Here is a 51,909-nt window from a genome sequence, read left to right on the forward strand (position 1 = left end):
GTTTATTATATCACCATTTAAATTTAATTTGCTAAGTATTTTATCAGACGTATTATGTATATGGTTGTTTAAACAACAATGACTAGTAAAGCCATATAAATTTTTCATAAAAATTAAAGATAAACTTGGAATTAATATACATCCAAAAAATAAAAAGTTGTTCAGCATATAATTAATTACAACATAAAACGAAATATATTGACCAAGATAACAAAAAAGAAACACTTAATAGGCCGTCAAATTCTCCCTGTGATTGGTTTTCTTTTTTCCCTGTCTTTGTACTCTAGCCTCTCGCTAGTATTTCCCTAGTAATAAAAGTTTCTGAACGTTCAAAAAAAAAAAGCCGTCAAATGGCACAACAAACAAGTAAAATTTCATCATTTCATCCTTTTATATTCAAACCTAGTTCTACCAGTGTAATTTTCATTGAGGGTCTTAAGATACCACTTGATTATTGTCACATTCGCACTAGTTTAATAAATTTGTTTTCAAATATGAGGTCAAAATCTCACCATTAATATTCGTGTTAGACACGTGAGAACTGAGATACGTTGTTTTCGAGCACCATTTTCGATTATAAACTTCTTCAAGCTTATATGAAAGTACTTTTCCTGTGTATAAATCAAGTTTTTTTTCAAATCCATATTCGGGTCTCAGCATATTTCCTTTCTTATTTTTTTATATTTATATATATATTGGTTGAAAGCATTTTGGTAAACTACACTTCTATCTTCATGGTTCATAATCATACCCATGAACTTTGTATATGAATTTTCATGAACAATGTTCTCCAATGAAAAGAATTGTTCTATAGACTCCACCTAAACTTCATGTCACTATAAACTTCATCTATAAAGTATAAACCTCCATTGGAGATACGCTAATAGAAATATGATTAATAATGTCGTTGCTTTGAGAATTATTCCTTGATTAGTGTCAAAAATCAAGATTAAAGATTTATCATTAGGCCAGATTCATTTGACTGTTATTAAGTTATTCAAGTCAAATAAGCTAGTTAAGCTTAAAGTAAAATCTTTAATGAACTTATTTATGTTTGGTGAGCTTAAATAAGATTACTTGAATCCGAGATTGAGCAACTACTAGACGAGTTTAGGAGTCTTCTTGTATATGAACATTCCAAACTTAGAAATTAATGCATAATTTTGATATGCTTAAAGAAATAAAGATAATTCTAAAATAAAAAGTGACAAAATCAAAGGTAAAGATCAGTGGCGGTACTAGAGGGGGGCAAGGGGGTTTAATGTCCCCCCTCAAAATTTAAATTTTGTCTTTTTAAAAAAAAAAATTTAATAGATTTTTAAAATTTTTCCATAGGTTTTTAACATTTTGTCTCTTTTCAGATTTATTTTTTTTGAGTTTTTTAACTTTGCCTCCATTAAAATTCTTTTTTGATACCGTCTCTGGTAAAGATGTTCGATGAAAATCAGTGTTATGTGATACATAGATTAAAATATGTTTTTAGACGTATGTGTTAGTCATATATATAAAAAATATCATTTTGAAATGATTTAACCAACCAATCCTCTCAGATACTTTGAACTAGTCAACTAGATGAGAATTGACACATGACCAAATGCATATCGTTTAGTCATTTGTTGTAATGTACACATATCATCGGAAACTCAGAAGCACACCAACATGCTCCTCGACGGCATCAAATGCCTCACAGCCTGCCTTTGTAGATATCAAGGGAACTACAAATCATTTTTGACGAAAACCATCTTTTTGCCGAAAACAGCATCCTCGAGTCTCTTAAATATATTGTCTACGATACAATATTCATTATACAAATTACATGATCTGAATCATGTCAAAAGTACTTGTAATGCGACTTTAAGTCTTTCTAATTATAACTACCTTTTTGTTACTCATTCTTGTGCTATTGCCAACCATGGATCCCACCAGTTATCCATTTTTGTTACCTGTTATTGTGCTTGTTTCTTTATCTTTCTTTTTCTTCTTGTTATTTTTTCTGAAACGAACTACTTCTGAGGCCAACACTCCACCCGGATCGCGGGGATGGCCAATCGTGGGAGAAAATATTTATCTCGGTTTCTTGGGTCCTCCTAAATTCATTGAAAAACGAATGAAAAGGTTCAATCCTGATGTATTCCAGACATCTTTACTTGGAGAGAAAATGGCCTTCTTTTGTGGACCTCAAGGAAATAAGTTCGTATTCACCAACGAGAATAAACTTCTCATGTCGTGGTGGCCTAAATCTGTAACCAAAGTTCTTCTATTTACTGAAGTCATCGATGAAAATCAAAAAGTCGTAGCCCCCTTACTTGCTAACTCGGTTCATGAAATTCTTAAGCCTGAAGCATTAAAAAAGTACATTTCCAAAATGGATTCAATGGCACGCCAACATATGAAGACCGATTGGGCTCCATATCGTGAAGTTAAGGCACACCCTTTGTCTCAAAAGTACACGTTTGCTCTTTCTTGTAAACTCTTTATGGATGAAGACGATGATGCAAAAGTTGCCAAGGTGTTGGACAACTTTAGGATTGTTACAAACGGAATGATTTCAGTGCCTATAGATCTTCCTGGAACTGCATATAACCGTGCCATTAAAGGAGGAAAAGTGCTTCGTGACGGTCTAATGAAAATCATAGCAACACGGAGAAAGGAATTAACTGAGAATAAAGAAATTGAGAGACATGATGTATTGTCACGAATGCTACTTGTGACAAATGAAGAGGGGAGGCTTATGAGTGAGAAGGAAATATCGAACAATATCATAGGTTTACTAGTCGCTAGCTATGAAACTAGTAGCGTAGCAATTACGTTTGTTTTGAAACATCTGGCAGAGCATCCACATATCTATGAACAAGTTTACAAAGGTAACCTCCTTACTACTTCAAACTTTAATGCTTTCCGATAAGTGAATGATGTCTAGAATGATTTAACAGCTCTTGGAGAAAACCAACAACCTCGGTCTGTCTACATGAAACAAAACAGCTAACAATTCTTGTGTGTATGTGCTCTCACAGAACAGATGGAGATCTCAAATTCTAAACAAGCAGGGGAGTTGCTAAGCTGGGAAGATATTGAAAAGATGAAATATTCTTGGAATGTCGCACGAGAATCCATTCGCATAGCACCACCTGCTCAAGGAGCTTTTCGAGAAGCTTTGACTGACATCAAATATGCAGGTTTTACCATTCCAAAAGGATGGAAGGTACATTATTAAACAGTTAACACCTATTAGATAAAGTAAAAGTATCCAACTAGATGCAGTTAACTAACACTTGGGTTTCCAAATTTTACAGATATTTTGGAATGTAAATACAACACATAACGATCCAAAATACTTCCCAAAACCAGAGAAATTTGAGCCTTCAAGATTCGAAGGATCTGGACCGGCACCATACTCGTATGTACCTTTCGGGGGAGGACCTAAAATGTGCCCAGGGAAAGAGTATGCCAGATTAGAGATACTCGTTTTTATGCATAACTTTGTGAAAAATTTTAAGTTGGAGTTGCTCATCAAGAATGAAAAGATCGAGTATCTCTCTACTCCAGTCCCAGCAAAAGGTTTACCAGTTCGACTTTACCCACACAGCAAGAACTAGTAGGAACTGTTTTTGATAAGCCTGTAATATTCAAAAGCTAAACTGAACACGGTTTAAGAAAGCTCATGGTTATTTGGTGACATTCAAATGAACAATTAAGTCAAGTGTAACCTTTTATACTCATGGTGCTTTGCTTTTGATGAATACAAAGCCAATATTATGGCCAACAGAACAATAACTGAAAATTTCGAAAATGGGCAATCTTAACAGAATCTTAAAGAAAAATATTACTAGCAGATGTGAATGCAGGGTAGCAATAAAAAAATAAATATCAGGATATTTTGTACAGAATCCGTGACCATTGCAGAGTGTAATGTTTTCTTTGCTGCTCAACAACATACTTTTGTTTGCAAAAAGAATTTGAATACAATACAACCTGTTTGCCCCAAATGCTGCCAAACATGCTAGGTTCTTTTCTGGTAGGCAAATCATCCTTGTGAGAATAGAACAAAAGAAATTATTGTCCTACAAGGCTACAACATTAAAACCTCCAAACCAATTAAGAAAAAGGCAAATCTGGTGGTGCTTGAACTTTTCGTTTACAAGGATTATTTGCCTACCAGAAGACTCAGAAATAAAAAAAAACTTCTCACCCACTTCCTACAATCCGGCCTGAACCTTTGGGTAGGACAACAACTCAGAAGAAAAGATCATTCTTATCAGATCTCAAACAAGTCATTAAAGAACAAGAAACCAGAACAAGTATCAGAAACCAAAAGAACTAATCTAGAAAATGGACATTTCCAATAACCCTTGTCACATTTCTGAATGGCATCACAAACAGACATAACGAAGATCACATGGGAAAACATAAAAGGCCAAACAAATATCGATAATTGACTTAAATCCAAAACAGCCAAGTCAAAACAAGTCATGATCCATAAAACAAGAATAACAAATTTCAGAGCAAGTCTAGATAGCACCAAATGATGTTCAGCAACACTAACTGCCCTAAAAAAAACTAGTACCCTTGATTGACACCAGAATATCAGTTTGATGTAATTCCCAACAATCTCAAGCCGAACCAGCAGCAGCTATCTTCCTAGGAGCAGCTTGAGTACCTAAAAACAACAAATAACAACATTTTGTAACTCAATAGAAATCACTGAGACAAATCCCTAATCAACAAAATTATGAAGTTGTTGAAAATAATTTTATAAAGAATTAACAAACCTTCTCTGAAACCGCTCTTGAACCTGCGAGGCACATTACGCATATATCTCATGCGACCAGTTCCAGTTGTCTTCCTACGGATTGCCTTCTGACTCCAGTTATCTATGGTTTCATTATGATCAATCATTAAGAATTCAAGAATCTAGAAAATATACATATATGTGCATATATATGGTGCTAATCATTACGATCAATCATCAAGAAATCAGATTCTAGAAAATATACATATATGTGAATATATGGTGCTAATCATTACGATCAATCATCAAGAAATCAGAATCTAGAAAATATACATATATGTGCATATATATGGTGCTAATCATGTAAGAATACTCATTTTAAGAATTGGTACACAATGCATCCAACTGTAAGACTATATGAATCTACCAAGCATCATGCATCTGACTCAACATTCGGCTCAAACTCATTCTTACTTGACCACTTCTCTACATAAATAAGATACATACATCTACATAAAACAGATGAATACATATATACAAATAAAGCAGTGCTCATATAAAAAAGTTCTTAATTGAACAAACACTAAGAATACTTTCAAATTCAGTTTCTAACTAATTTCTATTTATCATAATTCATAACCGACATTCATAAATGCGATACCCACATATCATATTTTTGTTTTTTGTAGGATAAAAAGTGGATTCACTCATTCAATGAAAATGTAAACAAGTGCACTTATTGCAGATTCATCCGAATAAGTTATGATTATATCATTTCCTGTAATTGGAATTCAATTTTCAAAAACCCTTACCACCTTCAATCGTGTAAACAGTTTTTCATAATTACGACTATGGCTGTTAACAAACAGATCAAACATGAGCAAAACTTCGTTCATGTCCAATCATTGAAGTTAACAAAGGTCCGCAAACAGAGAGCCAAAAAGAAAGGTGGCTCATGTTTGTTCATTATAAAAATGAGATCGTTCAATTTGATTCAACAAAAACAAAACACAAAGGAACACAAATAAAGCGCAAAGTAACATATAACTAGAAACATCATGATTCACATTCAACATAATAGTTATTAACTAACATGATTAATTGTCATGTTAATTAGCTTCATACGATACTCAAGTAGGTCAAATAATAGACTCCATATATCATAAACTATGAACAAAAATAAACAATCAAATTAACATTCACAAACAAATTAACAAAAGTTTACAAACATAGATGAACAAACGATAACAATGTTCAACAAACAGATATGTTGGTTCATGTTTGTTCATTATACAAATGACATTGTTCATTTTGGTTCGCATTCACGAGCACAAACGAAAACAAACAAACACAAACAAATCCAAAGTAACACGAATGAAAAGCAAAGTTGTATACACCTAGAAACATCATGATTCACATTCAACATAATTGTTAACCAACATGATTAATTGTCATGTTAATTAGCTTCATACGATACTCAAGTAGTTCAAATAATAGACTCCAAATATCTAAACTACAAACATAAAAATAAACAATCAGATTAACATTCACAAACAAATTTAACAAATGTTCACAAAAAGATATTTTGTTTAAATCACTAGGTATCCATCAATACTTATAAGCAAAACAGATATATACTGAAGATATCATGAATTATCTACACATACACTTCAAATCAAAACATATATATATCGCTTACATTTTCTGACGCGAGCAGCAGGATAAGCGCAAGCAGAGCAGCGGCTCTTCTGAAGATGAAAGCTCCGGCGACCGCAGCGTACACACAGTGTGTGTGTTTTGTTCCTTCGTTTACCGAAACTTCCTGTACCTTTCGTCTGCAGATTGTAACAATCAAAACAACAATTATATTATATATATAGATAAATATAGATATAACACAGGTATGTATAGATTTGTATAGTGATAACCATTGCTGGCCGTTATAGAGAGAGATCCTTCTTTTTCTTTTTCTTCTTCTGCGAGCTAATCCTGGCCGACTGAAGTAAAGGATATAGCGGTTTATATATCTAGGGTTTCTCTTTGTAAATGTTAGTTGGGCCTTATGTCTATCGGGCTTTCAATATTGGGCATCAACATAGAAATGATCGTTTTTCCTTTATTTTATTTTTTTGAGATTCGATTTTTAGTTTTATTTTTTCTAGTTATGTTTTAAATAAAGTGTACGCAATTTATTTACTCACATCATGTATTTAAACTTGAATAGTACCGCCATCTTTATCCTTTTAATATTAAGGATAGATATAAACTAGATTTTAAACCCGTGTCTAACACTGGACACGGGGTTTACGATATTATTAATATTAGATCTACATATATTTAAGTCATAAAATTTATAATTTTAAAGATATAAGGTTTTAAGTGTTACACTTTGCAAGTTGTAGTACAATAATCATATGTTCGTCACTGTCATTATTAGCTGAGATATATTGATGAAATTGTTTGTCGTACTCATTCCACAAGGCACATGTTATAATAATTTCTCTATTATATAACTTTTTGAAAGCAGTTGTACTCATAATGTGATATTATTATGAAAGATAATTAAGAATTCAAATATTAACATACTTTTGATCATGTATTTAACATTCAAGTATATGTATATGATCATGATGCGGACCCATAACACGCATATGTTTATTTTCAATCACTTGTTCTATGATAATTACATAACAATTAAGATTGTTTTCATACTCTTTGATAACAATTAGGTTTTTTGATTTGAGTGACAATGGTAACTTTAAACATTAATACGTGAACCTAATATACAAATATATATATGTGTGTGTGTGTGTGTGTACCTTTTTGATTTGAGAGATATAATGCATCTTGAATAGAGTTCATATTGACTTCGATTTAGTATTCAAGTAACCCTGTGTTGTAAATCGTGTTCTGTTCTGTGATCGTTTCATGTTTTGTGATTCTTATTGTGTTTAAGATAAGGATGTTATATATCGTCATCTGTTATTATGTTTTGGATATGTATCTAGAGTTCAAATTGTGTTTATATTAAATATTAAACTGTATATTAATATTTATAGTTTATAAAAATCTAATATAATATTTGTTAATAAGTCATTAGGTTTTGAAATAATTTTTCGTAAACAATATTTAATATATTGAAAAAAAATTTAACTAATTAAATGATTGTAAATTTTAAAAAAATTTCTCAAGTTGATGGTTAAAAATAAATATAAATTAAGTATTCAGGGCTAAAAAGTGTAAATTATTGATGGAAGACAAAAAAATGTAAATTAATGAGATTTTTTCTACAAAATAATATAAATACTAGTATAATAATATATTTGGATAAAGATTATTAGAATTTTTAATTTATAGTTAATCTAAATGATGACATAAGCGAAAGGCAATTTGATAAATATGAGCGATTTGATTGGTTAATAAGTCATTAATTCAACTGTTTTATAGTATATATTAAGATTAAGATTAAGATATCATTGTTATCAAAGTTCGCTATATGTGTTAGCATAACATCATTTTCTAATTAACTACTTTGTCAAATTAAAAAAAAAGTAAAATTATGTGGCAATACTCGAATACCTAAATCCATATGTATTCTAGTGGTAATAGTCACATTTTGAATGCAAGTTCATATAGACTAACTTTCAGCTCACAATAGTCAATAGTCCGATTTTAATGTAAAGCTCTATCTACTACTTCAAGCCTTATGTATATATTTTATATTTATATGTATGTAGGTCTACATATCTATATCTATATATTATTATATTATAAACCAAAAAACTTTTAAATTTTCAATATTGATTTTAAGTACTTTCCTAAAATACTCATTTCATCTATTCTATATTTACCTAAAATAACTATAATACTCTTTCTTTCTCCTCAAATCTCAACCAATCATTTTTTTTCTCTCTCCTCCATAAATCATTTTATTACTCTAACTCTTTCAAAATCTTTTATTTCAAAACCGTACAACAATAAATTATAAAAATTATATGGATGTTCTTAAAATTTCATGCCCTTTCATTAGAGATGTCATTCGACATACTTTCGATAAATTTTTAAGTCCGAGGGCGGAGCCCGTATGGCTAAGGCATTTGGCTATGACACTCTATGACATATCACCTCCTATAACCTATTACACTCTATGACCTATCACCCTAGCCATCTCACCGCCACAACGCGCGGGTACTTGCTCTCGTATGTTCAAATATAATTTTGAATTCGTAAATGACATTGTTTAACTTTATATTAAACTTTTTCGAAGTATATGTGGATTTTCTGAACAACTCAACATTTATTTGTAATAATCGTAAATTGGTTGAGCCTGAATCAAAGCTTTAGAAACAGTTCATCAAGCTAGAGACCGCTAAGATCATGCCCAAGCTTAGGTTAAATTCTTCGAGCAAATCTCAAGCTAATTGTGTTATAAACTTTTCGAGAGTTTTTTTAAGACAATGGACACAAATGTTACCTAGTTAGTCAGTCCATCTGTTTTGCTACCTATAAACTACACTAAAACAAACGTAGGCTATGTTATCTCATCTTAAGATATTATTTTATATTTTTTGATAGGTCTTTTTGAAGGATTCGACATTCCTTCATACGGTCCCAGCTCATATATATATTATACGTCTACAGCAAAATAAGTAAGTTAAACAAAAAATGATGAGGACATATCCATAACGAATGATCTTTATCATGAGTTTACAAAGCAATATAGCTTTACAAGACAACAAACAATAATGAATGGCAAGATTTGAACAGATACAACTTTGGTGAATAACTTGTGACCAAATACCATACTTTGATCAATAAGCTTTTACATTCCCCTGGTTAAATCACAAATAACTGGAAACAGACACGATAATCCATCTGCAAGATCCTATACCGTTTAGTGACCAGACCACAATAAAACATCATGCTCTCTAAGACGCTTCTGAAAATGAGCCAAACGGTTCTGTAGCTGTAAAATGGCTGCAGCCTTCTGCGCCAAGATTGTGTTCAGTTTTACCACATAGTCGTCTAGCTGGTTTCCTGGTTCATCTGCCTCCACCAATAAGTTCATCTCCTACAACCAAGATAATTTAAATGAATTTAAGGAACGGAAATCGGAGTTGTTCATGGATTGAAAAGTTTTTGTTTTTTAAAGACAGTACAGCGGCTTAACAACTTGAACACTAATTAACATTGTCATTTATGACATACCACTCTAACGATATCCATGGTATCCTCCACTTGTTTCCGGTGTGCATTTACAAGATCTTCCTCCTCCTGAGATTGGAATACGAGTTTTATGTCATTATGTGAACATATTCAATCAAGAATGTAATATATCAAATTCGTGCACGATCCGTACCTTTAAAAGGGCATTCAGCTCGTCATCAGGGCTCCAATTTCTTGATTCAGGTTTGGGTGGCTCCTTTGACTTTGTTTGGCTATTGATTCTTCGGTTTTTATCTTGAGCATTTGAGAAGTTATATGCATCAACTTTTGTGTTGTATTTCCATGATGGCTGCTCGGGCTCGTAAAACTCTTCTGTAGTATCATAATCGTCTTCATCAGCTTGTTCGGGGTATGAATCAATCATACCATCATCATAGGATGGAACTCGGGGTAAGACAGAAGACATTGATACTGCTGTAGGTTCTTTGGAACTAAAAGTTGTGTCTTTCTTGTTCCCTTTTGAAAGGCTTTTCACCCTATTCACGAAAAATAGTACAATTGTTGAGTCATTTGAGGTTGAAATTTCAACCCATTTACATATGAATGAATAGTGTAGAGTTATGCTATACCTCCAACAGGTCAAACTAGTAGAATATGAATATAATTAGCTCAAACAGAAATGTTTGAGAGCCCCGTAACAAATACTTTTAATGCATACAACCTCCTAGATTGATTTATGCAAATATTAGATTAATTCTGTGATTATATAGTTATTGTGAGAGGCCCAAAATGAATCGGCAGAAGGTGTTTCGGACCAACTTGTCGTGTCTTAAGTTACATGTTTTAAGAAAGCATTTAAGAAGGCATACGGCATTACGGCCTCCTAAACCATTTAAGAAAGCAGATTACTAATCTTTTAAACACGTAAACTGAATATAAGAAGTTGTGACAAAACTTTGGACAACAAGACTTTTGGTCAACCCGTCATGTTTTGACTTGAACCTTGATTTAAGTAGTCAGCCCTTACACGCTCATTTTGCAGTCTCTAAACAAGAGGGATAAAAGAACAAATACAAGTGATTGTTGGTTGTACCTGTCAGCGTATCGTAAGGTATTAAGTGTATGTTCACATGATCCAGCATTTGGTGAAATGCAAGATATCATAACTGTTCGAGAGTTTCCAACAAACGAATCTCTCAAAACCTCAGTTAACTTACTCCCTCGAAAAGGAATATGACCCTGATCATTATCAAGTGCTCTTATGCATTCCTTCAAGGCAAGCAAGCTTTTATTAATTTCAGCACCTTCCATTCTGCATTACATATTTCATATCCACATTCATAAGTAACCTATTTTAAATGAGCCTGTAAATAATAAAAATAACTATCTAATGGCCTTTAAGATTACCTAGTCTGCTTATCATTGTCTGTCGTATCTGCACCACGTTCACTTCCAGCAAGATCTATGAAGGAAAGTTTGCCAACAACCCGAGGAGGTTTAGATTCACTTCCATCAACAGATCTCTTAACAACAAGTTGAAGTATGGCATGTGATCTAGAAGATTCCTCATTGGCACCAGTAGTGCCAGTACTTCTTGTTGCATTTCCTCTCTCGATTAGCTCCTTGATTGTTTCGACATCCGAGACTTTATATTCTTGCAGACCGACAATACACACTTGCTTACTACCATCTTCTCTCATGCACAATTTTCTGCAGACACATTAATCAGTTGTCTTAAAATACAACAATTTTCTAATGGCTTGACACAGTTCTTCAGAATATAACTTACTTTCTATCGTTGAGGAGATCATAAAGTTTCCCGCCATATATCTCAAAAAAGCTGAAAAACAGCTGAAAACCTTGGCTGCGATATGTATGGTTCACCAACCTCAGGATATCCCGAGATGCTTTAAGAGGTAAAGGCTTCATAGTAAAAGTCTTTCCACTTCCTGAACAAGTTATCAAAAAAATTACTAACGAATGGGCGATTCAGGATACTTTTGATCTCTAAAACAAAATTGTGCAAAATAAACGAGTAACGTTTTCCCTATTCAGGTTACCCGAGGAGAACAAATAAAACGGGTAACGTATACCATGGCTGTTTTCAAACCCTTCTGGGACCACCCCCAAGGCTACCTAGTGGGATTCGAACCCGGGATCTCTTGTAATGGTCTCAGGATGTTAACCACTAGGCTACCTCGGGGGAAACAGGTAAGGCAAAATTCCCAAAATGTATCGTAAATTCATACAACCTACTAAATCGTCCTATACAAGAGTAACAGTAATTTTTTTCTAGTCTTATTTAGCATACATAATACTCGTCAAATATGTTTAAGAATTGCGCAAAGAACAGTTTCGGGTCAAAACCAGCCTGACCGGTTGCTTGACCCACACATTTTCCCATCTTTAATAGTAATAACACTAGCCAACCGGTTCAAAAGAGATGTTAGCTTGGCTGTTTTACCTGTTTGTCCATATGCAAAGCATGTAGCTTTAGTACGTTGGAAAATTATAGGAACAATGGGCTCGACAGTTTCGCGATAAACCTACGAAGACAATAAAAGATAAAGAATTGTGAAGTCAGAACAGTTGTGACGGCATCTGTGAGAAACTGTTCTTTCTATCCCTTCAGCAATAATTTACTGACCTCATCATTAGAAACCTCCTCATTTAGTACTGCATCAAAAACAAACTCATGCTTTTCCATGTATTCTGTCAGATCAACCTGCAGGATAATGAAGTCATGACGAGACTGCCAAAATTACTGAAGAGAGCGATGACAAACGTCACTCTATGTGCAACCTTTGATACTTGTATATTTTGTTTTTACCCACACGTTTTATAGCAATGCTACTATAGGCTACAACACTAAATTCTTACAGTAACTTCTTAACAATTATAAAAGTTCATATAGCCAATTCATGTTAATTTCATACTTCCAAACTGTTTCAAAGATTCAGGTCATTTGTTTCATTTTAAATAGATTTTTACTTCATGAGTCAAAAAATTCAGTACTTGGACAAATAAAGCAACATCCACCTAGAAGCCTCCCAACTGAAATTTGGTGCAAAATCATACAGTCACAGAAGTCAACAGTACTTACTCTTTTTTTGCCAAGTTGCTATTAAGAGCATATATAGTTGTTAGACAATGACATATTACCTGTATGGTTATAAAAACCATTAATGTTGTCCAAAAGATTATGAAGTTGACATTTGTCTTCTCCTTAGTTTCTTATTCACTCACAATTGTCTCTTCTACTTTTTTTATTGTATGGATCATCTGATTGTCTTTCTTCTTTGGATTTTCTCAATATTTATATGTTTCTCGTTTATATGTATGTCATATATGGGATGAAATTATATACTTTCAAACTCACACAGGAAAGTAGGCAACCAAAAACTTTAATACTTTTTGTTTATCCAACCGACTGCAACAATAACCATGCTAAGGAGATACCAAGCCGGACATGCAATAGCACATCAAGTGATGCATACAGTAACATTTTTAAAGAATGTTAGAACGATGGAACACTCTTAAAGCATGGAATGCACGTGACATTGTTCTAGTGCTAACCTTGAGTTTCGTCTCATGAACTGTAAGACAACTGGAATGAGGCTCCGTAGTAATAATATCTTCCTCATTCTTTGCTAACTCCTTTTTGTTTAAAGGTCTCTTTCGCACCTGAAATTTAACCTGAATTAGACACTTACAGCGAGAGATGGTATTATAACATTTTCAAGCAATTAGCCATTTAGATAACACAAATACACTGAAACAGTTAATATTATTGTATTGGGTGGTTAAGATGTTGAAATAGGGCCGGCATACCACAACTTTAATCTTTGCAACACTGCTGGTCTTCTCTTTTTCTGGAACAAAACTTTTTGAAAGGTTATTATCTGCTACACCTCGAGCTTTGCTGGCTTGTTTGTTATTCCCAAAATATGGCTCTGCATCATCAAAGCTTCTGCCACGATCAGTGTTGTACTGGGGAGCACCATATGTTCCAGTTACAGGTATCTGTCAACATATCAACAATTCAAAAATTAAAAAAAAAAACTCAGAACCGCTTGATGAAATAATATGATGTTGCCACTTCCAGTAACAAAATAATATGTGAAATCAGAACGATTAACAAAATAAGATCAAATTCTATAAGATTCTTGAACCTCCCTCCCCCCCTCCCAAAAGCCAATTTCCAGAATTTCAAACACAGGATACAGGATTTGTAAAATCAAGTATTTGACTTCCTACAATCCTACTTAAGGTTTGGCATGAGATTCCAACGAGATCTATAACAAATTTAAAGCTCCATACAATTATGAATTATGGAAAGAACTCTAAATGCTTCCCCGTAAATTAGTAGTTGAAGTAAAAAATAGGGGTGTCCTCATTTAGCATCGACTATACAAGAATTGTAACAGCTCTTTTGCGAAGCATTTTCTGACTCAATCCAAATCTTTTCATATTGTTTTTTACTTGCATTCCTTACAACCTTGTTTTAATGAATCAGTTTGGGTAAAGCTAACTTAGTAGAGGTACTAAGTACGGCACAGAGGCCACAAGATAATCATGCACATTTTATCACCAATAATAAAGATGTTAGCAATACCACTTATACCAGTATCATAACTATTCAATTTAATACATGAAATGCACTAAACAAAGAAGAGTCACAAGGCAAAGCCATCATAAAGCAAGTCTGGATGTGCCAAGTGCGAACATCATCCAAATATGATGCCATAACAAGAATATTAGCCTATTAGGATGTGCAATTTGGAAGTGATCATTGCAGGAATTGCAGCTCAAAACTCAAAAGTATCAAAATCAGATAATCAAATACTTAAAAGCCAAGGAAAGGTATCTAACTTTACATTTGCCTTGATAATCTTTTTTTATTTATATCAACCTCTTACTTATCTATATCTATATACTATATTATAAAGCAAATTAACTTTCAACTTTCAACATTCAATTTCAACAATATACACATATTAATGCATGATGTACCATACTTCAATGCATACAACTTTCTTTCTCCTCCATAAATCATTTTACTCCTCTAATTCTTTCAAAATCTTTTATCTCAAAAACCGTACATCGATAAGTTATAAAAATTATATGGGTGTTCTTAAAATTTCATGCTCTTTCATTAGAGATGTCATTCGATATACTTTCGACGAATTTTTAAATCCAAGAGTGGAGCCCGTACGACTGAGGCATTCGGCTATGACACTCTATAACATATAACCTCCTATGACCTATCATACTTTATGACCTATCACCCTCATCATTTTACCGCCGCAACGCGCGGGTACTTGCTCTCGTTTATTCAAATGCGCTTGTTTTAACACAAACACTTAAAATCTTTCAATTTACCACATATACAAAAATCAAATTAGGGGTAAACAAGTTTTATAAAAAGGATAAGGTTATATAAATATGATTATATGGTCATAAATACAAATACCATTAAAACTCAAGACTAGTACCCAAGTCCATAAATAAAAATAAACTTATCCAACAATGCCACAAGGCCTACCTCAGAGATAAGCTCGGTATCAAACGAATGTAGATCCAACAAGCCAGGACTGAACCCATTAGGATCATCACCACCGCCACTCCCACCATGCTTCTTCGAACGCCCAGGTGGCGTCAATGGCTCACCAAACAAATCACTCCCACCACTTAAACTTCTTTGTGCACCAACATTTCTACCATTATTATTATTATACATTCTTGAACCTTGACCACCACCATGATAACCAAAGTCCTGCTACTCAATTAACCAACAACCACAAGAAATCAAATTCACATTCATTCTATCCAACCTACCACCAGATCTAAAACATTTCAAAACCAACCCACATAAATATAAACATAAATATACACATAAAAGATTACAAATTTATAAAAATATAGATACATATATACATGTAAATTAAGCTTTTGAAAAAATATATGTACACATAAAGATTGTGACTTTATGAAAGTATACATACAGAAGTAGTATTTGAAGATGGTGGTTGTTGAAGGTGTTGAAGACCAGCAGATTGTAACCATCTGCCATTAGAGGATGAAGAAGAAGTTACTTCCAAGAAACTATTATCAGTGGAGAGTTGTCTGTTATGGTGAGCGGCAGATGCACCAGATCTTTGCCCATGCCTACCTACTGCATTCATATTTGAAATTAACACACACCCAGAATCAAAGATTTGATTTTCTTGAAAAAGGTTTTTAGCTGATGTTAATTAAGAGAAAGTTGGGAAGTGGGTCAGAATGGAATTGAATCTTTTGGGGATTTAAATGGGGGTAGGGGATTGGATTTTATTGTTGATATAAAAGGTGAGATTTTGAAATTTGGAGACAATGGCTTGGATTTGGAGTGTGTATATTTATTGTGTAATGTAAACTAAAATGTAAATTAGCAAGGATCAGGTCAGCAAAGGTTCTTGATTAAGTCAAAATTTGAATTTAAAGTTCTCCTTGACATGTGATGGAGTGTAGAGTGTTTTGTATTTTAAAAAAAAATAGCTCCTTGAGTTTATGGTTTAGTCCTTTTAACTTTTAATTCTATGTTTTATTTTTATTTTTGTTTTTGTTTTTTTTAATCAAATCTAGCACTTTCATCTGAGTCATTAGTCAGACTTGAACCAAGTAAATGTACTCAAGCCCTGAAGATTAGAGGCGCATATTCACACCTTTTAAAATATACATACACAACTTAACCAAATATTTCAAATTCTAACAACATTGCTTTAGGTTTCTACTATTCAAAATCCTAGTATTCCATGATTCTTTCACAAGTATTGTTTTTAATCATGTCACCTATAAGAATCACAATTTATAAACAAACCATTTTAGGGCATGCTTACTCATTAAGAGGTGTATAAATGAACAGAAATATATTTTAGTGCATGCTTGTTTTAAAATATGAAATGAAATAAACTTACATGAAAATATGAGAAATTTAATAGAGTATTATTTTGTTTACTTGTCTTATTAAAGAAATATGAGTATCAATTCTTTTACCATAATGAAACTTTATGGACCACGAAACATACAACGCACTAAGAATGGGCGGAGCACGTCGGTGACTAAACCGGTAGCGATCGGTCACCGGGCGTAACACCATTCCGTCCCATCGGTACCTAATAGGTGGGGACGAGATGGGGAAAGCGGTGTCCGGGTTGCTTACTACCTTTGATTGTTTTCCTTTTTGTCTTTTCTTGTTTTTTGTCTTTATTTGAACGAGTAGAGGTGGAGGGGGTGGTAAAGTATGCACTACAAGTGGAAAAAAACGAAAAGGAGTAGAAAAGGTGATGAAGAGTGAGAATGTACTCTCCCACCTTTATGTAAATTTTTATGAGGTTTTTGTTTATTACTGCAATTTATTTTATTTTTTAAATGAAAGAACACATAATTAAGTTTTAGTGTCATACTGTCATGCATATATTCACAAGGTATCAATGAATTTTTTCTTATTTATTTTATGACAAACGCAACACTAAACTAAATACATACAAATACATATAACTAAATACAATATTTTTCAATTTGCACCATATATAGTTTATATATACATGCGTGGATAAAATAGGATGTTTCATATCATATTTGATTGAGCAAATGGAAAGCAAAAGGAAAAAGCTACATGTGTTAGAGATATCATTCGATATAATTTTGTTGAATTTTTTAATCCGAAGGAGGAGCCCGTACGGCTATGTGGGGAGCACGTCAAGATAGATCACCCAATCACCGATCACCCCAATGACCTATCACCCCCCATAAGTGATCACGTCCTATGATTTATCACACTTTAGATATATCACTCTCATCATCTCATCGTCGTATCACACGAACATTTGACTAGTTCATAATAATGCCCGTAAATCGAAATTGTCACTAAAATAATAATAAATATTAATAATAAAATAAACAATCAAACAAGCGTCATTGTTTTTAACTTTTGTTCACATGGCATGCAGGCGACGTCTTTTTTGCCCCAGATCTGGGACTACAATTTTCAATTTCATTGAACACTATTTTTGGCCGCCGCTTAAATGTTTGGGTTTATTTTCATTTAAGAAGAATGTTTTCTGCTTATACGGAATACTATTTAACAAGCAAAATATCATTTGGGTTTTCTAAATTAAACCACCATGTTAGAAGATCACTTCGCTTTTGTATATTGTTAATTGTGTGTTAAACTTTTTGAAAACATATAAAGTCCTTCGCAATGTCGACTTAACCATTTTTAATGGTATAAACGAGACCAATTATAGGGGCTGATTTTTATAGTATTTTATAAAAACCTTCTCATTTATCCGGACTTGAGATCGACAAAAATAAACAATAAAATTTATGAATGACTGAGTTATTTTTTTATTTCTTTAATAGACTTTTTGTAATTGAAAAAAAAAAGTTTAAAATTTATATAAAGTTTATTTTTCTAGCTTTTTTAAAAACAAATTTCTTAGTATTTGTCCAAAACGTAAACATAAGCCTAAAATTAAAGTTACCCAAACCCAAAAACCGAAAATATTAGAGGCATTTTAACACCTGGAAGCCCTTAAATGGTTAATATTATCGAGCCGGCTTTGGTCCTTCGAAATTTATGGTTTCTTTTTAAATGATCGTACAAGATCCACATGCATTTTGAAATTTACTCCAGTTAGTATTATCACTAAACAAGTTGTTAGATATCTATATATATATATATATATATATATACTAGGATCTTTTATCCGCGCGATGTGCGAATTATTATAATTGTTAATTTTATTAAGATATGAGGGGGAGGGAGTGGTCGCGGGGAAGAGGACGCGCGGAAGCGGGGCGGCGCGGGCACACCGCTGCCGACGGTTCACCGCATGAGAGAGAAGAAGAAATGGGGGGAAGAACCCCGAAGGGGGGAAGAGAAGAGAGAGAGAATAAAGAGGAGCGTGATTGGTGGAGATATTAGTGGTGGGGCCCATTAAAGGTAAAAAATTTGACCCTTCCTTATTTTCTTAACAAAAAATATGTATTTTATTTATTAACAAAAAATATGTATTTTATACGTGACGTAGGGAGCGACGGAGTCTGGTCTAACTTATAATTTGAAATTAAGTTTTTAGCCTTTTTAGCTTATTTAGAAGAAAATACTTGCAAATATTTTTTTTTAGAAATAGTAAGTTTCATAGATCTATCAAAACTCTTTAAAACCACCAATAACTCTTGAAAAATTGTACAAAAAGCTTATATATATATTTACATAAGAGTGAAAGAGTGAAACTCTTTCAATTATCCCATGACAAAGATATTTTATGAAAAACAAGCTCATTTCTAACTTTCCAAATTTTTCAATATGAGATTAAGCTAATCGACCGAAGGCTGAAGCATAGCTTTGGCAGTAGAACATAACCCGGCATTCAAATAACTACTTAGAAATACTTGGAATTGAATAATTTTTGAGGACAAGCTCGGAATAATTGTTCTTGATTTACCATTGCTAGTTTACCTTTTGTTTTTGGGCTAGTTGCATGAATATGGCAAGTTATATATACGGCCTTTGTATATCTATTGTGTTAATGTAAATAATTTTAATATAAAATTTCCAGGCTTTAATTTGTCCCGTTTACCCGAAAAAAAATCCTAAATGTATTGTAAATGAATTGGTTTTTCTACTTTAAATATGGAGATGGAGCATCCTCGAATGGTAAACATTTTACGAACTTGCAGGTTTATCATATCATCAATTTACAAACCTTTTCTTTTTGTAAATTTATGTTTATAAACGTTTTGAAAATTTTATAAATGAGTTCTAAGAGCATCTGGTATGGAGATTCTTTACCGAACCCTGATTTGAGCTGGCAATTCTTCACCGAACATTCATCCATACCCCTCCTTCCATTCTTGGTTCGGCGTTCGTGGTGAGGCATTCAAATGCCGTTGCTCGGCGTTGGTTATTTCCTTTTTTCTCTTTTTGTCTTTAGCGTGAAAGTATTAAAGATAAAAACAAAATAACTATGGCTTAACTATATTATATATATATATACATACATATATTGGAGGGAAGAAGATCTAGCAGAGAAGAGAGAAATTGCAAATTTGATTTCAAATCTTGAATCCCTGATTATATTCGTCTCATTTTTTTGCACATTAATTTATGATGCCAGATGAATTTTTGTTCTGTAAATGAAATAGTTAGAGAGGAAGATAAATGAGAATAGATGAAAGAGATGAAAGACTATGAATAATGTTAAAAGAGTGGGTGTGAATAGGTAACAAGTCTCTTTTATCATTTTACAATATTGTATTACTAAATATTTTAGTGAATGTAGTGGGTAGTAAAAATATTTTTTAACTTAAGCAAAGATAAATAATATAATTAATTAGTTATGCTAGTTACTAGTATATGTTCATTATAAATAATTTCTAAAGTTATAGCTTATTTTTAATTACTAGTTAATATATTTTTATTATTGAATAAAAGGTAGAATTTCTAAAGTTATAACCTATTTTTACTGTAAATATATTTTTATTATTGAATAAAAAGTAGTTTTAATATAATTTATATACTTTATATGATAAATAAAAGTTGAGAAAATGGTGATGTTCTGCATTATGCGTCGTTCTGCATCCATAACTGCTAAAAATTGATAATATGGTGAAAGCTGGTGTGTTGTTGAGGTGGTGTTCTTGATGGTTCTGCCTGCTGTATCCATACCTGATGTTCTAAGAGCATACAATATGGACAATTAACCCCAACCCCGATTGATTAGGTGGCAGTCGGCATTGATACGCTTCCCATTCCCTCCATTTCGGCGTCGACAATTTCATCAAGATTCTTTATGTGTTTGCCGATGTCCGACATATTTACTTATCATTTTTTTATTATTATTTTACTACTAAAAGCCAAAAGTTTACCTATTACATATTGTTCAATGCCTGCCAGCTATTTAATTGATGATTCTGTTGTGTATTTAATCATCTACTCAAGTTTTAATTATAACAGCTAAAGAGGAAAAAATAAATAACATTGCACCCATTGATGTTCGACCTATGATCAAAGCCATTACTTCTCATCAACCCTCTTTTTACTCATTACTTGTACATAAGAAAAGTCTTTTCTATCCATATACAAGATTATTACGGTTCATAATAATAAAAGTAAATCATAGAAGGCTATTTCACAAACCCACTCAAGATCATGCAAGCGTTCCGAAAGCGAGCGATGAAATGTAACATGAAATACGTGACCGGAGACGAAATAGACAATGACAAAGAATAATTTGTAAGTGTAATTTAATATTTACCAAGGTTTATTATTAATGTTATATAAGGTTTACTACTATTAACATCCTTTTATTAGTATACTACTGAATAAAATATACTTAAAAACGGTAGATCGATTGATAGAAACCGCTTGATCATATGTCTTAAATTGGTACCCACATAACTCCTAGTAGGGATAGTGTGAAGGTTGAATAAAATATAGTTGAAGAAATAATATGTGTGATATATTTAAATAAATAAAAAAAGTAGTGTTCTGCGTTCTGGGTAGTTCTGCATCCATAACTGCTTAAAATTGATGAAATGAATAAAACTAATATGACGCTGATGTGTCATTCTAGATGGTTTTGTATTCTGCATCTATACCTGATGCTTTAACTTCTAAGGAAATGTATAAAACTTTGAAGCTAAAGTAAACAAATTATAAACCACTACTTCATAATCTTAGATCTTTTTCACCAGGGATCGAGGGGACCCGCATCCCCCGTTTTTGTCGTTAAGTATTGGTAATTTATCACTGTTTTGTCAGAAAACATATATGGTTATTAAAGTAGCACTCGCCGATATAAACTTTAAGATCCGCCACTGTTTTTCATAACTCATAGATACATATGAAACACCAACTCATTATTAGCATAAACCTTTCAAAAAATTTAGATATAACTTTTAAATAAAGAAAGTGATATAGGATCACTTTAGTCTTGACGTATGTGAGTTTAGAACCTTCATTTTCTCATATACATCACTCAATACGTATCATAAGTTTGGCATATCATGCAACTCTTAAATTGTAAAATGGGAAGTGTATTTAGAAAAGGAAAGTTGATGAAAATAAATTTATGACCATCCTAAGTGGTTTCGTTTTATGTTTAGTAGCATTTTTTAATTGATATAAAAACGTTTAATCCAGATGTAATAGATAATAAAGTTAATCAAGACATATCCCTAATTATTTATTTACACTGTATTCTCGAGTTTTTATTAAAAGAAAAGAAAGGAGAAGATTGGATAGGGAAAGAAATGATAGAAAATTACATAAAAAAGAGGCATTCTCGAGTTGAAAGAAAAGAAAAGAAAGTTGATAGTTGAATGTATTATTGAGTTAGAAGGGAAGGGAAAGAAAGGGTAAAAAGATACAATTTTACATTTATAACCTTGTAGTAATTAAAAACTTTATATAAGTTTCAGGGGTATAATAATAATTTAACCACTTTTCCATCCAAATCTTGCCAAAAATGGCAAGAAAGTTTTGGGATCAAAACACTCTATTTTTCCCTTTCTTTCCCTTTATTTTAAAACAAAAACTCAAAGATATAAAAACTAAAAATTTCTTACCCTTTTTTTTCTTATCCCCTCAAAATAAAACTCAAGAATGAAGCCTTAATACTATAAAAAGGTAGACAAAAAGATAACGAGAGGGACAAAACTCGAATCCAAGGTATTATGCCTTTCGGTCACGGTTACATGACTGACTGACTGTGCTTATAGAAACAATTTGGTCAATCATCCATCCATCCATCCAAATCCATTCCAGGTTTATATAAAAAAAAGAAAGAAATAAAGATACCTTTCTTTTTTCTGTTGAAGAAGCCACCGACGAACCTTAGAGAAACTTCTCGACATCTCTATCTATCTCCCATCTTTCCAATTATAGACACCCACCCACTCTCATGTTATAAATTTCTCCTCCATCTCATAACCCTCAATCCCTCTAAGCAAACATATTTTTCTCTCACGCATTTCATCAAACACTTTACATTTCAGAAAAAAAAAATGGCCGACGAAAGTGCAGTCGTCACTATTTACAACAACAACGCCATATCTGATCCGAACAACACAAAGAAGACAACTTTCTCTGTTAAAGTTGGCCTAGCACAAACGCTCCGCGGCGGAGCAATTGTGCAGGTCACCAACGTTGACCAAGCCAAAGTAGCTGAGTCAGCTGGTGCTTGTTGCATCATGGTATCCGACCAACTAAATTCCTCCGGATCGAGATCCGGTGGGATTTCCAGAATGCTTGATCCGGCTGTTATCAAGCAAATCCAACGCTCTGTTGGAGTCCCTGTGATGGCCAAAACCCGAGTGGGGCATTTTGTTGAGGCCCAGATACTGGAAACAGTTGGTGTTGATTATATCGATGAGAACGAGACAATTGCGGTTGCTGACGAGGATAATTTCATTAACAAACATAATTTTCGGGTTCCGTTTGTTTGCGGGTGTTCAGATTTAGGGGAAGGGTTGAGACGGGTGAGGGAAGGGGCGGCGATGATTCGGATACAAGGGGATGGATCTGGAACTGGTGACATTGTGGATACAGTGAGAAATGTGAGGAATGTGATGGGGGAAATTAGAATGTTGACAAATATGGATGAAGACGAGGTTTTCGCCTTTGCTAAACAGATATCCGCGCCTTACGATATCTTGGCGCAGACGAAACAAATGGGGCGGCTTCCAGTGGTGCATTTTGCTTCTGGAGGGATCGTGACACCTGCAGATGCAGCATTGATGATGCAGCTAGGTTGTGATGGGGTGTTTGTGGGATCTGAGGTGTTTGAGTGTCGTGATCCGTATAAACGTGTGAGGGCGATTGTGCAGGCGGTTAGAAACTATAATGATGCGCGTATTTTGGCTAAGGTGAGTTCCGGGTTTAATGTTGGAGGTGCAAATGAGTCGGAGTTGAATGATGCTATGGCTGGGATTAATCTTGATGGGAGTAACGGAAGTGGTTACTGAATTTCATTATGTTCTATGGTTTTTTATTACATATGAAAAAAAAAGGGGTACAATGAGAAACTTGTGTTTTGAACATGTATTTTGATATAAAGAGGGTCAATGATAATAAAATCTCTAATTTGGAGATGTTAAATTGATCTGTTTTCTTTGATCATTTCATTGATACTAGAAATTTTGGTAATCTTTGCTGCATTGTTTTTATTAACTTATCATCACCATTTTCAAGTAAAAAATGGGAGCTTAAATTTGGATTTTTTCCTTCAACTTTTGGCAGACTGATTATGACCATCTAATCCAATTGTTGTTTCATTTTGATATACACAAATGCTTCGTGTAATCATCATCATTATTGAATTACAAAATCATAACTGTAATGTGGGCATGTGGCCACCTGGAATTCTATTTTAAAACCCTTGGAACATATATGTCAAGCAAAGTACAGAACTCTTACAAGTAACCTTAAAATACATTACAATCCAAAGATCATTGCAATTTAATCTTAGCTAGAGACTCATGTTCTTATTAGTTCAACATGCAGAGAACCGAATTCCAATAATTAAACTAGGAATTCGTGTACTGTAACCCTGGATACTGATAAAGTACCAGTGAAAATCCACGTTGGCTAGTGATTAGTGTAAACAAATCTTCTTACTCGTCGCCTAATAACGAAATCCCTGAATTGAATCATGAAGTCTAAGGCAGTAGGCTAGATACTGTCAAACTGAGGCATACATACTGTCAAACTGAGGGAATAAATACCAGAACTTGTGCTTGATATAATCTACTGGATGGGCCGACTGCTACTTTTAAGTTTGTTTAAATACATATTTACAAAAAACGCTAAGGACCCAGAAAAGTTATTTTCTAAAAAAAAAAAACTCATGAACAGACATTGTCCAACCTTAAGCATAACTGTTAATTGAATTGGGTTAAACATAACAGGAACCAAACAAATGCACAAGGTGGTCTTTAAAGTACAAATTGGGTTCAAGTAACCCGAAGATACACTAAAAAGTAGAAACTGACTAAAAACCATTGCAAATCCATCTAAGCTGGAAACCAAATTCCTGGTATCAAATCAAATAAATCCTTAATACTTCAAGCTGGGGCATTAAGAGCGATTTTGCAAACATTAAGAGGGTAACAGGGCATGACTTCCAAGTATATTAACCCTTTATATAAACATTGGGTAACGAGTAATTTGCCAAATTAAGCTTTATTAGACTGCTGTCTGTCACGATCTAACTTGGTGAGTGTTCACATACTTCACCTTACCCAGCTCAATTAACTAAAGAAAAACACAAATGAACCATGTCATCTCAATACTTACATGCATTAGGTTTTACCTATTTGGCCCTGTTTAGCATAGGTGGGTTAGTCTGATTGTTGTTCAGATCTTGTAGTATTATTGTATTCTTGTAAGGAAGATTTACATATTTCACTCAACTTGTCAAACATACAGTCTGCAAGAGTCATGGGGGTATATGTAATTATGCCCCACAAATTGGGTACATATGGAAATCACCCTTCTTATAAACTCTGAATGTAAAATCTACCAGCGTTTAACTTGTAGGGGGTTTTACTGTGAGGGGTGTAGCTCATAGTTAGCTTTTTTTATTTTCTTTATATCCAAAATCAAGCCAACTTGACTAGCAACTAAATCTCACAAGGCTACTGGATGCATAGATTGTTATCTTAACCGTCACAGCAAGGCGTAATTAAATGTTGAGAGACCCAGACACAAATCATAAACCAAAATGACTTTCATAAATCATAAGCCCATAAATCAAGAATTCCAAATGCCACAAAAGACTCTATATAGAACTCATAAAATCAAGCAACCACATATATATCAAGTGCAACATTCATTAGTTATATATAAGATGCAATAACTTTACTTCTGCGAGGCTCATTTCTTCCCACTCTTCTTGAGACCAGCACCTCCCAACGCTCCTTTTTGAGCTTTGGCTCTAAGCTCCTTGAGAGCCTGCCGGAAGCATATCATAGTTTAGCAAATAAATTTACATACAAGTTGACACAATAAACATAAAATAAAAAGAAAGAAAAAATTCCACCTTTTCCTCCTCTTTCTTCTTTTGAAGGTTGGCCTTGTCAATCTGCAGGAAAACAAATGCATTAGGAACAAAAAAAAACTTGAGCTGCAATTTCGAATTCTAATGCTTAAGATCATATAGTGGCAATTTTCTAATGGCTCATAGCACTCGAAGAAAATATTGTGTTCTATCTCAATATATTTGTATTTTCGGATTAAAAGCACGACACAAAAATGTTCTTCCAAATTATCAAGTGTGTATCAAACCTTCAATTATTGCTATAATAGAATTATATGTGTATGAACTATGACGTTACCTCTTAATCAAGTTTCTAATACTTTAAGCGACGTAGCATTCATATAATTTGCCACGTCACCAAACTGCAGCCCTGTCACCGACATACAATAGAACAAGATACATACAGTAGAAGGTTCGGAAGTTGGAGGCACATATAAACGTTACAGATATAATACATTTTATACCTAGCTTTATGTTTTGTTACAATGCCTTTGTTTTCAACTAGGACAAACAAAGAGACACCAATTAACACAATAAACAGACACATAGATCATAACCAAGCTTTAAGAATCTTTCCATATTGAGGCAGTTGAACAGCTTGTTGCAATAACGATAACTGATCCATTATAAAGTCCCAACTGACCAGTCCCATGACCAACATGAGAAAAGATAAATCCATAATACTACAATTAAAACGCCGTCAAGGATTGTATAAAGCACTCTAATGACAAACGCTAGCTTTTGTTGGTTATATATAAAAAAGTAACACCCAAAAGTAGAATGCCAAGGGCTCCAAACACATTGGTTATGTATTTGACATCCATCTAAAGTAACACTAAACATATCATGTTCTGTTTTTTCATCAACTTTTTGGTAAGTTTAACGTCAGCTACAAATTTGATATAGATATTAATAATAATACTTTCATAAAGCAAGTTATCAAGTTTAAGATAAAATAAAAAACAAATACCTCGTCATACTCTTTCTTTTCAGCCTTGGGGTGCTTCAATGGTTTAGCTTTTCCACCTGTTCAAACCCCATCATCATAAATTTACTTGTTAGTTTCGTCATAATCCAACTTTATACAATGAACGAATAAATAAATAAATTGCAATAATCGAATGTACTATAAGAATTTGCTGTGCGGACCTTGCTTGCCCTGCATTGTGAAATTTGGGAGTTAGGGTTTGTTCTGCATGGACGTTTTTGTGTCAGAGTATTTATAGACCTCGAACAAAGCCCAACCCATTTAATAATTGTATACAAACTCATATTCAAACAATCAAACCCAACCCATATATTAGACAGGTTTTTTTTGGTTAACCGTTTAAACTAAAAGTTAAATTAAAACTTGCATACATACATGATAAAATATACGAGTATTATGAGTAAAAGTATATTTTTTTATGACACATCAAATATTAATTAAGGTATAAATATAATAAAATATAAAATACTTATAAAACTTGAAATTCACCGGAATTCTACTTTCTACATTTGTAAAAGTTAATTAACAAGGGTGAGAGTTTGTGGGTCTTAGATTTCATCCCAGACATATGTGATTCGAACTTCGCATATTGCTTAATTAGATATCATTGTGGTGTTTAAAATACTAACTACGAACTCGCTTTTTATATATATATAAAAGAATGTTTTAAGTTTTAATCTTTAATACTTTTGTTTGTAACTTTTAACAGGTTTGCAGGTTGTAAACGACACGAAACTCAAAGTTAGTCCTCTCGACCAATCAACCCAAATCCATGTTTGAACCCTAATCTAATAATATAGTGTCATGAGTCATTTCAAGTGTTGCGTTGAAAGTTATATCCTTAGAATACTTTGATAAATTACATGTATGGGTTATAACTTAACCCATATCACAATGTAGACAAAAGAAAAAGGATAATAATTAAAAAATAAACGGACTTGACACATTGCGTGAATAAAGGTGCAGTTCGTACAAGAGAGTTAATACTTTTTTTTTTAATGATAAATTTGGGTACAATGAAATACCTCTTTTATGTCCAACTTCAATTTAAGAATAATCTAGTATTGAGAAAACTCATGTCTCTTTTACTGTGAATATTTTTACTCACATTGGGATTTAAATTTAAAATTTTCATTGGGTTCTCCGTGTACCAATATTGATGGTTGATACATGAATGTTAATACTATGAGCTAAACAAATGACAGATGTAGATTTGAGGAACCGATTTTATAAGGCCCCTCCTTATAGGAACCTACTTCTTCCATTATTTATCAGTTTCTCTCTTTTCTAGACACTACAAGAACACCCCCTGCTTAAAACCCCCATTTCTTACCTATTTATTTTATCCTTTTCTAACACAAGATATAGTTGTGGCCCACTTATATGTGCTGGACGCACTTCTAAACAAAGAATAAACCATAGGACGCAAGAGTAAGACGCAATGCTACTTATAATGTTCAAAAGCGGAACAAACAAAGAATAAACCATAGGACGCAAGAGTAAGACGCAATGCTACTTATAATGTTCAAAAGCGGAACATACATCGGACGCTTGTAAGAAGCATTATAAGTAGAGGCCTAAGTTTCTTAAAGATTTAAATTTGAATCGAGGATATAATTTTGTCAACAACAGAAAGTGTTGGGCGTTGGCTCAAAGGAATAAAGATATGATAGCATTTGGTTTAGTTGAGCACACTTTGCCCCCACCAAGCAAAGCACCTTGTCACATGCAAATGAACGAATATTATTTAGCATGACCTTTGTAAAGCTACTTTTCCTTGCTAGAAAAAGTGGTAGGGGCCAATATATCATGTATGTGTCAAATTAACACTCATGTTGTTGTCATACAAATAGGGAAGGAATTCCATAAAGTTTACCTAGCATGACTAATAACTAATATGTGTATATATTTTCTTTCACCATTCTATGATACCTAAATATGTATAAATATATACCAATATAATATATACCTTCTTAAGTATGATATCATCAATCTCTATGATTATTATTTGTGATGCTTATTTGGTTGTAAGTCCAGTTTGAGTTTCTACGATGATGCAAGCATTGGTTATCATTCATAATTCATGGTATAGTATGGTACAAGTATTCATATCTGATGACGCAACACTAGAATCAAGATCTTATTGTGGCATGAACATGAGAACATCACTCTAGTCTCATCATCCAAGTAATCGTGATAACTTTTATACTGAAAAATAAAGAGTATTACGAGTAATATTATTTACGACATAACACAAATTAACACAAAAATGATCGATTGATAAACCTGTTCCAAAACAAGAATGAACGCATCCGACTATTACTTTTTATGTTTTTGCTTTCTTAGAAGGTGGATTAATTGTCGAAATGTCAATTAAACACTAGCTTGTAAAGTTAATTGGACACTGAACATATTTAATTTTTAAAATTCTAACCAATCCACAAACATATATATATATATATATATATATATGCATGCAGTGGCCATTCGAGCTGATTCTAATCATCCATAAATACAATCCGATCATATATCAAGTGACCTATGGAGTTGAACATGTTCATCATCTAAAACTCCAAGTATTTGAGTCCTTGTGTACTTTACGAGTTCGAGTTTTGAATTTCACAGAGTTTCATTATTAATTTAATTAGCTGAGTAAAAAATTGTATCAACTTTTACATCATTTTGATGATTTGAAGCGCACATTGAAGATGAATTTAAATCAACAGGTATAAACGTAATTCAACTTGACCAAACTAACATTGAAACAATATCATACTACAATTTTATATCGATAAAAAGTTAAAAACTCAAATACACATATTGTAGTTTCTGCTACCAAATCAAAAGAACTTAAATTGTTTGACAGTGATTTTTTTAAAACTTTTTACACAAAAAACTCTAAATCTCTTTATTTAATTTATCATAGCCATCTGTTCATTCATTAATCATTGATCTTTCTTTTTAGAGTTAATTTCACAAATCGTCCTTGTTGTTTTACAAAAAAAATCACGTTTCATCCTTTAAACTTTAAATTGACACTGGTAGTCCTTTATACGCGGATAATGGTCACGTTTCGTCCTTTAATCTAATGGATGATGTTCACATTCGTCCTTTAATCGAACGGATGATGGTCACGTTTCGTCCTTTATACGGTCGACTAAAGGACGAAACTTGACCATTATCCACGTATAAAGGACCATCAGTGTCATTTTAAAGTTTAAAAGATGAAACATGATTTTTTGGTAAAACCACAAAGGACAATTTTTGAAATTAACTCTTGTTTTTATTGTTGTATTTTTGCCTCTTGTCATCTTTCAAATTAATTTAATATGAATATCAGGTACTCAAATCATATCCTATTTTCCTATTGACTCATACATTAGACAAATACATTACCACATTTGGATTGTTCTACAACAAATTATTCGAACACCTTGTCAATGTATAAGGACAAATAATTAAGAAACCAATATTTATATAAATTTTTTATTAGACTATGATATATACACGAGATGACGAGAATGGATAATTATCCCACTTATATAAATCATTAATTGTAACATTTTGATTGGCTTCCATTAAGAAGTTCATGGCCTTTCCAACAAATTTGTTATTCTTATGAACCTTAACCTCCATAGATTGACATGTTTTTCTAGCCGTGTAAAGTGCTTGAAGTGTATTGCAGGATCTTTAGTTCGTTACCATGAAATCGAGCAATCACATTGACATTCATCCACATTATTATCTAACACATCACCCTACAAACTAAAACAATAAAATAACGTAAAAACATATACCACTTCAAATTAACATGAGTAAATTCAATAACTACGTTTATTTCAACGGAAACAGTTATATAAAAATAAGTCAAATGTAAAATACGTATAGTATATGCAAAGTTAAGTTTGTCCACGGATATCTTATAATAATTAACTTACAATGGCAAATTACAATTGCTATTAAACTATTTAGAAGTATCAAGGCTGTTCTATATACAAACAACTCAAACACATGGTTTTTACTAGCGAGATCTTTAACCTACAAAAGATATACAACACTATCTACGTGTTTATGTATAGATACTCTTAAGTGATAAACACAATACCGTATTAATCAAGTAATGCTTTTTTTTTTTTTAATGATTACTTAAAATTACTTGATAAAAAAAATAGATAAAAGGAAAAGCTATAAAGAAAAAGTTGTGGTGGAGGAATGACAAGATATAAAACATTTAGGACGAAAAACTAAAATACGCAGCAACCTTTTGACGTTTTTTCTCCTGTACAAGAAGTTTCCACTTTACAGTGGGTTTTGTCGGTCTGTGTAATACGACGCCGTTTCTGACATTCCTCATGAATGTTTGCGCTGCTGGCTAGCATTTATTCCTTCATTCCAGTAATCTCCCAACTCTCACCTTTACCATCAAAATTTTTTTTTTTTTGGTAAAAATTAGTATTTCAATTTCAATCACAATACATATATAGATATAGAAATAGATACAGATATCGATGGGGTGTACGCAATCGAAAATTGAGAATGAAGAAATTGTCAACAGATGTAAGGAAAGGAAATCAGTTATGAAGCAATCCGTTTCAGCACGGAACGCTTTCGCCGCCGCGCACTTTTCTTATGCCGCCGCGTTGAAGAACACCGGTGCAGCGTTAAGTGATTATGCTCAAGGTGAAGTTGAGTTTCCTGACCATCACCGTCAGCCCGACGCGGTTTCGACTTCTAAGACGATGCTACCACCGGCACCGCCGCAACCGCCGTATGAGGATATTCCTCCGCCGCCTCCACCGCCTCTCCAACGAGCTGCTACTATGCCGGAGTTTACGGTTACTGAACCGGCTCATCATCACCCGGATCCGATCATGGAAGGGATAGATGAAGATGATGAGGAGGTTGATGATCGGAGTTTGAAGCATCGGAGTCGAAGCTCCCGCAGCGGCGGTGGTGGTGCCGGAATTAGAAGTGGTTCGAAGCGCGAGGCTGAAAAGCAGGATATGCCACCGCCACCGTCGCCGCCGATGCCGGCGGCGCCACGACCGGAGAAGCCGCTCAACCGTGCCGCGCCACCGCCACCGCCGCCGCACGGGATGTCGTCTTGGGACTACTTTTTTCCAGCTATGGAGAATATGACTGGACCGAGTTTGACAGAAATCGATCACGAAAGTGATACTCCATTTGATCGAGAAGTGGTGGGTGAGGAGAAAAACCGGAGGGAAATGAATCATCATGATTTGGATGATGATGTGGATGATGACGTGGATAATGGTGGTGATGAGAATGAAGTTGAGGATGTGGTGGAGGAAGTGGTGGTGCCGCCACCGTCACCGCCGAAAGTTGTGAAGAAAGTGAGGGTTGAAGTGCCTGTGACGGTGCCCACCGAGAACAGGAGAGTGAAACTAGACTTGTTGCAGATATTTACTGAGCTTGATGATTGTTTTTTGAAAGCATCAGAGAGTGCTAATGAGGTTTCGAAGATGCTTGAGGCTAATAGGTTGCATTATCACTCCAATTTTGCCGATAATCGAGGTATATTTATGTGATTCGTGCTGTTAGCTTTGATTCATAGTTTTTGATCACTTATTAGAAACTTGTAGCTAGTAAATGTGTGGTTTTGAATTGGAATTGATCATATATTTTGATAGATTTGTAAGTAAGCAAAGGTAAGTTAGGAATACTACAAAAAGATCCAATGTGCTACTTTAACTTCAATTGCAGGCCTCAAAATTTTGTGTTACCAAATACTGTACTAATGCATATGTGAGAACGTTTGGATGTATGTTTGAAATAATCATTGCAACTTCAAGTCAATATAGTCAGTTTTTAGTTAGTTATTCATATATAGTTTGATGATTGTTTATAGGATCATAATATTTAGATTTGGAGAAACAAGTATGAACTTACCTGAATAATCTGATTATTGAAATCTTATGTAACTTGATTAGTTTTAGATTCTTCAGGTCAACATGAGTTGATTTCAAAAGCTACATTTAAATGCAGGCCACATAGGCCGTTAATAGTTGATGAAAACGAGAACCATGGTGTAACAATTTGATTATGAACTTGGTGGCATTACATATATGTGGTTTCTCAAGTGTTGATTTCCTTTCATTGGCTGATATTGTAATGTTTGGTTTTTAGGCCATATAGATCATTCTGCAAGAGTCATGCGTGTTATTACCTGGAATAGGTCGTTTAAAGGAATGCCAGATGCCGATGATAGGAAGGATGACTTTGATTCTGAAGAGAATGAAACACATGCCACAGTGTTGGACAAGATGCTTGCATGGGAGAAGAAGCTATATGATGAAGTGAAGGTATTCTGCACTTAAATAACTTGACTATTATGTTTGTGATCTTTGTGCCAGAGAGTGTTTATCAATGTACTAATGATATAAGTGAATTTGCATTGGCATTTTGGGTGGTTGATATTTAATTGATGCATAGGTTATAACTTGATTATTCAGCTCAGAGGCTATCTTGATTATTTTCGTAATCTTAAAGATGGATATCAAGTTGCCCGGATAAGTTATAACTTAATGTATGTTATGACGTTTTAGAGTTCGTTCTATTAAATTGTATTTAGTAATGACTTTATGTCAGATATTGGATTTAGGATTCTTTTATTGTGTTTTTAGGAGGTGCCATTGACGCGTTTAGTATTAGATTTGTCGATTAAGGCCATGTTTTTATCTTCAACGATCTGACTCAGTCAAAAAAAGTAGCTGCAATGAAAATGGGTTGAAAGGCGCCTAAAATTTTAAATATTTTGGACAAAAATGATTTGGCTTTTTAACCTGACCCCAAACTATCAATTGTTACCTGCGTATTTTGGTTTGTGATTTTCCTTTATATTCATATGATCTCTCTATTTTAAGTGTCGTTGATTAGCATATTGATTGATCGTCAACAGGCTGGTGAATTGATGAAACTTGAGTACCAAAAAAAGATTGCTTCATTAAATAAACTTAAAAAACGTGGTGCCAGCACCGATCATCTTGAGAGGACAAAAGCATCAGTTAGTCACCTGCACACAAGGTACATAGTTGACATGCAATCAATGGATTCAACCGTTTCTGAAATCAACCGGCTTCGTGATGAGCAATTGTACCCAAAACTTGTTCAACTTGTCGACGGGTAAGTTCAAAATTTGCATAATTTTACTTCAGAAATGGGTTTTTGAATCCTTTTTCATGTGCTATGAATACTTGCTTGCAGAATGGCTATAATGTGGGAAACCATGAAAGTTCATCACGACAACCAATCAAAAATTGTGCAAGCATTAAGATCGCTCGACATCTCCCATTCACCAAAAGAAACGAGTGAGCATCATTACAACAACACACGCCAACTGCATGTCCATGTCCAAATGTGGCATTCCCAGTTTGAAAAACTCATGTTACATCAAAAAGAATACATAAAATCCCTCAAAGATTGGCTAAAGCTCAACCTTATTCCCATAGACAATAACCTTAGAGAGAAAGTCTCTTCTCCTCAAAGACCTCAAAACCCCCCGATCCTAATCCTTTTAAAAACATGGCATGATTTTCTCGAGAAGCTTCCAGAAGAAGGTGCAAGAACCGCCATCCATAACTTTGCAGCTGTTATGGACACAATATTTCAGTACCAAACGGATGAAATGAAGATGAAAGAGAGGTGTGAAGAAACAAGAAGGGAATTAGCCCGAAAAACCCGGAAATTTGAAGAGTGGTACAATAAGTATATGCAGAAAAGAATGGGTGATGAGATGGACAATGATAAAGATGTGATTGCCGAGCAACAGATTACAGTTGAGTTATTGAAGAAGAGATTAGAGGAAGAGGAAGAAGGGTACCAGAGGCAGTGTATTCAGGTGAGGGATAAGTCTCTGATGAATTTGAAGACGGGTTTGCCTGAGGTTTTCAGGGCGATGTCAGAATTTTCTCGTGCTTGTTCACTTATGTATAAAAGCTTAAAGTCTCACACCAAGCCACAATATGCAAACACAAGTTTGCCATGAGGTATGATAATGTAAAGCTGTAAACTTCTTGTCTATATAATTTGCTAGTACGTTTTGGGAAAAGGTTTAAATTGATTTGTATAACTAAGTATGATGAAAATTTTATGCTGTTTAAAGTTGCTTACTAAATGAGATTTCATTTTTGGTACTCTTTCTGTCTAAGAAGCAATATTTGTGGGGAGGATGGTGTTTGGATGACTTAGAATGTGACAAATCTGATAATGATTTTGTAACATTTCTGTTTAAAGTATTTTCAGCTTTAATCATTTTCTTGCAGATAATTACTTGAGATTAACAGGCAATGATTTCGATTTTTGAAAGTAATATCTATTTTCATAAATAAAAAACATGCCTTTACAACCTCTTCTTATCAGTAAACAAACTGGCACTGGTTTTTATGATATAAACAAAGATATTGAGCTTTGTTGTGACTTAGCAATTTGGAATTGAATGGTGGTATTGTGCTTTTTTGTTTGAATTTGTATTGTAAATAAAGATACGTAGTCCTGATGTGTATTTCTTTGAACTATAAGTCATTAAATGTATCTGTTTAATATAGAGGTCAACAGTTAGGGCTTATGATGCCAGATGGTGGGAAGGTGTTTATCAATGCCATTTTTGTGTTGAATGGCTCTGAAGTTGTTAGGGAAGTTTTTATCTGATTGCAGATTTGATTATTGGTGAAATTCCTTTTGTTACATGTTGTCATCAGGTATATCTATATATATATAGATGTATCTATATATCTATCTATCTATAACTGTTTTCATAATCCATGACTAACTTGTTAACTGAGTGAATTGAGTGTGCTAGTTTTGGTGATTCCGTATGTCTGTAAAAGTTATTGTAGAATTTAGAAATTTTTACGGGTAGCAAAATTTTACTTGATTTTCGAAGTTAGCTTAGAGGCGGACAAGTTGAATTCAGTTGAATCTTTTGTATCTTGATATAGCAAACTATTGGATTTCAAGTTTCTTGCTTTTATGATGTCACATGACAACACATAGATACGATAACAATGGTCAATGAGTTAGAGATTTTGTATTGTGGTGGCCCGACAACCTAAAGGTTGTGGGTCAGACTCCCATTAGGGACCTTGGTTTAAGAAAGTGCACTTTGTAACTGGGTATTTCTAGACAATCTTTAAAATGACCGGGCCTACTTTAGGTAAGTGGCTTAAAGGCATGCCTAAGTGGTAGAAAATGTTAAGATGTGATTAAGCTTATAATATCTTGTAAAAAAATACAAGGGTCTCGTGCATGTGCAGTGTTTTCCAAGTGCCCGTTGCGTAGGAGCGCCTAATGCCTTGTGAAACCAAGTTAGGTACAACTTACAAAGTGTGTGAATAATAATGTGGTGTGGAAATACCTGTTCAAAAAAGAAAAAATCTGCCCTGATTGTTAGTTTATGCGTCTTATTTATTGCAAAGTAAAGGACCAAAAGAGATGTGTATCTGCGTTTAGATTGAATCTCTAAGACTCCTTTTTAGGCTACTTTATAGTTAATAGAGTTTTGAGTAGAATATATTATTTGAACGAATCCGGTGTTTTAACTTCACTTGCAGTTGGAGGTTGTTCTTTAAGACGGACTAACATCAGCTCAGTTGACTTCTTTTATGTTGAAAATGATCAATATTTAATGACTTGTTGTCTCAAGTTTGCAGTTTATGATTGCAAATTTACTCTTAGTCAATTTAAAGTATTAAACTATTAATATCATGTGGATTTATAACTCAGGTCTTCTTTGATTTGATATCAGGAATTTGGTGGTTAGCTAAACTAATTAAATCACTTTTTTGTGTTAGTCTCTGGCTTAGATCGATTTGCAATGGTTCATAGTTAGTATGTAGTATATATTCAGGTTACTTGAAAACCATCTGTACTTTGAATACCACCTTGTGTATTGATTTGGTTCCTGTTATCTTTAACCCAATTCAATTGGCGATATGATAAAAGATGGACGTCTTGTGTTCAAATGAGTTTCTTTGTAGGTGCAACTTCACTCAGTTTGAAGTAAGAATTAAAAGTAGCAGTCGGTAACCCATATAGTATTATATCAAGCGCGAGAGTTTTAATATTTATTTTCTATTGAATATGGATGTATGCCTCAGTATGACAGTATCTAGCCTACTGCCTTGGACTTCATGATTAAATATCCAGATTTGATTACTAGGAGACTGACAAGAAGACTGTTTTGTTTACACTATTGGCTAGCCAATGTGGATTTGATCGTTAAGCTTTACATAATGTATGGGATTTTTGATTTCAAATTCCTTATCTACCTATTTAGCAGTGTCCAGGCATAACAGTACTCGACTTTCTAATATGATTATGGGATTTTGGTTCTTAGCATGCTGAAGCTGAACTGATAAGAACACTGTATTGTGTACATTAGTCTCTAGCCAAAATTAATTTGCAATGATCTATAATTTTTAATGTATATTAAGGTTACTCTAAAAGGATATGTACTTTGCTAACCAATCTATGCATTTAATTCCTCTTACCCTGCTTGCTTGATATATGTCCCTAATAATAGAGGTCTAGGTGGCCTAATGCGTGTTGATATCGGTTGATTTTTCCTAGAATCTTAAAGTCTTGACTCGTAGGGATGGATAAGGCCCCTTCCTCTGTCCCACACAGTGTATTAGTACGGCTCATCTTTTCGAAGCTAGTTAAAACAAAGGTCATAAAGTTACCTTATGGTCAAATTAGCTTTTAGTTTTTCTTTGTTTGCACTTTGCACACTAAAATGGCTCTAACTTTTAATCATAGACAAGGATGTAGTTCATGTATTTGGAAGAAATTTGTCAGTTTGATCATTCATACTTGTGTTGTGTCTTGGAAAGAACCCTGCTGAAAAACCATACTCCCTTTCATTATCTCGGTATAACGGGACATTCCCCACCAAAGATTCTTTAAAAGTTTGCATTTCTTTTTATCACTTTTTAATTCTTGAGTAACAAAAGCGTGTTCTGGGCATGAGCTTAACTATTTTGGAGTAGCCGTTGAAATTTATCTGCTAAATATTAGATTAATCCATCTGGATATGTGCCTCAATACGACTTCCTGGTTAAATATTGGAATTTGGCTATCAAATGTCAGCCAACCCATAAGAACACTATCTTACGTTACACAGGAAAATCATGGCCATCTGAAAAGGATCTGTACATGCTGCACATCAGCTTGTGCATTTTTTTGGTTTTGTTACTGATTGTTATAACATCAGGTATTAGGCTTTGTCTTTTCTGATACAGTTGAAGCGAAAGGGTCATGAAGTTATGTGTCTAGGTAAATGATCATCAAACTTTCATTGTTTGAAGTATAACATATAGAGTAAGAAAGGTATAATCGATGAACACCACAATGCATATAGTGGATTCAATTACCTTAACTCTCTTCATTTGATACACAATTAGCTACACATATCCTAACACAACTAATAAGAACAACAATTTTATCCAGATAAATTCTATCACACTTTGTTTACAATGAAAACCTCACTACAAATCCATTACTACGCCTTTTCATCTAATATGGGGAATAATTAAGGGCCAACAATCTCTTTGAATGCCTGAAAATGTGTACTTGATTTCAGTTGCTAGCAGATGGTTTCCAATGTGGGATGATTTATCTATAGAAAATAAGTAACATGGCATACAACAGATGGTAGGGCTAATGCTTGGCACCTATGTTTGAAGAAAATGAGAGGGTCTGTTCATGTCTAAGTAACAATCGTACACAATCCCATCTTTCACGAGTTATAGAGAATGTGGGATATAAACTACGATACCTTTACCAGGAGGTAGAGAAGTTGCTCACAGATGGATATCCATCCACTTTGCAAAGAGTGAGGATCGAAACTTGGACCTCTGTTTCCAAATTAGAGGTGGTTTGATCCCACACCACTTGTTCCATTCAATAGTTCCATTCAATACATGTCTCATTTTTATTTTGGTTTCTTCTTTGCAATTTTGGATTTATGGAAGATTTTGTTATTCTCTAAAGTTGTTACAACTTTATAGGTAAAGTTGGACAATCTATGACCTTTAGACTAAAATCAAAGGTCAAGATTCAAAAATCAAATTTGAATCATGACCTGTGATTTTAATCTAAAGGTTGAAAATCCTCCAACTTTACCTATGAAATTGTAGCAACTTTAGAGGATCCTTGTCCAAATCCGCTTTGTTTATTGGCTATCCATTGTGCGTTTTCACCTTACTTACTACCTTGCTGGCGTGTTCGATTAATATCCCACACTTGAACATAGATGTCTTTGTGTGTGCAATATAATCACAAGTTGACGTTATATAATGTATCATGAAAAATTGAAAATCAAGGAGTGCATTCAACTAATTAATCAAGTAGTTCAACTACGCCATGTTTGCATACTAGGATGGTTTTGCATTTTATAGCATAGATCAATAGGTGGATGAATGTGTTTTTTTTTTAATAATTAATTTTCGTAATATTTGGTCACTTTGATCTAACATATGAGGCGAGACTTCGAGAATGTCGAGAACCTTGATTGAAATAGTAACCTGTGATGATTTATGACACGACACGTGACATGATCTGAGACTAATAAGCAGATTTTGGTTGAGATTGTATGAGTTTGATTCATAAAAGGTTCGATTGACTTTCGTAACTCGATTACAACCGGTCCATATGTTACTAACGGACAAATAAGACTAGTGAAAACATCTTTATTACTTTATAAAAATTATAACACTCTCTCTCCGAACAATTTTCAATACTCTTTCTCAGAAAAATAATTACCGCTACCACCACGAGTCCACTACCAATCACCGCTCCTGTCACCACGCCGTCGCAGATAAATTAGAAGAAAAATAACAGTCCTGGATCTATCAAAATTTAATTTCTTTTGTTAAACGTACACGTCAAATACCTTTCCCCCCGAATAAAAACTACTCGTATAAATTAGAGAAAAAAAAAGAACACCAAATAAACAAGAGTACCAATTTTTGATCTGAAGAAAAATGTCTCCCGGGAAATCCGAGACACCATACTCAGCTCTCGCACCCAACAACACTCCACCGCCACCACAATTCTACCTCCTTTTACCATTGTACAGACCATCCAACCGCCGTCGCTACTTCGCCTACGCCGCCACAATCCTCATCTTAGCCGCCACAATTTACTTTCTCTACCCATCTGATCCACACCTAAAAGTCGTAAACCTCCGTCTCGACAAGTTCAAAATCCACAAGCTATCGGAAATCGACATCCAGTTAGGTGTCAAAATACAGATACGTAACCCTGACGTGTATTCTTTGGATTACAAGTCGTTAAATGTATGTGTTGAATATAGAGGCGAAGAGTTAGGGTTTGTGACGTCAGATGGTGGCAAGGTTAAAGCGTTTGGTACGTCATATATCGATGCCACGCTGGTTTTGAATGGATCTGAAGTTGTTAGTGAGGCTTTTTATTTGATTGAGGATTTGATTAAAGGTGAAATCCCGTTTGTTACCACTTCCGAGATTCGTGGCAATCTCGGTGTTCTCTTTTTTAATCTGCCCATTCAGGTACATTTTTTTTTTATATATCTCTACATTTATTTTATTATTTATATGTGTGTGTGAATGTGTGATGTGATTATTATTGATTGTGAGTTGCAAGCTATTATTAGTTGGAGGTTATTCGCTAAAACGGATTAAGTTCAGCTCACTTGAGTTCTTTTTTATTTTCCTAGAAAATGATCAAAATTTACGCCTTGTCTTCTCAAGTTTGCAGCTTTTATGACTGCAAATTCACTCATATTGTCTCAGTTTAGATTATTAATGCCATGTGGGTTTATAACTTGGGACTTCTTGATTTGAAATCAGGAATTTGGTTGTCAGCCAACTAATTAGATCACTATTATTTCTGTTTCTAGCTTAGATGGATTTGCAATGGTCTCTAACTTTTGATGTATATTTGTGTTACTTGAGAGCGGTTTGTACTTTGAATATTAACACTTGCATTTATTGGGTGCCTGATGTTTCACCTAATTCATTTGGCGCTTATGCATAAGGATGGACAGCGTCTGTTCAAATGAGTTTCTTTGTTACTAATGACTTTTTTGGGGCCTTTGCGGTCTTTGTAGGTAAATCTTTATTAAAACATGAATTCAACAAACTTAAAAGTAGCACTTGGAAACCCATCTAGTAGATAAAATAAAGCGCGGGTTATAACATATATTCCTTATGGAACATGGATGTATACCGCAGTATGACAGTATTAACATAATGCCTTCGACTTCAAGATTAAATTTCTGGGATTTGGTTATTAGCGGACTGATAAGAACACTGTTTTGTTTACACTAGTCGCTAGCCAATGGACTTGCTATTATTGTGAAACATTACACAACTTTTGGGATTCCTTATGAAAAATGCTTATCTACTTATTTAGCAGTATCCATGCGTTGCGGTACATGACCTTTTAAGTTGATTTTGGAAATTGGGTTTGCAGCACCTGAACTGAGAAGAACACTGTTTTGTTTTCATAAGTCTGTTTCTAGGATGGATTCACATTGATATTTGATACTTTATGTATATTAAGGTTACAAGAAAAGGATCTGTACTCTGGTTACCTGCTTATGCTTTTATTTGGTTCCTATTACCCTGCTTGCTTGACATCTGTCTCAAGTTTTGAGGTTTTGAACTAGAAATCTATGTCGCCACATGAATATTAATATCAGTTGGTTTCTTGTAGCATTTTGAAGTCTTCAGCATTTCCAACCTAGTTAAAACAAGGGTCATATACTCATATCATTATGTATCCCTGTGAAATGATTAAGTAGCTTTTAGTTTACCTTTGTTTGCACACTAAATGCTTTTAACTTTTAAAAATAGATCAAGATGTAGTTTATGTCCTTGGAGAGAACATACTTCATTGCACTATCTGGAGAGCATTGTTGTAATTATTACTTGTGTAGTGTCATGCTAAGAAGCCTGTGAAGAGAACATACTCCCTTTCACTATCTATTGCTTGTTTCACCTGGCAAGTCTGCTTATATGTCTCCTAATTTAGCTAGAGGTTAGACTCATGAACATACAGACATGTTCTTTTAAAGGGAGTTTCTTTGTAAATTACGGAAGGAGGGTGGTACCTGCATTAAGTTTTTAAATGTAAAAGAATAATTACGCCTGATGGCGGGACTCCCACCTGGGCCTCAGCATGTCCTCTTGGTCTAGCGGGACATGCCTCGTAAAAATCACTTATAAATTGGCATTCTTTATTATCACATTTTCATTCTTGGGTCATAAAAGTATTCTGTAAGCATAAATTTTTAGACATTTAAGAATAGCAGTTGAGAAGTTACGTGGTAGAATTTTTAGGGTACTTATTATTCCATCTGGATATATGTATCAGTAGGACTTCCTGGTTAAACATTTGGAATTTCTTATTACATTCTCATTCCTGTTTACATTATGTCCGAACAGCGGGAAATTTTGGCTACCTGAAAAGGATAAGCAGCAGTCTGTGTCTTTCCTGATACACCAGCTTGTGCATTGCTCTGGATTTCTCTGCTTATTTTAAAGAATTATAGGTGGTCTGTGACTTTCCTGATACAGCTAAAAATTAGGGTCATAAACTTATGTGTCCTTGTGAAATTAATTAGAGTGGGAGTTGGATGGAATGGATTTTCAGAATATACTAGTAAATTTTGACCGCGCGTTGCGGGGTTTCGACTGTCGTGTTGAAACAAATGCAATAAAAATAATTATGTCATTAATAGGTTTGTTTGAGAAGGATATTTGATTAAGAGCAAAACCACATTAGATTCGTTCTATGTTAACAGTTATGATTAAGTTTTCTTATTGATGATGTTGCGGGATTTACCGGGGATATATTGGAAATATATCATCTCGGTCGACCACCGATAAGCGATATATCGGGGATATATCGGCTGAGATAACCGAGATTTACAACCATGATATTAAGTAAAAACATTGGCATGTAAAAGAGATATTTATCTAAAGTTAATACCACAAATGATTTCAAAAGTTTATAGAAAATGAATACATATATTTTATATGTACAATAAATCAAAAATGCTGAAAAAAAAATAAATGAAAGTTTACAGTATATTAGAAAAAATTCCAAGGATGAAAAGTTTGATAAAAATTAAATAGTGATACATAATGGTATGGGATGTAACCATGAAAAAAGTTCAATTTATTTGTTGGAAACCCAAAAGGAAAAAAAAAGTCAAAAAAACCAATAAGTAACCCGTGCTTGAAAACCCGAACATAATGCGATGTGACAAAATCCGGTTATTGGTTCGGGATGTGCCGTGGACGAATAGTATATATTAAAGTAATTTATGACATGTCGAAGACGGTGATGTAATATAGCGTCTTGTTATATATGTTACACGAACGTAAAATAAAACAATGATGAAAATTACATATAACAAAAAAATAATCAAAGAAAAATTCTCAGGGGTGAAACCGTAAATGTGTAAAAGCTATGTGGTGATAACATGAAAAAAGTTTGGTGTAAAAGTGAAATAAAAACTTTGATAGGGATAAAAGTAAAAAGATAGAAATTATGGGGTTAAAAGAATACTATTGAAAGAATAGTATGCATAATTGACTTGTACATTTATGCATTAGTAATTTGTACTTTTGCATAAATTTTTAGTATATATATAATATAATGTGAACAAGATATTAGTTTGAAGTGTTTAATGTCGGAGATAAAGTAGATATCATCACAAAAACACCCTAATGTATAGTGGTCAGGGTAGGATGTTGACGAATCCACCTTAATCCACCAAGCTTTATCAGAGATATCAGTAATCTCTTTTCTGAACCCGGTAATAATTCCAATTACCATAACTCTTCTTTTCTGACCCTAATAAGATAGCTGGACATTTCATAACACAACTATTAAGAACAACAATGCTCTCTGGATAAACTTTATGAAAGTATGTTTATAACATAACCATACTGCAAATCCACTCTTGCTAGCAACCATGTATTCATCAACTAATATGAAGCATAATGTATGAGCTAAAGATTACTTTTAAATTTTCAATGCTGCAAATATGTACGTGATTTCAGTTGCTAGCGGATGGTTCCAACGTGGGAAATAAAATATCTATAGAAAACAAGTAACTGGGCAGACAACACATGTTTGGGCTAAAGATCACTTTTTGGAGAAATTGACAGTTTCGTTCCAGATATGTCTCGTTCTCGTTTTGGCTTCATTCCAAGTATAATTGCTTGCAATTTTGGATCTAGGAAAGTTTTGACTAGCCAAGTATGTTTGAATGTTTGATTATCCTTAAGGTTTTAGAAAGAACGGGAAGTTTTGTGTAATATAAGCTTGGTTTATACCTTAAATCGAAAATTCCCCTTTGTTTATTTGCTAGCCAGCACTTTTACATTGACTTAATTACCTAGATGGCATGATCTCTAAATCTCCTACCACTTGGCCATAAATTGTCTTGTCTTGAGTATCCAAGTGTATTTGTCTTGTCGGTTGAAGGAGCGTTTTTCCAAAAAAATCTCTAAAAGTTAAACTGGTCTTACTCCACAGAAGACCATGGATTGCGCTTGGTTTCTTGATTTTTCTGTTGTTTTGACTTGGACGTTTGGTGCGGAACTTTTAGAACGCAAGATATGCATGAGCAATGTATTTGATAATTACATCACACGTTGCATCTTATAATGTATCATCAAAATGAGAGAGCATTTAACTAATTAATCAAATAGTGAACCCACAATGTGTTTGCATACTAGAATGGTTTCGCGTTTTATATCATAGATCAATAGGTGGATGTATATGTGTTTCTTTTTGTTAATATTTTGTCTCTTTGATAGTTTGATCATTATATATACATCATGACTTCTATATTGCCAAGAACCTGGATTTATGCATTTCAGCTCATCTTTCATTCTGAATTCATCTGGAAAATATTTGTTGCTGATAATATTATAACCGCTTCTTGTTGTTAATGAACAGGCTAAGTTATCATGTGAGGTCGTTATGAACATACACAATCAGACAATTGAACGGCAAGATTGTTATCCTGCGGTAAATTCATATTGTTTTCCCACTTTATCATATTAAATCTCTCATTTCTTTGTATATAATTCCTTTTTTTTTGCTGTTCCAGTGATCTCTCAGGTCTCAGTATATAATGCATATCATTTTTCCCACCTATTGTCTGGTTTGGCTCTTGGATGCATCGTGGATGAGAACCAGCAAAGACAATTGAAGAGACCAAGAATCGTATGATATATCATATGCAAAGGTTTTCAGTAAATGTTCTTTAAATTTGTGTCTCGTCTCTGTTAACTGTTATTAGCTGGTTATTGCATCAGAGCTGCTTCATATGATAACCCTGAGTAAATATAACATCATACATTATGGCTTATATACTGTTACGTGTTATCGTCAATGTTAGATCTGCCTTGCGATTCAGAGACATATAAATAAGAACTATCATTCATTGGTTTTCTTTTATATTTGTAACTTACTACGAAATTGTGAATACTGAATTGTACCGTTTATAACATGTATTTACTTGAAGCGAATGATTCTTTTACTGATTGGTGGTATTTGAGCTGGTTTCGTTGCTAACTTTTGTTCCTTCCCATCCAAAATGGGACATAATAGTACCAAACTTATATCAGTGGATGTACCAAAGTTGGGACATGATAGAAAAGTAAAATAGCTAATTGGTGTCTAAAATTGATTTTGAAATCTTAGAGCTCTTCAATCATGATGCAAGATTGCAACTGCAGATTTTGTATCTTCCATAACATTTACAATATTTTTCCTATGAAAATTTATAGATTGTAAGGTTGTGGTCCTTTGGTGTGTGTGTTAGGCCGGTGCTTATACACCGTCCTGCGGAGCGTCCTTACATGCCAAGACGCGGACGGTGTATAAACCTTGACCGTCCCGGTGTCTGCGTCCTATCACGAGTTCTTCCCCAAGAAGTTCGAAGACGTCCGTTGTGGGACCATTGTGGCCGCTTTTCCAACAGTAACATTATTTATTTCCTATTTAAACACTAACCTTATTCACATTTTAACACACAAACAATTCATCAAACAAATCTCTCATTTCATTTTAACACATAAACATTTCATTTCAAACACCACCTAAATTATGTCTACTTCATCATCAACAAGTGAGGAATACAATTTCCTTACCAACACCGCTACGCAAATGAATACGCTATTTAATCCAGAGATCGCATGCGCCGTTTTTGAACTCTTTAACGAAGAAGAATCAAACGATGACGCGTCTAGTTCACATGTTCCTAGACCCAGAAGGGTTTTATCACGAGATCATGCCGGATACGCGGTACGTTTATGGAATGATTACTTTTCCGATGCACCAACGTTTCCGGCCGATTATTTCCGAAGAAAATTTCGAATGCGCAAGCATATGTTTATCCGCATATGCCAAGCTATACACAGCTTTAGCGGCATCGAACCCTTGCCCGGAAAATTACCGTCAATGTTGAAAAATGATGTTGTAATGTGTTTTTTTTTATTTGAATGGTGTTTTTTTAATAAACATTGTAATGTTTTTTTTAGTTTTGTGTTGTCTTTTAATTTTAGGTAATGTAATTTGTTTGTTTAATAATAAAATGTGTTTTTTTTAATTATATTTGAATGATATTTTGTTAATTAAAAAGAATATACAAGAATTGATGATGTGGCGAAGAAGTTCTGAAAAAGCTGTCCTTATAGACAGTGAGTGTCCTGAGAAAAGTCCTGGATTATATGATGTTGATGTGGCACTGAAGAAGTTCCAAAAAGACCCTCCTTATAAGCACATACCTTAGATATAGTGACAAAGGAAGTGAATAAATGTTGCTGGCAAGTGTGTTGATTTGAAATAAATTAATGTGCCTTTGAGTTTCTATAATCGAATGAAAGAAGTGAAAAGGATATTAAATCCTATTGGAAGAAGTTGAATAAGCCATAGGCCCTTAGCAATATTGGGTAAAGTCTTCTATATATGTGTTATGAGCATGTACTTGATGTGTGCAATTGTGCCATAATGTGTTGGAGTTGATTCGGCAAATATTAGAGTTGATCTGATAGATATTGGAATAGAAAAATTTTGGCTGTGAATTTAGGGTTTCTCTCTTGACAAACATAAACAGTAATTTCATATCATATCAGTAATAGAAATTACTACTAATATTTTACGGATCCACTTCTCATTTAAAATTTGTCAAAACATACCAATGCCCTTTATTAATATTATTAGTTTGGACTTCATATGTTACAAACCAAATGGTTTTAATATTAACTTCGATAAATTACAATTAATTTTAAACGTACGCAACTAGTTAAAAACTAACAATCCAACAAAATTCTTCTATTTTAACATTGAGGCAAATATACAATTTTTTTTAACAGCAAGTTTATTTTATAATAAAAGAAAGACTGATATAATAAGAAACTATGACCAGAAGTAGACAAGTACATTTACATCACCATTTAAAAAAGAAAAAAATTACAAAAATAAGTTCATTCAAAACCAACTAATCTCTTTAAATTTGTCTCTGTTAGTCACCCATAAAAAAAGGAAATGATATAACTACAATAAGATTTATACATCTAAAACATTATCTAGTTGTAATTTGTGCATTAAAACTCATATTTTTGTTATAAATGGTTAAGTTAAGAAAAATGGAGTTTTAACATTGAGTTAATTATATTATTTTTAAATTTATAACATACACTTGTAACTTTTTTTTCCGAGGAAATAAGTAGAGTTGTTGACTTTGGTTAGAAAAGTGGATCGAGACATCGAGTAGTCACTTACACCTCATGTGATAACTGATAAGATTTGCTCACCGAATATATCACGTGCCCGAGCCATATGATACAGTGATATACCACTTGTATAATTCAAATTAGTAAACTACCATCTCAGTCAACATCACATTTTTCTTCTTAAAAAAAACACTATAAAGTAGGTACACAACATATTCCATATTTCCATCATCCAACTTGAGTAATGATTTCAATACATATTCAAAACAAAGTAATATATACACCATTTTTCAATTCGTATATCTGTATGTTCCCATACTTTTAGTAGCTACTAGTTTTTACCCGTTTCATACTCATTTGCATTGCATCCATTGTTTCATTTCTCTCTTTATTATTCTAGTCGACTTGTGTTTAATTTTTATTATAACACGCATTTGGGCAATTCGTCAATTGTTATAGTACTAATTAAAGTTTCAGAACATCTAAACGATGACACTAAAAACTAAGTTTATATTAAGGGATTTGCCACTAGTTAGTAAATCCCTTATATTAATTAACCAAATTTTAGGAGTAGCCCAACAATAATAATTAAGGATGTCTTCCGCATCAGATTTTATTTTAGGCAAACAGTTGTAGAAGAGTTGATTTCCATCACATGAAGAAAACAAAACATAAGTAGCATAAAGATCATATTTTGATTTCCGCCAATTTAGAATCATATTTACGCTACCATTTTACGAAAAATCAAAAGTAACCATATAATCATATTTACGTTACCCTTATAAAATGTGACATAGGAGTATTTATTATTTATCCCAGTTTTCTCGAGTGAAATTTAAACACGCAACATAACTTTTATAGTATCAAATATCAAATCACAAATTAATGAGTAAGTCATTTATAATCATTCCACTTTGAAAAAGAAAAACACACTTATTCTAAAAAACTGAAAACTAATTAAATCATATAACTATTTTACTAAAATTAGAATATGCTTGATACTCCCTTTTCTTTTATTTTTAAGTTTTGTTTACCAAAATTTTAAATTCATGACAGATTAATGGAGTATTATCGTGTTATCCGATCAAATTTTAACATCAAATTATCAATTCAAGAATAAACACAATTCATATGAAAAAACACTATTTTAAAATCGAATCCAAACCTTATTTTAAGTGATGTTAATACCATCATTTTTTTTATCAATGTATCACAATGTACAAATTATACAACTGACAATACAAAACAAACATGCACAGTTATAAACTTATGATACATTTATGGGGGAAAAAATGAAATTAATATCAATTTCTAAAACTTATGATCCCTTGGCTTTATACTAACTCTAATGCTGATTGATCTAAGTCTTACTTGTTGATACCCTTCTTATTAAGTTTTTATTACTTATTATATTATATTATATATATATACATTTTTTCAATTATAAATTTTAAGGTCGCTTTTGGTTCACAGAATCTGATAGAATTTGATGGAATTGGAATTGAATTTCATTCCTTAGTGCGTTTGATTGCACAAAGAAGAGGGAATCTCATTTCATAGGAATATAAACATTCTATCATTTGATGAAATCTCCATTCCTTGAGGATGGAGGAAGGAATTTCATTCCTTCCATCACTTGAATTTTCAAAAAATCAAAAACATTCCGTCAAATTCTATTCCTTCAAATTCCAATTCCTTTAAAAGATTTTATTCCTTCTCAAAACATTATAGAATACTGTACTCATTGCACTAGATATAATCACTTAATCAGATCATATGAACAAACAAATACAGTATATAATAGAAAACGACATATAACGATCAAGTTCACCCACAGGAACCCCACACCAACTTCCTTATAAAAAGCCCACATGCCCCTCCACTTATTTTCCTCATAAAGCACCTCAAATTAAAGCATTTTTCATTTTCATTTTTTACACTTACATAATCTTCTGCATTTTCATTCTAAAAAATAAATAAATAATTTGCCACCATGGAAACCACAGTGAGTTGCTGCTGGAGCCGTAGAGCAACTGATTACAAAGAGCTTCTAACGCTAAGCGTCTCGTCATCGAAAGCACGCATAATTATTTGGAGACTTTTGTTGACAAAATTTAAAAAAGTTAAGAAAAATTACATGTACAGGTTTTCAGATACTAGTACTACAAGGTTTAGTTATGAAGCTTATGAGTATGCTCAAAACTTTGATCATGGTTTAATGTCTAATGATGATTTTGAAGATTTGTCGAGGTCTTTTTCGGCTCGTTTTGCTGTTCCTAGTAATGCCATTGTTCATCGTAAGCGATTAGTTGCTAATTAATTGATCATCATCAAGATTTAATTACTTCTTTTTTAATGAAAATGATCGATTTGGAATGTAATCGTTGTAGTTTATTATTGTTTTAAAGTTAATTAGTTGTATGTTAGTTTTGATCTTTTTAAGGAAATGTAATCGTGTACTTGCTTGAAGTTCTGTTTTCTCACAAGATTTTATGGTGAACTATTTTGGGGTGCATAGAGAAAATGTTAACCAGTAAAAAATAAAAAAACCGATTAGACGGCTACATGAAGTCCGAAACGATTTGTCAATTTCTGAATGGATGATCAAATATTTGTCGTGTTATGTTTTTTCCATGTCTTCATTTACAAGCGAGTTAAGATGCTTGAAGGCACTATTTATTTTATGCTAGCTATTATCATTTGGCCCTACTTTTTTGTTACTTCTTTTCTATATATTTCTATTTGTATGACTTGTATATTCATATATAAGTTAAAATCACTTTCATATTAGGCCTGTTATGTGACTTCAAGTTATCTTAAAGTGACATGAGTTCAACTCGATCATTAGAGCTTATTGTGCAACAATTTATAGTGAATACCACTAACTTTCTTTAAAATGCATGAGCTAAAGTAGTGTACGTTAAAACCTTTGATAAAATTAAAACGATTTATAGTCCGTTGACAAATCTTAACAATGTAATTCTAATACCACATATATATATATATATATATATTATCAAATAACCAACTTTGGTTTGACAGTTTGATTAATTAAGCTGCTGGTATCCATTAAATATACTTAAACATTTAGTCCTAATGAAGTATGGCATCCGGTCCACGCAAAGTTGCTACGACAAATAACTTTGCATCATTTTTTCAACCTTTTGGCGTTTTCTGGATTTCACATGGTTAGTTTATGATAGTCACCGCCAAAGTGTTAGAGATTAGTTGTTTTTCTTTACTATTTTTCATTATCATTTCAAGAATCCAAGTTCGATCTTGTAATTTGTACGTATTATTTTGTGTTTTTTGAATGACTGATTTTTTATTTTTTAATTTCCTGTAAAATCATTTCAAATTTGTATTAAAATGACCGGTTTAAGTACTGTATGTCACATTAGTATTTTGTTCTTGTAAATTTCAAGATATGATATATTATTTAGGCGGCTGGTATTCCCACCACTTTTTTGGTAATTAAATCAAACTATTTGCAGCGATTATCGCTGCAAATAGTGGTGTTTTTGTCCATATCCAACTATTTGCAGCGATTACTGACAAGGGACCCGTTATTTTTTGCCAAATTTGCCATTACAAACAGGGGGCCCGCACTATTTGCAGCAACTATCGCTGCAATGCTGCAAATAGTAGGTATGGCCTAGATACCAAAAAGCTTGGTTGGGATATAAATCCCTTATATTTATCACAACGGTTAACACATACGTACTATCAATAAAGGTTTGACCATAGTTTTGGTTCAGTGATCCCACCGATCTAGTGACAATTTCAAGTCAATAATCAAATTTTTTAAACACTGATTCGGAGAATTTAGTATTATACTATGCTTATATTCCAAATTCCAATCTCCAATTAGCATTTTCAATGTTTAAAAAAAGCATGCTAGTCCATATATCACATTGGATACTGAGTATATGTGAACATGGTTAAGATTCTAATGACTAAAATCAAGCATTTAAATATTTGGAGATCACAGCAGAAACATGCAGTCGGCTGAAATTACTATTATTCACTTACTGTTCTTTTTGCTAATAATCTTCTTTCAAGCTTAGATCTTTGTATAATTATAAGCAACTATTCCATCCACATTGTAACGTACAAGTCCAACATTGGTATTTGGTTGCTAGCATAAAATTAAATAATGAATACCCAATTATTATTTAAGTT

The 51,909-nt window shown here is 33.4% G+C and overlaps 6 protein-coding genes and 1 long non-coding RNA gene across 10 annotated transcripts; 4 read left to right on the forward strand and 3 right to left on the reverse strand.

The window, feature by feature from the left end:
- The first annotated feature begins 1,912 nt into the window (after window positions 1-1,912).
- LOC122597687 (beta-amyrin 6-beta-monooxygenase-like) lies at window positions 1,913-3,683 on the forward strand. Its single transcript, XM_043770259.1, has 3 exons — window positions 1,913-2,864; window positions 3,015-3,202; window positions 3,294-3,683. Exons 1-3 carry the CDS (start codon window positions 1,913-1,915, stop codon window positions 3,594-3,596), a joined length of 1,443 nt encoding a protein of 480 aa, XP_043626194.1. The 3' UTR covers window positions 3,597-3,683.
- A 729-nt stretch (window positions 3,684-4,412) lies between these two features.
- Window positions 4,413-6,769, reverse strand: LOC122596454 (60S ribosomal protein L37-2-like). The gene is made up of 4 exons (XM_043769034.1): window positions 6,658-6,769; window positions 6,429-6,564; window positions 4,770-4,871; window positions 4,413-4,657 (listed from the first exon to the last, which is right to left on the reverse strand). Exons 1-4 carry the CDS (start codon window positions 6,658-6,660, stop codon window positions 4,611-4,613), a joined length of 288 nt encoding a protein of 95 aa, XP_043624969.1. The 5' UTR covers window positions 6,661-6,769; the 3' UTR covers window positions 4,413-4,610.
- A 2,614-nt stretch (window positions 6,770-9,383) lies between these two features.
- On the reverse strand, window positions 9,384-16,268 carry LOC122595977 (kinesin-like protein KIN-13B). 3 transcript variants are annotated; one of them, XM_043768466.1, is made up of 12 exons: window positions 15,901-16,268; window positions 15,441-15,671; window positions 13,727-13,918; window positions 13,472-13,579; window positions 12,543-12,620; window positions 12,360-12,441; window positions 11,685-11,844; window positions 11,303-11,605; window positions 10,989-11,207; window positions 10,089-10,431; window positions 9,938-10,003; window positions 9,384-9,800 (listed from the first exon to the last, which is right to left on the reverse strand). In XM_043768466.1, the coding sequence occupies exons 1-12, from the start codon at window positions 16,078-16,080 to the stop codon at window positions 9,624-9,626; spliced, it is 2,139 nt and encodes a 712-aa protein (XP_043624401.1). In that variant the 5' UTR covers window positions 16,081-16,268; the 3' UTR covers window positions 9,384-9,623. The 3 variants fall into 3 exon arrangements, with proteins under 3 accessions (XP_043624401.1, XP_043624400.1, XP_043624402.1); XM_043768465.1 differs by having other exon boundaries at window positions 15,441-15,674; XM_043768467.1 differs by lacking the exon at window positions 15,441-15,671 and having other exon boundaries at window positions 15,901-16,266.
- A 6,372-nt stretch (window positions 16,269-22,640) lies between these two features.
- On the forward strand, window positions 22,641-24,045 carry LOC122595746 (pyridoxal 5'-phosphate synthase-like subunit PDX1.2). The gene has a single exon (XM_043768175.1). The coding sequence runs from the start codon at window positions 22,949-22,951 to the stop codon at window positions 23,906-23,908; it is 960 nt and encodes a 319-aa protein (XP_043624110.1). The 5' UTR covers window positions 22,641-22,948; the 3' UTR covers window positions 23,909-24,045.
- Window positions 24,046-25,656: 1,611 nt separating this feature from the next.
- LOC122598393 lies at window positions 25,657-27,219 on the reverse strand. The gene is made up of 4 exons (XR_006323604.1): window positions 27,130-27,219; window positions 26,951-27,006; window positions 25,984-26,025; window positions 25,657-25,895 (listed from the first exon to the last, which is right to left on the reverse strand). It is a non-coding gene; the product is annotated as an uncharacterized LOC122598393 (long non-coding RNA).
- Window positions 27,220-31,287: 4,068 nt separating this feature from the next.
- LOC122596144 (protein ROLLING AND ERECT LEAF 2-like) lies at window positions 31,288-35,121 on the forward strand. The gene is made up of 4 exons (XM_043768674.1): window positions 31,288-32,503; window positions 33,116-33,291; window positions 33,888-34,111; window positions 34,193-35,121. The coding sequence occupies exons 1-4, from the start codon at window positions 31,477-31,479 to the stop codon at window positions 34,971-34,973; spliced, it is 2,208 nt and encodes a 735-aa protein (XP_043624609.1). The 5' UTR covers window positions 31,288-31,476; the 3' UTR covers window positions 34,974-35,121.
- A 4,798-nt stretch (window positions 35,122-39,919) lies between these two features.
- Window positions 39,920-45,530, forward strand: LOC122596732. Of its 2 annotated transcripts, XM_043769357.1 has the most exons (3): window positions 39,920-40,515; window positions 44,945-45,016; window positions 45,099-45,530. In XM_043769357.1, exons 1-3 carry the CDS (start codon window positions 39,970-39,972, stop codon window positions 45,099-45,101), a joined length of 621 nt encoding a protein of 206 aa, XP_043625292.1. In that variant the 5' UTR covers window positions 39,920-39,969; the 3' UTR covers window positions 45,102-45,530. The 2 variants fall into 2 exon arrangements, with proteins under 2 accessions (XP_043625292.1, XP_043625293.1); XM_043769358.1 differs by lacking the exons at window positions 44,945-45,016; window positions 45,099-45,530 and adding an exon at window positions 42,415-42,722.
- Window positions 45,531-51,909: the final 6,379 nt, after the last annotated feature.

Source organism: Erigeron canadensis, chromosome 4 (genome assembly GCF_010389155.1).
Source record: "Erigeron canadensis isolate Cc75 chromosome 4, C_canadensis_v1, whole genome shotgun sequence".
NCBI lineage: Eukaryota > Viridiplantae > Streptophyta > Magnoliopsida > Asterales > Asteraceae > Erigeron > Erigeron canadensis.

What these genes read in the sequence shown, in the direction of transcription:
- LOC122597687 (XM_043770259.1), top strand. Translation starts at nt 1,913, where the DNA reads ATGGATCCCACCAGTTATCCATTTTTGTTACCTGTTATTGTGCTTGTT. An exon ending in CTATGAACAAGTTTACAAAG is followed by an intron (nt 2,865 to 3,014) that starts GTAACCTCCTTA and finishes GTGCTCTCACAG; the next exon opens with AACAGATGGAGATCTCAAAT. An exon ending in CCATTCCAAAAGGATGGAAG is followed by an intron (nt 3,203 to 3,293) that starts GTACATTATTAA and finishes CAAATTTTACAG; the next exon opens with ATATTTTGGAATGTAAATAC.
- LOC122596454 (XM_043769034.1), bottom strand. An exon ending in TGCTGCTCGCGTCAGAAAAT is followed by an intron (nt 4,872 to 6,428) that starts GTAAGCGATATA and finishes ATGAAACCATAG; the next exon opens with ATAACTGGAGTCAGAAGGCA. An exon ending in CAAGAGCGGTTTCAGAGAAG is followed by an intron (nt 4,658 to 4,769) that starts GTTTGTTAATTC and finishes TGTTGTTTTTAG; the next exon opens with GTACTCAAGCTGCTCCTAGG.
- LOC122595977 (XM_043768465.1), bottom strand. Translation starts at nt 16,080, where the DNA reads ATGAATGCAGTAGGTAGGCATGGGCAAAGATCTGGTGCATCTGCCGCT. An exon ending in AGGAGGTTTCTAATGATGAG is followed by an intron (nt 12,442 to 12,542) that starts GTCAGTAAATTA and finishes TTGTCTTCGTAG; the next exon opens with GTTTATCGCGAAACTGTCGA. An exon ending in AGCTGAATGCCCTTTTAAAG is followed by an intron (nt 10,004 to 10,088) that starts GTACGGATCGTG and finishes TTCCAATCTCAG; the next exon opens with GAGGAGGAAGATCTTGTAAA.
- LOC122595746 (XM_043768175.1), top strand. Translation starts at nt 22,949, where the DNA reads ATGGCCGACGAAAGTGCAGTCGTCACTATTTACAACAACAACGCCATA.
- LOC122596144 (XM_043768674.1), top strand. Translation starts at nt 31,477, where the DNA reads ATGGGGTGTACGCAATCGAAAATTGAGAATGAAGAAATTGTCAACAGA. An exon ending in CAATTTTGCCGATAATCGAG is followed by an intron (nt 32,504 to 33,115) that starts GTATATTTATGT and finishes TTTGGTTTTTAG; the next exon opens with GCCATATAGATCATTCTGCA. An exon ending in CTTGTTCAACTTGTCGACGG is followed by an intron (nt 34,112 to 34,192) that starts GTAAGTTCAAAA and finishes ACTTGCTTGCAG; the next exon opens with AATGGCTATAATGTGGGAAA.
- LOC122596732 (XM_043769357.1), top strand. Translation starts at nt 39,970, where the DNA reads ATGTCTCCCGGGAAATCCGAGACACCATACTCAGCTCTCGCACCCAAC. An exon ending in TTTTTAATCTGCCCATTCAG is followed by an intron (nt 40,516 to 44,944) that starts GTACATTTTTTT and finishes GTTAATGAACAG; the next exon opens with GCTAAGTTATCATGTGAGGT.